General features: G+C 40.3%; 3 protein-coding genes across 5 annotated transcripts; all 3 read right to left on the bottom strand.

The window, feature by feature from the left end:
* Positions 1 to 26,356: 26,356 nt before the first annotated feature.
* KLK10 (kallikrein related peptidase 10) lies at positions 26,357 to 30,896 on the bottom strand. The gene is made up of 6 exons (XM_012547101.2): positions 30,709 to 30,896; positions 30,069 to 30,138; positions 29,048 to 29,249; positions 28,292 to 28,569; positions 27,993 to 28,126; positions 26,357 to 27,261 (listed from the first exon to the last, which is right to left on the bottom strand). The coding sequence occupies exons 1-6, from the start codon at positions 30,718 to 30,720 to the stop codon at positions 27,109 to 27,111; spliced, it is 849 nt and encodes a 282-aa protein (XP_012402555.2). The 5' UTR covers positions 30,721 to 30,896; the 3' UTR covers positions 26,357 to 27,108.
* A 4,522-nt stretch (positions 30,897 to 35,418) lies between these two features.
* KLK11 (kallikrein related peptidase 11) lies at positions 35,419 to 47,527 on the bottom strand. Of its 3 annotated transcripts, none has more exons than XM_031963302.1 (6): positions 47,476 to 47,527; positions 39,792 to 39,873; positions 39,361 to 39,517; positions 37,261 to 37,526; positions 36,509 to 36,645; positions 35,419 to 35,660 (listed from the first exon to the last, which is right to left on the bottom strand). In XM_031963302.1, the coding sequence occupies exons 2-6, from the start codon at positions 39,829 to 39,831 to the stop codon at positions 35,508 to 35,510; spliced, it is 753 nt and encodes a 250-aa protein (XP_031819162.1). In that variant the 5' UTR covers positions 39,832 to 39,873; positions 47,476 to 47,527; the 3' UTR covers positions 35,419 to 35,507. The 3 variants fall into 3 exon arrangements, with proteins under 3 accessions (XP_031819162.1, XP_031819164.1, XP_012402564.1); XM_031963304.1 differs by lacking the exon at positions 47,476 to 47,527 and adding an exon at positions 46,924 to 47,071; XM_012547110.2 differs by lacking the exon at positions 47,476 to 47,527 and having other exon boundaries at positions 39,357 to 39,517.
* Positions 47,528 to 50,043: 2,516 nt separating this feature from the next.
* On the bottom strand, positions 50,044 to 54,995 carry KLK12 (kallikrein related peptidase 12). Its single transcript, XM_023501247.2, has 6 exons — positions 54,945 to 54,995; positions 54,460 to 54,515; positions 53,837 to 54,008; positions 53,069 to 53,328; positions 50,801 to 50,928; positions 50,044 to 50,279 (listed from the first exon to the last, which is right to left on the bottom strand). The coding sequence occupies exons 2-6, from the start codon at positions 54,494 to 54,496 to the stop codon at positions 50,124 to 50,126; spliced, it is 753 nt and encodes a 250-aa protein (XP_023357015.1). The 5' UTR covers positions 54,497 to 54,515; positions 54,945 to 54,995; the 3' UTR covers positions 50,044 to 50,123.
* Positions 54,996 to 64,689: the final 9,694 nt, after the last annotated feature.

The following is a 64,689-nucleotide window of genomic DNA, read 5'->3' as shown; positions in this document are numbered from 1 at the left end:
GGTTGAATCAGTTCACAACTTATCCCCTCCAACATTCCTCATTATCTTTTCCTGTCATTTTAGCCACTCTGAGAGGTGTAAAGTGGTATCTCACAGTTGTCTTAATTTGCATTTCTCTGATCAATAGTTATTTATCTACCTTTTCATATGACTAGAAATGGTTTTAATTACTTTATCTGAAAATTGTCCATATTCCTTGACCATTTATCAATTGGAGAATTGCTTGAATTCTTATAAATTTGAGTCTATTCTCTATATATTTAGATATGAGGCCTTTATCAGAGCTCTTGAATATAATTTTTTCTAGTTTATTTCTAGACAGCATTCATTTGCATTTTTTTCATTAATTCCCTTGAAATTCTTGACCTTTTATTCTTCCAGATGAACTTTGTTATTATTTTTTCTAGCTCTGTAAATACCTTTTTATGCTTTTCTTGAATTCTATATTTGAAGATCAAGTTCTCTATTCTATTCAGTTCTGGTCTTTTCATCGAAATAAATGAAATTCACCTGTTTCATTGAATGTCCATCTTTTCCTTTGAAAGATGATGCTGAATTTTTCTGGATACTTGATTCTTGGCTGCAACCCAAGTTTCTTTAAAGTGGAAGCTGCTAGGTCCTGGGCAATCTTGATTGTGACTCCTTGATATTTGAATTATTTCCTTCTGGCTGCTTGCAATATTTTCTCCTTGATCTGATAATTATGAAATTTAGTACACTGTTCCTTGGAGATTTCATTTTGGGTTCTCTTTCAGGAGGTGATAGGTAAATTTGTTCAATGGCTATTTTACCCTCTGGTTCTATGATATCAGGGCAGTTTTCCTTGATAACTTACTGAAAGATGGTGTCTAGACTCTTTTTTTTCATCATGGTTTTCAAGAAATCCAATAATTCTTAGACTGGCTCTCTTAAATCAGTTTTCCAGATCAGTTATTTTTCCAGTGAGCTATTTTCTATTTCCTTTTTTTTTTTTTTTTTTTTTTTTTTTTTTTTTTTTTTTTTTTTTTTTTTTGGTTTTGTTTGCCTAATTCTTGAAACTTCATTGAGTCATTCATTTCTAATTTTTAGTGAACTATTTTCTTCAGTTAGCTTTTTTATCTCCTGCATTTGGCCAATTGAACTTTTAACTGATGTGTTGTGTTAATTGGATATTTTTTCCATTTCACAAATTCTGTTTTTCAACGAATTGGTTTCTTTTTCAAATCTATTTTGTAAGGAGTTATTTGTTTTTCCATTTCATCAAATCTATTTTGTAAGAAGTTATATGATTTTTCCATTTCTCTAAATCTATTTTTAAGTTTTCTTCACATAATTTCTGTGTTTCCTTTTCCAAACTCTCTTGCAAAGTTCTCATTTCCTTTCCTTATTTTTCTTCTAACTTTCTTTTAAGATCTTTTTTGAATTCTTCCAAGAGAGTTTGTGAGATAGGGACCAACTTATATTACCTTTTGGCCTTCATCTGGAGACAATATGCTTTTAAGTTCCTTAGGGTTTGAGGTTTGTTCTTTATCTCCATAAAAGCTATCTATGGTCAGAGGTTTTTTTTACTAAAAGCTTCCTCTACAGCCAATAGCAGCTTTATGCTGTCCTGGGCCAGTGTGCTGATTTCCTTCCATTGCTGTGTAGGTGTGATCAAGTCCCACATTATTTTGAGGTTCAGAGGCTCATTATTTGCCTTTTGTATTTCTGTTGGATGTCTCACAGCTAATCTGCTGATCCACTGACTTGTTACCATGATAGAGTAGCCAATGCTACCAAATCTTGGTTAAGAGTCTTCCAGCAGATTCCCTAGCCCACAGACACCACACCATCCTGGGTCTCTGTGCTGTGTCTGTGCTCAGGCACCTCACCTGCCCTGAACCCCATCGAATTAAAACAGACCTTTTCTGAAGTTCTTTCAAAATATCTTCTGCTGGAAATTTATTACACTCCAAATATTTGTGGGTAATATGACTCAAAAACCAGTTCAGAGGCTTGATCTGGTGTCAATTGGAGGGAAGCCAGGAAGAGCTCAGATAAAGACCTGTCTACTCTCTGCCATCTTGGCTCCTGACCACTGTCTTTTAATACTCTTCTGGCATCAGAAAGTCCCTTCTGAGATAACAGAGGTTCCTCTTTTGACTTTTGCTTTCTAGGATTGCATTCAGAGTGCCCAATCCCCCACTAGGAATGTAACTTTCCAAAAGAAAAGTCCCTGTTCGAAAACCAGGTTTATATCTAAGGAAAGTACATGTCAGCTGCTGTTCCAAGGGAGTGAGATCTGAAAACTGCTACAAGTGGATATCTGTCCCTGGGAAGGTCAAAAGAATGATCTTGGAAATGCAATGGTAGGATCCTCTTGACTCAATTTCCTCATTTTACGATTTTCTTCTGAATGGGAAAATTTTTTCTCCTGCTTAATTCTGAGCCCATGATACCCCATGAATAATGTGGAACTCTGATATAAGATTGGCTATTATAAAATAAAGGTTTACTATGACCCTTACCTGGAAATCAAAGTTAAGGATGTTTATGTCTGGTCAATCTGTTCCCTCAAAGGGACGGTCCTGATATTATTATAACCGTGCCTCTCCTTCTTCTCTTCATAGCAAATTTCTGCAACAAGAATAGTGACACTGGAAAAGTTTACATGTATAATAAATTCTGTTGCAATACTAAACAACTCTAAGTTATAATAAGATACAAATATGAAAGATCTTACTGTTTGTAGTTTTACTATTCTGAATTTATGGTCACTAAGAATTATATATTCATATATAACTTTGGGGTCTTAAAGTATTTTATTCTTTCTGTATGATTTGAGGTTAATATATATTATATATAATATATTAATTAATATAATAAATATGATATTTATACATTATATATTAATATAATATTAAACAACATATTTGACTATATTAATTATTAATTAATATGAAATAATATAGTGATTAAATATTAAATGATATATATTATAATAAAAATGTAATGTGAAAGAGATCTAAAAGCTGTGTTTTTTAATAAAATATTAAACCACTCTGTTAAAAATAAAAAGGTTCTTTAAGACATATTTGTTTATGTGTGTATGATTGTAATTTTCACATGTTTCTTTTAAGAACTATGACAAAAGGACAACATTTGAAGTGGTTTTCACCAAATGAATTAGTTTTTGGAAAACCACATTTAAGAGGAACACCTTCTACAAATGTCTTGGGAATGAGGTCTATTTCCAAGGAAAATTGTTTTTAAATAACACATGGCTACATGAGAGAGCTAAGGCCTGAGATGAAATAAGTTGATTAAAGGTACTTTAATGTCACCTGATTTAGTTTAGCTACAAAGATGATTTAACAAAATTTGTTTTCTCAGGAGATATATGAGATTATGACTCTATTTACCTGAGGTTGTTCAACTTTTATGACCTTGAAAGAACCTTGGTATTATGAATGTGTCCTTTTAAAAATTTCTTGTGATATTTGTTGTAATAGTTGGGCTAGCTTTCTGGAGGACCTTGGGACAAGCTTTGATCTTAGTGGAGGAGTGCAGGAGGCAGGAGAGCCACCAGGAAGATGGTCAAAAATGGAATGTCCCATTTCCAGTCCTTCTCAGCCCTTAAATATCTTGGTATGATTACATTATTACAGCACACTATGTATGTGTGAAATAGAGAACCATTACATCACCATACTAAATACCAAGTATATGTATACTAAAGAACCATCATCTCATCAATTCCACTGAGTTAACACCTTTTTGTAAGTATCCTTGTTTTAAGTATACTTTTCCAAAGTCCCAGCCCTCTACAATTTGTGGCTATGTGTTCTGTCACATATGATAAAGCATATGTAGTCTGGAATAGTTCCCCGTGTTGTGTAGTGTGCCTGTTTCCCAGTAGAAGTCTAAGTCCCCTGACTTGCAGCCCCTGAGTTTAATCAATTTACTTAATTGTATTAAGGGAGGGAGTATTTATTTACTCCCTCTGATTGTGAGTTGCCACCAGTCTGGTTCCTATCACTCCTTAAAGAAATTCTATCAAATTCTTTATAAAATCAGTGAGGAGGAGAGGTCCCCAGCTGACCCGGGTTATTTTAACTATTTAAACTACCTATCATTTCCATAATTGTCCTTTTGTTAGCATATTAATGTTGTACTTTAAGCCCCAAAGTAGGAAATTGTGGAAAACTTTATGTCACTGTTTGAAGCCAGTCCTGTGTGGCTGAGGAACCAGAACTAATGCTTAGAGGCCTGATTTGTTTAATGCTAAGCTTGGATCTTATGTGGCAGTGACCATAAATCCAGTCAGATTTAAAAGTTGATTCAAGAAACATGAGGAATTTTTTTTTCCTGATAACACATCTTAAGGAGCAACGAGATGGCACAGTAGATAAGTTCAAATCTGGCCTCAGACCTTTACTAGCTATCTAATCCTGGATAAATCACTAATACTAGTTTCCTCAGTTTTTTTGTATGAAAAAATAAAAAGGAAATGGCAAAGCACTCCAGTATCTTTGCCAAGAAAACTCCAAGGTATCATGAAGAATAGGACAAGACTGAACAACAAATACATCTCAAACAACCCACATTGGATTTTATCTGTAAATCTTAATCTGAAATCACCTCCATGCTGGTTTATCAGCTGTTGTTTTCTTGTTTCTTTGTTTGAATCCTATGTAATGTGTAATTTACAGATACCAGGGAAGTGGGCACATGATTTGTTACCTCCCTCCTCTGCTGAATGATTTAATAAACTTATTCCTAAATTATTTCAATTTTTGGCTTTGTTTTCAGCTACACCGAATAAGTCATTTCCCAATAGATAGCTAGTCAGAGAAAATAATCATGAGAGAAGAAACCCAAGTTATTAATAATCATATTTTTTAAAAACTCTAAATCACTAATAATAAGAGGAATGCAATTAAAATAGATGAGGTTCTACTTGATACCTATCAGATTGACAAAGAGGACAAAAAAAGAACAATTGTTCAGAAATTGTTGGAGAGTCTTATTCGTAAGAGGATAAATATCCCAATGTGACATTGATGCAACTGTGATTCAATCCAGTAATTCAGAAAAACAATTTGAATCTATGCCTGAAAAAGTCACTAAGCTATATGGAAGCTTTTTCCCAGTGGGTCACAACGAAGCCTATACTCTCAAAAAGATCAAAGAAAAAAGGAAAATGGCCCACCATGCAAAAATATATAAATTATAATGGCACTTTTTGTTGTATAAATAAATATTGGGCTACCCATCATTTGGGGAATGGCTGAATAAATGAAGATATAGGAATGTAGTGGAATATTTTCGTGCAAGAAAAAAAATAACAAAAGCAGTGGATTCAGAGAAATTTGGGAGGATTTGTAAACTTATACAGAATGAAATAATCAGAACCAGGAAAATGATAATATTGTATAACATTGTTACTAGTGTATAATATAACATTGTAAAAAATTTAACTTTGAAAGACAATGATTCATGCAATGGCCACCAATGATTTAAGGAGGAAATGATGGTACACATGTTATTTACCTTCTAACAGAGAGGGAAAGGATTCAAAATGTGGAAAGAGACCTATGAGTTTATAGCAACTCTCTTTGTGGTAGCAAAGAATTGGAAATTGAGGGGATGCTCATCAAATGGGGAATGGCTGAACAAATTGTGGTATGTGAATGTTATAGAACACTATTGTTCTATAAGAAATGATGAACACGCAGATTTCAGAAAAACCTGGAAAGATTTATATGAACTGATGCTGAGTTAAGTGAGCAGAAGCAGAACACTGTACCAGTAAGAGCAACATTGTATGATGATCAGTTTTAATAGACTTAACTATCTAAACAATATAATGATCTAAGATGATTCCAAAAGATTCATGATGGCAAATGCTATCCATATCCAGAGAAAGATCTATGGAGTCAGAATGCAGATCAAAGCATACTATTTTCACCTTTTTTGACTGTTTTTTTTTTCTTTCTCATGGTTCCTCCCCTTTACTCTAATTCTTCTTTCATAACATGTCTAATGTGGAAATATGTTTAATGTGATTGTATATGTACTGATTACATTAGATTGCTTGCCATCATAGGGAGGAGAGAAAGAAGGGAGGAATAGAAGAAGAAAAATTTAGAAATCAAAATCTTACAAAAGTTAATATTGAAAATTTAAAAAAAAGAAAAAAAAAGAGACACATATCTGTCTTTGCTATGTCTTTGGTCTTTGGTGTGAGCAACATGTGGATTGATTTGGCTTAAGAACACTGATCATGACAATGACCAACTTTGGTTCCAGAGAATTGTAAATGAAAACTGTCATCTATCTCCTGACAGACAACTGATGTATTCAAGAATAAGACATATTTTTGGACTTGGACAACATGTTTGATTTGCTGGAGTATGTATCTTTTTTGTACAAAGGTTTTGCTTTTGTCTCCATTTTAAATTGGAGAGAATAGAAGAAAGAAAAAATAAATTCTTGCTGATCGAAAAATAAAAAAGAAAGAAAAATTAAAGAGAGCCAAAAAACCTGTTTTCTTTATTACTGGATTAGGTAAAATAAGGATCAAAGAAGGGATATAACCACAGCTTGAGACAGTGATAATGGACAATAAAGAAAAGCAGAAGAAGATGCTCAAATCCCATTTTCTTCTGTTTTCTCTTCCAATAAAGAGAACTCCATTTTAATTCCAATGAAACTGAAAAAGTACTGGTAAAAAATTGCTCCCCAACATAACTATCCTTGATGAGTTCAATGTCCATATGAATTACATATGAGGACATCGATAGAATTGGCAGAAATGGTTAGCAAGCCACTGTCAGTAATTTTTCTAAAGGTCATGGAAAATTGGAGAGGGAACTTCTGAATTGAGAAAGACAAATATTGTCCCTATTTTCAAGAAATTAAATAGAAAAGATTCAACAGAAGATTGAACATAAAATTTGACTTATATCCCAGATGCAAATTTAGAGTATATTATTAAAGAGTCACTTGGTGAGCAACTAGAAAAGAAAATAGTAATCACAAAAAGCCAGAATGGTTTTATATTAAACAAAACAAAACAAAACAAACAAACAAAAAAAAACAGGTCATACAAGACTGAGCTAATTTCCTTTTTAGACAGTTTTACTAGACTGGTAGATATAGTTTCTCTAGATTTTAGCAAAATGCTTGACAAAGTATCTGCTGATATTCCTGAGGATAAGATTTGTGGACTCTATGATAAAATAATGAAGTAGATTCAGAATCGATTGGATGGTCTCGCCTAAAGACAAGTTATTGGTCTGATGCTAACTTTTCTTGTATTTCTTTTAAATTATTTGTATGTAGTTTTTTTTTTATAGCAACTTTATTTCCCAATATTTTTCTGTCATGTCCTCAAGAGTGAATTATAAATAAGAGGGAAAAAAGCAGTACAGCAAATATAACATCATTACATTACAGCATTACAGCATATACAATTTTTAAGACCCATTGCCCCTCACCTCGGAACAAAAAAAAGGGGGGGTGGCAAAACTTTTAAAATTCTTCTTTAGCTCCAAACATGAGCAATATAATTACACAGCATTTGAGCCTAGTTGTTTTTCCATATATATTGTGGTAGTCACTGTGTACCTCACTTTCTTAGCTGACTACTCACTCTGCATCAGGTCATATAAGCCTTCTTACACTTCTCAGAATTCTCATATCAATTCTTTCTTATGGTGCAACAATGTCCCATGATATGCCACAATTTGTTTAACTATTTCCTAATGAGTGGGCATTTATGTTGTTTCCAGTTCTTTGGTAACACATTGAATGCTACTATAAAGATTTGGGGAACTCCTTTCTTTTAATCAATGACCACCTTGAGGATTGCACCCCTAAAAGTAAAATCACTAGCTCAAAGGGTGTGTTTTTAGCACAGTTCTGAACTGTGTTCCAGAATAATATTCACCAACCACAGGGTATCATCCTGCCACATTTACTCTTCCCAACTTCTATTATCCTGGCCAATTTGCTGAATAAGACAAGAAATCACAAAATATTTTTATTTGCATTTCTATTATTATTAATGATTTAGAACAACCTTTGACATCAATTTGCAAAGAGGAATGTGCCAGTCATGCTTGTGAAGCTCTGTGCTCTGTCATGTTTTTAGGAATGATTTCAATAAAGGCACAGATGGTGTGCCTTCAGTACATAGGCAAAGGATTCAAATATGGAGGATATAGTTAATATATCGATGGGAGATTTTTATATCTGTTCAAAAAAAGCAATTTGCATGTAAAAGGTGCTGAAGGAATCATTAGACAGCAACATATTGCTTTGGATAGTTCAATAAATGGGAAGTCCAATAGTTATTGTAAAGTATAATATTTTAGCCTAAAGCTACATACAACAGATCTGGTCAAATCTCATCTAAAATAGAGAGTTAAAATCTGGGATTTACACTTAGAAAAAACCTGTGAAGCTGAAGAGTGTCCAGAAAAAGTGACCAGCATGGTCCTGAGATCTTGCCACTTGAGAGTTGATCAAAGGGAAAAGAGGTGTTTAGCCTGAAGAAAAGAAGACATAGGGAGAGAATGAGTAGACATTCCAAAAAGTAAAAGATACGATGTACGACCAATTTGCTCAGTAAATCTATCTTCCCCTATCTGAAGGGCTTTCATTTGGGCAGACAGATGACAATTTTGAATTTTTTTTTCTCTGTTTGACCCTACGTGTCAGAACTAGAGAAAAGAAGAGTCAAATTTGAGGAAAGTAGATTGAAACTTGACTTGAGAAAAGCTTTTGGATAGAAACTATCCAAAAATAGAAAGATTGCCTGTTGGTAGTTGTGATAAGTGGTGGCGGTAATAGTGGCACTGGTGTTGATAATAATAATAGTGATGGGGATAATAGTGGTAGATATAGTTGTAGTAGAAGTTGAGTTAACAAGATCTGACATTTATATAATGCTTCAAGGTTTGCAAAACACCTTAGGTACATTATGTGCTTTTGCGACAACGCCTAAAGTACTCATAACTTAGCATGATGTATGAGCTCAACAAAAGAGAGTACATACAGCAGGAGCACCACTCACTTCTCTATATCTCTCTTAATGCAGCAAAAAAAAGTGAGTTTGATTTTCTGGTTGTCATGGAATGATTTTAATATATACTGAGTTTGTAGCCCACTGGAACTTTCAGTTCTTTTTCAAATGAACTACTACCTTGACATAACTAATTTGTAAGTGAATTATTATTATTATTATTATTATTATTTTTTTTCCTGAGGCAATTGAGGTTAAGTGACTTGCCCAGAGGCACACAGCTAGGAAGTATTAAGTGTCTGAGACCAGCTTTGAACTCAGGTCCTTCTGACTTCAGGGCTGGTGCTCTGTCCACGGCTCCAAATGAATTAAATTTTAAAGCCAAAAAAATGGACATTATTTTTCTTAATAAATTTTATCCTGTCAAATGTAGCCCAATGTTCTAGGCTCTGTCCTGATTTTTCCCCATCTCCTCTGGTCTAGCCATCACTCCTCATCTTTCTTTGCTCCCATTCTCTCTCCCTTCCCTCCATCTCCATTCTTCTCCCCCCTTCTACCCTTTTTTACATACATTCCCTGATCCGCCCCTGAGTCTTCCTACTTCATTCTTTCACTAGTATCCTTCTGAACCTTGAGGCTCACTCTCTTGATTTCATTATTTCATGAAGATCCTAGGACAAGCTCATTTCATTTCTGGTTTCATTCTTAATTTCCATACTTATCCATCTCTGATCCAGAAGCATCCTCATTCTTTCTTTCCTTCACTGATATTTTATCATGTTTCCTCCATACTTTTAGACTGTAAGGTCTAACTCCAAAGGGGTGGCTATGTTATTCAAATGCCAAATGTATGTTTACACAAACAACTATTTTAGAGAGAATTACCTTAAGGCAGTGCTCACATGGTGGTCAGGAGAAGTGATACAAGGACACTTTCATGATCCCTCTGAAGAACTTTGGAATTGATTGTACAGCATGGGATACACTGGCACAGGACCACCTAGCATGGCCTGCCCTCATCAAAAAAGGTGCTATACTCTATGAGCAAAACAGAATTGAAGCTTCAAATTTCATGTTTCAAAAGGAACATGAGATGTGCAAATTTAGAGAATCTATCCTAAGAGTTCACAGGGATTATTTGTGCCTAACTTGTGGTAGAGCATTCTAAGCTCATATTGATCTGATTAGATACAGCCAGACACACCATAACTTAACTCTAGCACAGTGATATCATTTTGGTTCTTTTTAAGAATAAAGGAGAGCAGTCAATAAACTTTGAGATAATATATAAAGCTTTTTGCAAAATTTAGAGTACTATATAAGTTAGCTGATATGTAGTACTAGCATTAATACTAATATTAACTGGCCTGTTTGCTTGTATATATTCCCCTAGAACTTAGAAATAAATACTTAACACATCTCCTTTTGTTTGTGTATATATATATATATATATATATATATATATATATAATATATATGTCAGAATATAGTTAGATATAGATATAGATAAATCCATAGATTGATAGACACACACACATATGTAATCTATCTTTCTATTATCTATTATCTGCCTATTCATATGACATCTATCAAACTATCATCTATCTAGCTGTATATCATCTATCTTTCCCCACTTCTACCAACTTTTAATATCTCCCTCCCCATCTATCTCCTTAGCTCTCCCATCTCCTCTTCTCTCCTAACTCCCCATCTTTTCCTTATCACCATCTTTTATCCATCTATATTCATTTATTCTCTTCCATTCCTTCCTCTATTTTATCTATCTCTCTCAATCAGCCCATTTCTGATCATCTCTTCTCATGTCATCATTTCCCAGTATAGAAAGAGGTCTTGATTTGGAGCCAGAAGACTTATATTCAAATGCTGACTCTAGCACTTAATACTACTGTTTTTCAGGCTTCTGTTTCTTCAACTAAATGAGGGAGTTCATGCCTTGTACATTCCCTTCAAAGGTATGATCTTATGATCACTATCTTTTTTCACTTCTTTCCTTCTTCCATCTCTGCTCACAAAGTTTCTCTTCTCCATCTTCCCAGTTTCTCCAAATCCCTTATCTTCACCTACCTTCCTTTATTTATCCTCATTTCTTTCCTCATTTTTACCTATAACTATAATCTCTTCTTACCTCTCCTGTATCTCGCTCTATCCCATCATCTCATTTAACACTTCCATTTCTTCTGTCTTTCATCTTTTCCCAGCTTTTCCAACATTACGATCTCTTCCTATAGTCCCCTATACACCCTATATTGTTTTCCTTTCCCAAAAACAGAGGACATATTCTATAAGTCAGTTATATATTTAGAAATATCTATGTGGTTTTAAAAAAAAAAACTTAAAAACCAATGTTTTAGAATTTTCCTTATATCCTCATCTCTTCCCTTCCTCCATCTCCTTCATCTCCTATTTCTTCCTATTTCTCCCTCTTTCTCCTACAACTCTCTATTTTCCTCCATCTATTCTCAATCCCATCTTCCCCATATTACTCTGTCTTCTCTATATCAATCTTCCATCTCTCTCAATTCACTTCCAACTCTGGGAGGGAAATATCAATTTTCACTTAGAGCAAAAAAAAAAAAAAAAAAATCTATCCATGTAACTTCCACCCTTGTTCCTAATTCTGTGCTCTAGACATAAGAATGATAAGCCAAGTATCTTTTTATATGGTCCTATCAGATCAGATCCTTGCTGACTGCTCCCAATTCACCCCTGAGCCTTCTCTACTTCAAGGTAAACATTCTCAATTCCTTCAAAGGATCTATATCTATATGATTCTTCAGCATTCTAGTCACTCTTCTCTGCTAATTCTATAGCATTTTGATCAGTGTCCTAAATTGCAGAATCTATATCTGAACTTAATACTCTGAATATGGTCTGACCAGAGAATTATAAGAATATACTGAAAATCCCTAAATGCCTTGAAGACTTCAAGTCATTAGATCCAAGATAGTCAAAGACACGGCAGATGAAATTATTGAGCCAATGTGAGTTATTTTTGAAAGATTCTGAAGAATGGAGAAAATCCTTTAGATCAGGAAAAAATGTCAAGTAAGATACTAAATAATATAATACAATGTTAAATAGAAGTATTTAGAGAATTATTTCTCATACATGTACACACACACACACACACATATATATGTATATATCTAATGGTATCCACTTGGAGGTTGAAGGAGGAAGAAAAAAGGGGAAAAAAATTGAAATGATAATTTCATTATATATTTAAAAGGAATAGCAAGTTGTCCATAATAGATTTGCAGTTTCACAGGTAATTTTTTAAAAATTATACTATGTTGTGGAAATGTTTGTCTTTTCCCATAAATTAAAAAGAAAATAATTTTTTGAAAAAGGAAAAAATGTCCCAAATTTCAAAACGGAAGAAAATTAATCTTCAAACTTTAATCTAATGGGATTGACTTAAATCCTGTGATATTTAGGCATCTTCCCAAAATGATGCTGTGTTGACAAGCAGCTAGAACAGGTGAGAGAGAGTGTGCTATAGTTCAGCAGTTCCCATTTAGTGGGAACCTCTTGGAATACAAGACAATAATCCGATGGGTTCACACCAAAAATTCTTTACTAAGTAAATAATTGCTCTTTTATTATTATTTTTTTCTTTGGCATATATATTTTCCCTCTTTAGAAACAAGCATGTTTGTGTATGAAGCATTGTAGGTTTGTTTCTACAGTGATTCAAAACCATCATGTTCGTGCAGAAATGACATCAGACCCTGACCATTTCTGACTAAATGCAACCTGTTCTTGCAGTTTCTCAACCTGTCGTCAAATTGTTTCCAAATTGCTATAAGGGTTTATTTAATATTTGAGTGTAAACCAATCCCAAAAGATGGTCTGATGGATATTCTCATTTCTATTCTGTACACAGCACTGGAACAGATCCTTTGCTCCCTGTTATCCTATAATTCATATCTTGTCAGTAATATAATTATAGGATCAAGATATTATATCCATATTCTTGCAGTGTAAATGTCAAGCTCTTAGGAATAGGAAAAAAAAAGTGATAGCTGATTATGTACATTATAAGCCACTTTAAATTCTGAATACTTGAATACTCTGCAGGAATGTATGTTATCTCTTCTTAGAGTATTAAGGCTATTTTCCAATTTAAATTAGCATCTGCTCAAGTTACTATTCTTCTATCTGGCAGAATTTCAAATGAATTATTTGGCAACACTGGTTAGTCATTCAGTAGAGTTTTTTATGAGAATGTAGTTAGTGTGCCAGTGGCAGAAAAGAAGTAAATCATGTCTGAAGAGATTCTTTCCTTTCAAATATTAGTTTATATATAAACATTGTTTAAAATGAAGCAATATATAGAATTTAAATACATGTATTCTTTAATGCAGGATAGCTTGGTGGCTCAGTGGATAAAATGCCAGGCTTAGAATCAGGAAGACATCTTCCTGAGTCATATCTGACCTCAAAGTGATGTGACCCTTGGCAAACCACTTCATCCTGTTTGCCTCAGTTTCCTCATTGGTAAAATGAGGTGAAGAAGGAAATGGCAAACCAGTATCTCTACCAAGAAAACCTCAAATGAGTTCATGAAGAGTCAGACATGACTCAACAACAACAAAAATACCCTAATACAATGCTTGTAACCAGTAGGGAGGTCAATGTTTTTTATATCTTAACTAGCTATTGATTTGTATTAATCATAGGTAGCTAAAATTTTTTTAAATGAATCTCCATCTCTGAGCAAGAGAACTGGTAAAGTTCTCATAGAGGGCCGCAGATAGTGGGGGAACTCTGGGTAAGGTATAAGACCCTTCTGCCCAGAGGAAACCCATTGACAATATCTGGTTTGGTTCCCCATTTCCCTTTGGTGTCCACCTCCCTTCCTGAGAAGTCAGGGAGGATGTGATCACCTCCCTTTTGTGTTCTCATTTTTTCCTGAGAAGTCAGGGAGGGCATGATCACCTGTGTTCTACTTGAAGCAAGGGATACTTACAGCAGCGAGCTTATAGTTAGCACTTGCTCAATGCGATTGATGAGATAATGGTTCTCTAGTTCACACATGCTCTGTATGCTGTAATGATGTAATCATATTGAGGTATTTAAGGGCTGAGAGGATTGGCAATGAGACTCCATCTTTGACCATCCTGGTGGCTCTCCTGCCTCCTGCCTCCTCCATAAAGATCAAGGCTGCTCCCAAGATCCTCCAGAGAGCTAGCCCGGACACTACATTTTGGTGCCCAAACAAGGACCTCCAGAAGGACACTACAAGATTTGTTATTTTCTACCACATATTTGTGTGTGAGCATTTTCACTTTATTTTTGTTTTATAACAAAATACAGAAATAAACTCAATGCAAAACCCAGACTTTAGATATCAGATAAATAGTGTTTGTCTGATATTGAGTCAAATACTGTAAGTCTTTTGCTCAAATAAAAAAGTACAATATCAAAATTAAATTTGTTTGTGATTATTATATTAAACATTGTGAAGGTTGTAGTTTTTTTAAGTGTTATTTTTATACTCAACAAGATTTATAAAATAAAAAAATTAACCAAAATGTCATGCAGATAAATAGTAATAAGCATATGTGGTCTTGCAGGTTTACTTCTTTTGATTCTTACAGAAAGTCCCACAGAAAATATTTATAATAATTTTACAATTAGAGTTTTCTAATATTATATTTAGAGTTTTCATAATTATGTGCAAGCCAGACTTCTCTGGGTTTATTTTGAGCATGCCCCCCTAGCATGGAACTTATTGCATCTCTTGCCATATGGTTGGGGAGAGCCTCCATTGATTGCCAGCATCTTTAAAACACAGAGGAGCTGAGCCAGTCAATCTCTTTTCTACCATCTTTTCAGCTGTATTATTTTCCCAGAATTCTTATCCTTGGCACCCAACATGGACGTCATGAACAGAAAAAGTGAGAAGATAGGGATTGTCCTTCTCTCATATCCTCTTTTTTACTTTTTCTCTGAGGAATTGATTTAGGAGTATAGATTTCTGTTCTGTGTTTGGCTTTTGGTGCCAGAAATAATTCTTATATTCATGGGAATATGAACCATAGTAATCTTGGGATCAAAATAGCAGGTGAGATGGTGTTCACAGTCCATCACAGAAGTCCCAAAAAGGGAGGGTGCCTGGGACTAAAGCAAATTTTGAATTTAGAATTGAAACTATCCTCTATGGAAACTTACCTAAATTATGAATTTAATCCTCTTCCTCTCCCCAGAGATTTAGGTAATCCAAGAGGGGAGAAGGATTATTCTTCCTGTTTGTTGGAGAGAATAAGATTGTATATTTTTTATTATCTTTTGCAGTATATATTCATTTGTAAAAGTTCCTGTGTTGTTGCATATAGGTAGGATAAGTTTTTTCTACTTTATAAGAAGTATATAATATCAATTTTACATATAAAATAAATAATATAAAAATTTTATGTATAATATAATATAAATTTGAAGGTTTATGGGCAAAAGCTATAAATGTAGTTATTGTAAGCATCTCATGAATGTATGTCTTTTAAATATGGTGAATAGTATCTTAAATTACCCTGGTGGTTCACAGAACATTTTCGGTGTTATTGAAAGGGGTTCAAGAAACAAAAAATATTGGGAGTCATAAGTGTAGTTAATGGAACACAAGACATAATTTTTTGTAAAACTGCATCCCAATTACCATAAGACACTTAATAACTGTGTGGCTCTCAGCAAGTCATTAAGGCACTGTACCCAGTTTCCTCAAATTAACTCAAGGATCGGATCCCTTGAGGAAGAGAGTCCTCACCCAGAGAGAGGACTGTGGGAACTGAATGTGGTTCACAACATGGCAATTTCACTCTTTTTGTTGTTGCTTCCTTGCATTTTATTTTGCTTCTTTTTTTTTTACTGGTTTGAGCTGAATTTTCTTATGCAGCACAATAACTGTATATAAAGATGTATGCATATATTGGATTTAACATATGTTTCTACCATGTTTAACAGATATTGGACTATTAGCCATCTAGGGGATGGCACAGAGGAAGGAAGAGAAAACTGGAACACAAGGTTTTGCAAGGGCTAATGCTGAAGAATTGTCCATGCATAATTTTGAAATTTTTTTGAATTTTGAAATTTTGAATTTGAAAAATAAAACATTTTAATAAAAATATTCTTAAAAGAATTTTTTTTTAAATTAAAAAAATAAAAATAAAAGGATTGGGTCCCTTTCGAGCTTAGGCTAGAATTGCAGATTTGAGGCTATAAACTATAAAAGAGATCATCCAGTCTTATACCCTGATTGGGATGAGAAATGTGAGGGCCCTTCAATGTCAGGTGATTTACTGAAGGCTTTATAGCTAACACTTGGCCAAACCTGGATCTGATTCCAGGTATTATGACTAAATTCAGTATTCATTCTAACTATGCTGCATTGTCTCCCTCATGAGGTCATGCCAGACCAAACCCATTTCCCTTCTGGCAAAGTGAGTCAACAAACAGAGCCAGGAATACTTCCTCAAACTTAACACTTCTAATCTTCTGAACAAGTTGAAGAGATGTGGGCAGCATAGTGGCGAGTTAGGTGCAATCGGACTTGATGGAATTACCAGAACCACAGAGGGGTGGCTGACAGTTTGACATCAGTGCAGAAGGAACTATCTAATCAGCTATCTCGAGAATCTCTGCTTGGCTCCAGAGAGCTCGGTGATTTTTATTATTTTTATCAACTCAACAAGCCTTCATTCACCATCCACCATGAACAACGATATGGGTAAGGCTCGAGGGCTACAGCGATGACAAGCATTCCATGCCCTAAAGAGCTTACTCACGTCATCCTGGCACATACTGTACCATAAAAAAGATTGGCAGATATAAGATAAAGGATATCTTTGATATGGTACTTAAAGGTTTACAAAGTACTTTGCAAATATTATCTCATTTGGCCTTCACAACCACCCAGATAATGCTACTATTATCCTCAGATAATACTGTTATTATACTCACTTTACAGATGAAAAAATTGAGATAGATCCAAGTAAAAATGACTTGTCGAGGATCACACGGCTAGTCAGTGTCTGAGGAAGCACTTAGGTGGTGAAATGGAGAGAACTCTGTAGCTCTGGAAGACTTGACTTCAAAATCAAGCTCAGATACTTTAGTAGCCCTATGACACTGGGCTGTATGTCTGTATATGCATATGTGTGTATGTATATACATATATGTGTGTATATATTGTATATATTATATCTCTATATGTGTGTGTATACAGTAATCGAATTTAAATTCGATATTTGACACATTTCAACAAGAAAAACGCTTCAGCACTTGACGCTTGCCTGGCACTTGTCCCACTTGGTGGTTGCCTTGGTGGAGCAGTAGGGAGGTGAGTTTGGCCAGACTGCTTAGTGTACCCCACCACCACCACCAGTGCTATTGCTCTCAACTGTGGGCAGTTCCTCCCCAGGGAAGATAGCCTACCCAGGACCCATTCCGTTGTGGTTATGAGTTGGACAGTTCCTGCAGGACCATGTGGCTGCAACAGATAGTCTCCAGCTCCTCCTGAAAGAGGCATTGAATGGACATCATGCTCAGCAGGAGGAGAAGCAGCAGGAACAGGAGCAGTGACCAGGTGGAAGCAATGGAGAACCTAGGATTCCTGACAGCCCTGAGCCCTAGGTGGTGGCCAGAGCAGGAGGATACAGGACCACAGCTTCTACCTCCACATCCAGCCTCCCCCCCCAAATATGTACATGTGGGATAGGAGAGAGTATAAAGGTTGGGTTTCCTTTCAGAAAGTGACCTGGATCAAGAAGGGAACAGTTGGGCTGGACTGGGCTACCTTGTTTCTCAGAAGTTGAAAGCCCCACTTGCCCCTTGGGGGAATTGGATGGGGAGGGATGGTTAATCTGTAGATTGGAAATATAATGCTTAGGAGAAAAATTCATTTGGTAATCATTTTGTGCTATCTGGAACCAATCAACTCTGAGTATTGAGGTAATACTGCATATTTACATATACCCATACATATTACATATATGTATGGATATATGTATGGATGGGTGTATTTCCCCAATTGACTATTATAAAAATTTTTTTTAACATTTAAGCTTTTTTCAATTTTGAGATCCAAATTTTAAACATCCATCCCTCCTCTCCCCCTTTCCTAAGACAGTAAGCAATCAGATAGAGGTTATGTATGTGAAATTGCGTAAAACATTTCCATATTAGTCATTTTGCACAAGAAAACTTGATTTAAAAAAAAAGAATTAAAGAAAGTGAAAAGAGATGCTTCAGTCTGTATTCAACAATATCGGTTCTTTCTCTGATCCCAGATATTATGGTTCATCGTTAGTCCTCTGAGATCATCTTAAATGATTATGTTGCTGAGAAAAACTGTCATTCACAATTCTTCATCATACAATGTTGTTGTTACTGTGTATAATGTTCTCCTGTTTTTGTTCACTTCACTTTGCGTCAGTCAGTTACACGTTCGTGTAAGTCTTTCCAGGTTTTTCTGAGATTATCCTATTTGTCATTTCTTATGACACAATAGTATTCCATTACAGTCATATACCACAACTTGTTCATTCGTTTCCCAATTGGCAGGTATCTCCTCAATTTCCAATTCTTAGCCACTGCTATAAATATTTTTTTCCAAATAGGTCTTTCACACACACACACACACACACACACACACACACACACACACACATACACACACACACACACTTTTTTTTTTTATGTCTTTGGGGTAGAGACCTAGTAGTGATTCTGTTTATAGAGTTTCTGTTGTTTTCAAGAGGTTCCACAGTGTAGTCAGTGAATTGTGCTGGAAAGCTGGAACACCAGGATTCAAGTCTAACCTCAGACACATACTGGTTGTGTGACTATGGGCAAGTGCTGGAACCTCTCAATGCCCCAGGCAACAATCTAAGAATAAAAATTGCAAAGCAGGTTCAGACCTGCATAAGTAGAGGGAGTTCCTTCTGCCAATGAAATGAGATCTATCCAGAAAGGTGGGGGTAACACTTTTAGAATTATCCGGGATATCATTTGTTCTTTTTGGATAATCTATAGAGTTGTATTATTGGGAACTCTCTCCACTGTTCTTGATCATTTATGCTATGGTTTTGTGTCCTAAGCTTTTTTGTGTTTTTATTATTTGGGGATGTTCATAATTTTATATTGTGTTGATTTTTTAAAACATTATTCATGATTTGAGAATAATTATAATAATTACAATTGTAGCAACAGCTCTCATATATGTAACGCCTTAAGGCTTGTAAGGCATTTTTCACATGTTTCATTTGAGCTTCACAACAATCCTAGGAAGTATTGTTATTGTTAAGTCATGTCTGATTCTTTGTGACCTTATTTGGGGTTTCCTTGGCAAAGATACTGGTTTTCCATTTCCTTCTCCAGCTCATGTTACAAATGAGGAAACTGAGTAAAGAGCATTTAGTGACTTGCCCAGGGCACCAAGCTAATAGGTAGCTGAGAGCAGATTTGAACCCACAAAAGATGAATCTCCTAATTATAAGCCCACTGCACATCTAACTGCTATCTAGAGAGACAGATGTTGCTACTATCCCCATTTTACAGGACAGGAAAGACAGACTTGGAGGGTTTTACAGACTTGGAGTGTTTAAGTGACCTGTCCAAGGTCACACAGCTGGTGTCTGAGACCAGATTTGAACTCATAAAAGATGAGCCTTCTGATTAAACTCACTGCACCATCTAACTGCTACCTGGAGAGGTTGATGTTTCTACTATCCCCATTTTACAGGACAGGAAATTGAGGCTGGGAGTGTTTAAGTGACCTGTCCAGGATCACATAGCTAGTAAGTGTCTAAGATCAGATTTGAACTCACAAAAGATGAGTTTCCTGATTATAAGCCTACTGCATCATCTAACTGCTATTTAGAGAAGCTGATATTGCCACTATCCCCATTTTACAGGGCAGCAAACTAAGGCTGAGGATGTTTAAGTGACTTGCCATCATCACACAGTTAATATCTGAGGCTAGATTTCAATGGGAGTCTTCCTACCTAAAGTCAGCCTTCTATGCTCTAGGCCACCTACCTAATTTAAATATTAGCTGTAAATGGTCATTTCAAGAAGAGGGGGTCACTGACCAATAGATCAGAAAATTCTAGGACATGTTATTTTCTTTTTTTTAATTTTTTAATTAAAGCTTTTCATTTTCAAAATATATGTCTGGATAATTTTCAACATTCACCCCTACAGAACCCTGTGTTCTAATTTTTTCCCCTCCTTTGCCTCCACCCCCTCCCTCAGTCAGCAAGTGATCCAATATATGTTAAACATGTACAATTCTATATATATTGCCACAAATATCATGCTGCACAAGAAAAATCAGATCAAAAAGGAAAAATGAGAGAGAAAACAAAAAGCAAGTAAACAACAACAAAGTGAAAATACTATGTTGTGGTCCATATTCATTTCCCATTGTTCTCTCTCAGAGTGCAGAGTGCATAGGGAAGACTTCTGAAGGAGAAAATAACTTGAATAAGAGCAAAGATACTACTTCTTTTATAAATATAGTTCTAAGGAAAATAAATAAATAAATAATAAACATAATATAAATCAGTATTTATTAAGTGTCTATTTTGTGCCAGGCACTTTGTGTCAATAGGGGATATAAAAAAAGGTGAGACAGTCCTGTTCTCGGGAAGTTTATAATCTAACAGGAAACAAAACCTGCAAACAAATGCATGCAAAACAAGTTAAAATACAAGAGAAATAGAAAATTATTAATAGAAGGAACACTGAAATTAAGAGGGATTGGGGAAGGCTTTCTATACCAGGTGGGATTTTAATTGGTAGTTTAGGAAAGCCTGAGAGTTCTTAATTTGAGCAGAGGGTTGCAGGTATGCAGAACAGCTATAGGAAATGCTGGGAGCTGAGTGATGGAGCATTATCCAGGAGGCGAATGTTATGGTATTGAAGAGTTTGGGGAGAGTGAGGTGTAAGAAGGCTGGGAAGTTAGCAATGGACTAAACTACAAAGGGTTTCAATTTTTTTTTTTTAATTATAGCTTTTTCTTGACAGAACATAGGCATGGGTAATTTTTCAACATTGTCCTTTGCACTCACTTCTATTCCAACTTTTCCTTCCCTCCCTCCACTCCCTCCCCTAGATGGCAGGCAGTCTCATTCATGTAAAACAGGTTAAAGTATATTTTAGATACAATATATGTGTGCAGATCCATACAGTTCTCTTGCTGTACAAGAACAATTGGATTCAGAAGATAAAAATAACCTGGGAAAAAAACCAAAAATGCAAGTAGTCTACATTCATTTCCCAGTGTTCCTTCTCTGGTTGTAGCTGATTCTGTGCATCACTGATCAATTGGAACTGAATTGGATCTTCTCTTTGTTGAAGATATCCACTTCCATCAGAATACATCCTCATACAGTATTGTTGTTGAAGTAAATAATGATCTCCTGGTCCTGCTCATTTCACTCAGCATCAGTTCATGTAAGTCTCTCCAAGCCTCTCTGAAATCATCTTGCTGGTCATTTCTTACAGAACAAATAATATTCCATAACATTCATATACCACAATTCACCCAACCATTCTCCAACTGATGGGCATCCCTGAAGGGAAACTGAAATTTCCAGTTTCTAGCCACTACAAAAAGAGCTGCCACAAACATTTTGGCACATACAGGTCCCCAAAGGGCTTCAAATTTTAAGCTGAACATTTTGTGTTGGCTCCCAGAAGCAATAGAACTATCAAATTTGCAGGTAGGACAGAAGCAAGAGAATAGCCACCATATGACAGAATAAAGGGGAGTGTTCTAAAGAGACCAAAGTTGACTCACATAGAATTAAGATTTTGCAAAGAAAGGAAAGGCAAGGAACAAAGGGTGTGGTATGATAAGGTAAGAGGGAATAAAATTCAGAATGAACTGAGGCTGAAGAACAAAACTCAGAAGAAAAAGGAGGAGGAAGAAGAAAAAGAAGAGATAGCTTCAGACAACAAAAAAGTGTTCCTTAAAATATAAAGGAAAAGAGGAAGATCAAAAAAGATACAATTTTTACTTAGGATAGATGGAACAGGGATGACTAATCATGAAGAAAGACCAAAACTGTTCATCTCTTATTTTGTTTCAATTTTCTCTGACAAAAAAAAAATGGAATATTTTTTAAACTGAAAATAACAAAATTGCCTACTAAGGTAAAGAAATCCTCTAGCTACCTTTGGCCCATATAAACTAATGATGATTTATGTTTATATAGCACTTTTAGTTTTGTCAGGTCCTTAACATATATTGTTTCATTTGTTCGTGAGTAACAACCCTATAAATTAGGCACTATCATTATCCCCAATGTATAAATTAGGAAATTGAGCCTCCTAGGGGTTGTGATTTGCCCAGCTAGTAAGGTTTTGAGGGAGTTTTGAAATGGAAATCTTTCAAATTCAAGTCCAGAACTCCATCCAATGGTACCAAGCTGTTTCAAAGGTTAAAGGACAAATCAGCAGATATGATTTCTGGAGTCATTATGAGTGATATTGAAAGATGTAGAGATTTGGGAAATGATAGCAGAATTGGAAAAGAGGAAGAGTTCCACTTTTCAAAAAAGGGAAGAAACTAAGATCTGCAAATTATGAGCCATTGACTTTGATTCCTGAAAAATTCTAGGACATATTTTCTTTTTTAATTTTTTTAATTAAAGCTTTTTATTTTTAAAATATATATATGGATAATTTTAAATATTCACCCCTACAAAACTCTGTGTTCTAATTTTTCCCTCCCTTTCCTCCACCCTCTCCCTCACTCAGCAAACATGTACAATTCCTCTATACATATTTCCACAAATATCATGCTGCACAAGAAAAATCAGATCAAAAAGGAAAAAATGAGAAAGAAAACAAAAAGCAAGCAAACAACAACAAAAAGTGAAAATACTATGTTATGGTCCACATTCAGTTCCCACTGTTCTCTCTCTCTGAATGCAGATGGCTCTCTTCATCACAAGATCATTGGAACTAATCAGAATCATCGTATTGTTGACCATCAGAATTGATCTTGCTGTTACTGTGTTTAATGATCTCCTGGTTCTTCTCATTTCATTTAACATCAATGTTCATGGAAGTTTCTCCAGGTCTCTTTGATCGTTTCTTATAGAACAATATTCTATAGCATTCACATAGCATAACTTTTTTAGCCACTCTCCAACTGATGGGCATCCACTCAGTTTTCAGTTTCTTGCCATTACAAAAAGGGCTGCCATGAACATTTTTGCGCAGAACATTATTTTCAAGTGTCATTGATGCATTTTTTGGTTTTTACATCACATCCCTTTCTCAATATTTACCTGCCCTCTAGTCTTCTCTTACCAAAAAGAAAAGCAATAAAAAAAAAAAAAAAGTCAGCTAGTACTGGGAGCACATCTGACATATTATGCAACATTTTATGGCCTTAATTCTTCCACATCCCATCTCCACCAAGATGAGAAAAAAAAAGGATGTTTAACTAACTGCACTCTGGGATAAGATTTGTTGTTGTATTTATTGGGAATTCCAGTAGCATTGAGTACTATGTAACTTCCTCTGACCACTGGGAATACTGTTTTCTTGTTCTACTGCTTTCAATCTACATCAGTTCATACAAACCTACCCCTGTTCCCCTGAGTCCCTTATAACAATCTGTTTCCGACAGCCCATTAGACTCAAAAAGTGGTTAGTAAATATTTAAAAACAGCAACTGTTATGGGAAAAACTTGCTAGTGGCTTCTGGGTGTTATGGGCTGCTGGGGATCTAATTCTGACCAGCAGAATAGATCCCTTCATGTAAGAGGATAACAATACAAGGAGAATGAGAGGCAGTTCATAGGGGTCTGTTCTCCTTTTCCTTCCTCATGGGTTACCAAAGGAACTCTCCTGGGAGGATCTTACTCACAAATAGCTCTCAAGCACTGCTGCTTCTTTATTTCTTGTGGTTCTTGTGCCCCACGTTGGGCGCCATTTGTTATGGGGGCCAGTAGCTGCTGGGGATCTAATTCTGACCAGCAGAATAGATCCCTTCATATGAGAAGATGATAACGATACAAGGTGACTAAGAGACAGTTGAATTCTCTGATCTCTCTCTTCTTCCCTCTTGCCTCCAATTTATTTCATTCCTATTTCACAAGTAACATCTTCAGGAAAGGCTGATTTGCAATTCCTTCAAGTGTGTTATGATTCACAGCTTTGGGGGCTTTTAGAGAATTCAACCTGCCCATTCACACTTAGGCATTGTTCTTAATAAGCAACAGTGATCAAAATTGATCAGTTTCAAACCAAATTGGCATTATTTCCTTTTCTGAGGATATTTTAATGGTATTCAACCCCTCATGACCCCGTTTGGGTTTTTCTTGGCAAAAATACTATGATGATTTGGCAATGTCTTCTCCAGATGAGGAAATGGAGGTGCACAACATTAACTGACTTGCCCAGAGTCACACAGCTAGTAAATCTCTGCTAAATCTCTGCACCCAGATTTGAGCAGGTCTTTCTGCCTCCAATCCAGGCACACTATTTACTGTTCTATCTAACTTCCTTGAAATTATAAAACTAATAAATCAGGGAAATACCATAGGTGAGAATTTGCCTAGATTTTAAGAAAGCACTTGACAAAACCTCACACTACTCTTGGGGTAATTATGAGATATGGGCTAGCTGAAGCTTTTCAAGAAAATACTGGATAATATCTATGTTAGAATCAGAGATTTCAAAGAGAGATTTGGTCCCACCCACCAACTAATCACACAGTTTACTGAATATACACACCAAGTGAACACTCATTGCTCCAAGAGTCCACACACACATACATTTACATCAAGTAACACTCCTCTGCTTCTCTCCTAAATCCCCTCTGAATGATCTGAGGATACTGAATCCTTGATCACTGCTATAACCCATTACTTCTGAATAGCCTGCAGAGGTTAGGGGTCATTGGGTTTTGGAGTAAATTAGACAACAAGAGCTAGAAACTCTAATCAAGGGCAAATCAAATCCATCTGCCTTTTAATACTTCATTCATTAGGCCAGATTAGAAATGTAACTAGCTCAGGGTGTTCCAGGGTTTTCCAAGGGTACAAACATGGGTGTGGGCACTTCCTCTCTCTGGTGACTGCTGTTGCTGAACCTCAACTTTATATGTCTCTTACATTCATTGCACAGTCCTCTTTTATAGTGACTATATTTCCCCTTTGCCCCTAGGGATTAAGAGTTGGATTCACTGGGACTGTAATCTTTTCTTCTCATGATCTTATGGGAGGCTGAACTATCCTCTGAGCTACCCTACATTTTGTTTGGGGCTTGGGCAGAAGAAATTTAGGGCTAAGTGATTTGCCTAAGGTCATATAGCTAGTCTCTGAGGCCAAATTTGAACTCAGGTCTTCCTGATTCCAGGGTCAGCATCTTATGCACTTTAGTACCACCTAGCTCCACCTACCAGTTCGATTCCCTACATTTTTTTTTAAATCACCAAACTGAATTTGTCCTGCGTGAGAGTTGTTTGGGTTTTTTGGGGATTTTTTGTGTGTTTGTTTGTTTTTAATAGCTCTGGGTCATAGACCACATAAATGGTACCTTTTCTTTAGAATCAGAATTTATTCTTAGGGATATTCATCTCCCATCTTAGCTTTTTCCTAGAAATTTATCTTTGTGCTTCTGGGTTTTGCTAAATTCTTTTTGGAACTCAGCCTACATTGTAATTATAATAAACTTTGCCCTTTGATTTGGGGGGAAAATAAATAAATACAGTTTGTCTCTTCCCCTCCTAAAGTTATTTCTTATCTTACTTCATATGTAGCTTGTATATAACAATATTTGTGCTGCTCTCTCCCCCATTCAGATGCAAGCTCTTCCAGGGGTTTTGTCCATTTTTCCCATCCTCAGTGCTCAGCACAATAATTGGCAAAGATTTTTGTGATTTAGTCATTTCATGCCTGACTCCTTATTAGGTTTTATTGACAAAAATAGCAGAGTGCTTTATCATTTCCTTCTCCATTTTACAGATGTGGAAACTGAGGCAAACCAGATTAAGAGACTTGTCCAGGATCACATGGCTAGTTAGTGTCCAAGGCTAGATGTCAACTCAGCCCTTCCTGTCTCCAGAAGTGACACTTTATCCAAAGTGCCTCTTAGCTGCCCTTACTCCTGTACCCCAGTTTACATCCTATCGCTTACTTAAAGCATAAAAATCTGTCTCTTTGTCCTTGGGGGTCCAGTGGTCCCAATTTGTTATGCAATTGGTGCGCATGAATAAATTACTATGCTCCAGAGCTCAAACCCTTGTTTCATCAATTCTTCCAGATTTTCTCCATCACCCAAAGATTAGTGAGGAAAACAAACAACTCGTTTTAGAGCATTAAATATTCTCAGAATATCTCAAGACTGTATTAGAAGACTGAAGCTCCCAAATATGAGAAATTTGTAGGAATACTGATTTTTCTGGGTCTCCTCCCCTAATTTCTAAGAATCCCCCAAATGTCTTTGAAGATGTTTGTTTCAAAAATGTCTCCAGGGGCCAAAGGCTGTGTTCCAACAGACCCTAAGAGAAAGGGAGGTAAGGGGTTTTCAGGGATGAAGAAGAGGATAGGCAAATTAAGACTTCCAAGTGATTCAGAGCTCTGCCCTAAAAGGTAGAATGGTTAATTGAGCAGGACCAGGAAGTAGGAAATGGGAGGAGAAAGGAAATGGTTGGAGGTAAGGGGCCTGCCCCAAAACTCCAAAAAGGGGTGGGGCTTCCCCTGAAGTCTCAGGTAGATGGATGCTCAGGATCATTCTCTTCAACAGATTAATATCTTTGGCCATCTCGTTGAATCGAAGTGAGAGAGCTTGGATGACCAGTCTTACAAGAGCATGAGATCCAGGCAACCACTCCCTTGAGTCCTAGAGAAAAGGGTCATGGGTGCCCAGAGAGGAGGCCTAAATGCCTAATTCTTTGGGAGGATCAAATCTGTGAGCCTGAAAAGCTGAGGAATGCCTGCATCCTCAAGCAGGCTGGGGCTAAGTTCTACAGTGGGTAGAAAATTATAGGACCAAACCCTCGGGGTTTGGGTGGGAAGAATATGAGATGTGAGGGTCACAAGCGCATTAGGAAGATTGTAGGATGTTCAATGCTGTCAGTGGGTCCGAATGGTCTTCTCAATCCAGGGGATGTATTTACAGATCCAAGTATAGACAGCTGGCCGATGGGATGAACCACAAGGGTAATCTCCCCAGGATAGGATGCCCTGGAGGGTCCCATTGCAGACCAGGGGGCCTCCAGAGTCACTCTAGAGGAAGACAGAAAAAGAAGCTGGTTTGAATATCTTGAAGTTCTTGACAATCTTCTCTATTCTAGAGATGATGACTTTAAAATTAAAAGCACCCATAGTCTACTGTCCCTAAACTTTTCTAAGTCTTCTGATTCTGTCTTAACTCCTGTTTAATCTTGGACACCCTCCGAGTTCTAAAAAGAAGAGATCAGCTTGCACGAGACTACTCTAGGCTCATTCCCAACCCCTACATTGTATATTTCATATTCCAGATCCTCTGCTTTTATGTTCGTCTCCTTCCAAGATGGACACTCATGGTTCTAGAACCTCTGGAATCCCGCCCCCGGCCCGCTAGCTGCCACCTCCGTCATTCATCTCTGAGTCTCTGAAGAAGGAATATGGTCCACCCTCTCTGAAATACTCCCCACGCTCAGAGTATTCCTAAATCAACTCTTTGCTATAAAACACATATTCCTTCAGGGCGATGACTATCTCATTTTTGTCTTTGTACAAACACTTTCTGACACATACCTCAATGACAGCTTCTGGATGGATTTCCCAACCCCCCAGGTGTTAGAAGGCTCTCTCTCCCCTAGAATCACTTCGTGGGCTCCCCCAGCCCCCACGCCCAGGATGAGTTCCTTGATCACAAGGACTGTTTTTGTTTGGTTTCCATATCTCCGACACCTGGCCCCGTGCCTGGCTGACAGCAGGCCCTTCATTAGCATTAGTTACATCGACATCCTCACCTGACAGGCATCCTGGCCATTGTCCAGGCCAGCACACAGCATGTTGCTTGTAAGCACCGCGGGGTAGAAAACCGAACACTCTTTGGGAGACAGGACCGTGACCCCAGCACAGGACAAGCTCTTGGTGTATTTCACTGGGGAAAGAAAGGCAAAGCTGGGGGCCCGGGGGGGGGGGGGCTTGGCTGCCAGCCCTAATGCCCTCGGTGATCACCCCACAGGCCTTTGAGCTGGCAGCCACAATCCCATCCGGGTCCCCGGTGGCTGACCAAGCCGCTGTGGGCCTTCGAAACGCCCTTTACCTTGGGGTTGGCTGGTAGTACCCCAGCCTGCAGCCTGGCAGCGGGTTCCTGGCGCGGCACAGGTCCTGGCCAGGGGCAAAACCTGGACCCGGGGACCCAGCACAACTGGGCGCCGAAGTTTCATCAGAAGGAGATCGTGTTCATCCGAGCGGCTAGGCAGGGAAGGGCCAGAGCCGGCCTTGTACTTAGGGTGGGGGATCATAAGGGAGCTGACCTTGAGCTGTTCACCTCTATCAAGTAGCAGCAGATTGTAATCCCCGACTTTGGCCCAAAGCCAGCTGTGAGAGCCAGAAGACAGAGGGGAAAACCTATGATGTCACCTCCAGGAAGCCCTCATGCCTTGACCTGATTCCCCTCCATTCCCTTCCCATTCCCAGACCTGGACTAGCTCAGTCAGCCTTTCCTCATCCCTCCTCCCTTCCCAGAGTCCTGAGCCTGTAGTAGGGGGAGAGGCCCTGGCTTGTGAGTCAGGGCCTGAGGGACACTACCAGCAAAACGAGATCGGAATTAAGGGGATGTTCCAAGGTCCTTCCCAGCTCTAAATCCGAAGCCTACTCTTGCTGCTGTCGCTCACTACTGGGACACTAGGCCAGTCATTCACCTCTCTGGGCCTCAGTTTCCCTGTCTGCAGTGGGACTTCATCCCCTCATCTCCAACTAAATCCCTGCGCTTCTTTTGGTCTTCCCGACACCTAAATTTATCCTGAAAATGCTTCTGGATAGTCAGAACTAGCCGGCTCCTTTTGGGGGACTCTACCTTTCTGCGCAATGGGCTGCCGTTAATACCCAGCTGCGGTCCACCAGGACGCCAGCGCAGCGGAAGGAGAGGTCTTTGAAGAGGGACACGTGCCAAGGCTGGGAGCCTCGGGGGCACTGGGTAATCCTGACCTCCGGGGACTCCAAGACCTTGGGGGCTTCCAAGGCCTCCGAGATTGGGGAAACTGAGGTTCCGGGGGCCGCTGCAAAAAATGAGAAAGAGGTGAGAATCACTGAGAACAAAGGGGTGGGGCAGGGTGGGAAGGGGATGGAGAGGGGGAAGGGGACCCACCGAGGAGGAGCAGGGACAGAACCAGGAGGGGACCCACAGAGGACGGGTGTGGAGGGGAGATACTTGGGAGAAGGACAGGTAGAGATGAAAGGAAAAGGGCGGAATCACACGTTAGAATCACAGCTAAACAAATACAGCCCTCAGCTGGATAGCGTTTTACATCCATCCATTAGTTCGGGATTCGACCAAGAATGGGAAGTTTTAGCGCAGATTTTTATAACGCTCTGGCCCATTCGTCTCTCCCAACAGCCCTCTGGGGGTAAGTAGTCGGGTATTGCCCCTCCGTTTTAATAACAGGTAAACTGAGGCCGAGGGGTTGGAGAGCTTGAACAACCACGTCAGCCAGCATCATCCTTGGGCTGACCTGACTAGGAAACGTGGTCTGATGCAAAGTTGGAAAGGTGGAGTTGGAGGGAAGGGAAAGGCTTGGCCCTGGGAGGGGCTGCTGCAAGTGCAGTTTGGGAGGAGAAAGGGAGTAAAGAATAGGGATGGGGATCATGGCAGGGCTGGGTTTGGGGGGAGGGAAGACGGGAAAAAGTCTGGGCTGGGTGTAGGGATGGAGAGGGGATAAGGGTGGGGATGCGGTGAGGTGGTATACCCAGGGAGGGGTGGATTGGAACAGGAGATTCGGGTGGAGGTGAGGCTGGGGATGGACTCAGTATAGTGGCAGTGATGGGAAATCAAGGCTGGGGACCCTCTTTTTTCTCCTGTCTTTTCCTAGTTCCCTTACCCCTGCAGGAAGCCAGCACCAAGAACCACAGGATGGTGAGAATGGAGTTTCGAGTCCTCATGCTTGGGAGCTAGGGAGAGGAAGAGAGAAAGAGGTCCTCTTGGATCTGGGGAAACCAGTGACTCCCCCAGCTCTGCCCAGCCCAGCTCACCTCCAGAAACTGGAGAGTCTCCCAGTCCGGGCCCCACCCCACCCCCAGCCCGCTGATTAAACGGCCTCCCCATCAGATAACTCGCTAAGTGGGGCCCCCAGGCAGAACTGGAGAATACACTAATTGTGGCAATAATAGCAATAATTAGAATAATAACAGCCCCTTTTAGCGTCTCCTCTGACATCCCAAGGCCGAGCTTGCCAGATCTCTCCCCAAGTTCCACCATTCCGAAGTCCAAAAGTGGAATCCACTTCTGGAAAGTCTGTAACAACCACTTCCCCCAACGTTGGAGGCTTCGGCTGGGCTGGACAGCTCTTCCCACAGGTCAGCTCAAGTGCTTTCCAACCCCAAGATCAGAGAGAGTGACTTTCCCAAAGGAGACCAAGAAATCTAGTTATCCCCATCTCCAAACCCACTTCTGCTCCTTAATCTTGAAGGACCTGAGCCTCCTCCGACCCAATCCTGAGGAAGAAGAGCCCCCAGTCTTACCTGGGGTGTCATGGACAATGCCTCAGGGAAGGAGAGCTGGCAGCTGGATCTTTGCCTAGTGTGGTGCCGGATGCCAGCTCCTCTGCTCCAGGTCCCTAGTCCAAACCTCCCCTTTTAACCCCCAGTCTCCGGAAGCTGCCCTACCCAGCCCCTAAGGGATCAAGCCCCCACTACCCCACCCTTCCTAATTAGACTTTCTGGGTGGAGCTGGCACCAAGCCTTCCAGCAGATTCCTGCCCAGGGAGAGGCCCTGATTTAAAAAAAAATAATAATAATAATTTTAAAAGGTTTCTTGTACTCCAAGTTTACTTTGTATTCTTTATCTTCTGACAAAGCACCTTCCCCTCCCACATCTGGGAGAGTTCTCCTCCAAGAAGTCTTCCAGGATTGAGAGCAAGACAGGTGCAAGAGATAAGACAGTCCCTTCATCCCAAAACCAACCAAAGAGCCATGCCCGGAGAAAATAGATGATAAATCCTGTGCCTTCCATACACAGGCTATTTGTCTGTTTGTGCAACTGAATATTTGTGTATCTGTTTGGTTAAGAATTATGTTAGATTAGACCATGAAGAGAACTACCAGGTGTTTCTCTCAGAGGGAGGAGTGGATATGGGTAGAAAAACAAAACAAAATAAAATGGAGTAACCGATAAATTCGTAAATAGAGCCCACGACTCCAAAGGAATCTTAATCACCCCAAAGTTATACTTTGTTGTTTTGGAATTGTGTCCCACTCTCTGTGATCCCATTTAGGATTTTCTTGGCAGAGATACTGGAGTGATTTGCCATTTCCTGCTCCAATTCATTTGACACATGAGGAAACTGAGGCAAACAGGATTAGATGACTTGTCCAACATCACAAAGTTGGTAAGTGTCTGAGGTCATATCTGAACTTGGGTTTTCCTTACTACAGATTCAGCATTCTAGCCACGGCACCACACCTTATATGATCTAGTCAGGATTTGTGTATTCAAAAATCCCAATGGCTCCTTAACCTAAATTGGTGCATTTTCAAAAGTTGATTCCACTTCAGTCCAATCCATAACAACTGAGAACCATTTAGAAACCATCTCTAATCTGGCTGGAGCCAATTCTCTGGGACTAGTTATTGAAACAGTTTAATTTCCAGAGGTAAACCTAGATTAGTGCAACCAGGTAATGCAGTGGTTAGAGCTCTGGGGTAGTCAGGAAGATCTGAATTCAAATTGACCTCAAATACCAACTGATGTTGTCCTGGACAAGCCACCTAATCCTGTTTGCCTCGGTTTCCTAGCCTATAAAAATGCACTGGAAGAGGAAATGACAACATCATTCCTTTACCCAGAGAGCCCCAAATGGGTCTCAAAGCATGAAAAACAATTGACAGATAACAACAGACCAAGATTGGGACTCAGGATGGAGGAAAGACAGATACCATCACACTGCTAATTAATAATCTCTGTAGTGAGTTGAGTGTAACTGTGACTACAGATCTTGTATCTGATGTGTGAGGTAGAGAACCAGCACATACAATACCAGAAATGGAAGGATTTTTTAAAAAACATACAACATTGAAAGTTAAAACTGGAAAGAACCTTAGAACACCATACACAGATCATCAGAGTTAGATGGGGCCTTATAATGGAAAATATAGAAAATCCGAGGTAATCCCATGGAACACTTTTGTTTTTCAGGTAAGGTAAATGAGGCAGAGAGACATTAAATGGTTCACTGAGATTTATACAATGACAAAATCAGGCCTGGAAGTCTTTGAAAGTTCAGAAACAAGGTCCAATGGTCTATCCCAAAGCAGCTTCCCTGTATTCCAGATTCCTGGAACATATCCTTCTGTGACCATCTTTGTTCAAAGATCCCTTCTTGGCCTGAAGTTCTAAGCTCCTTTCCAGCTCAACTATTCTCTATTCTAAGGGCCATCTCAGCTCTAACATTCTCTTCCCCTTTTCAGCTTCCTTTTGAGTAACATGCCATTATAAGTTCCTCGAGAGCAGGAACTGAAATTCTTCTTCATACTTTCTCTCTAGTCCTTAGCACAATGCCTGAGAGATAAAAGAAGCCCGATAAATGTTTATTGATCAATTATTCTTTATTTGGAAACACCTTCCAATTCTGACGTTCCCTGTTCTAAGGGCCCTGCCAGTTCTGACATCCTCTTATCTAAGTTCCCTCCCATTTCTGACATTCCCTGTTTTTACATTCTGTACTTTTAGAATAGTAATAGGACAGTGAGAGGGTTGCCATAACAGCTCTCCTATAAACAATGGAACTCAGGAGCTTCTTGGCCCAGTGATTTGAAAGCTTCTATCATCAGTATATCCCAGGCTTCAAAAATCTGGTTTAACTTGACAGGACTCCCTTCCCAGGGTTCCTGGCTTTTGCATGTTCTGTGCCTATTAGGTCTCCGTTCTTGCATCTGACTGTGGTTTTGTCCACAGTTATTAAAAAAGTGTGGGATCTGACCTGGGATCTGACCCAACTGCCCATTTTCCTGGCTCTGGGCCAGAGCCGTGGGCCCCTAGGCTGATAGCTTTGGCTTCTCTTCAATCTGAATAATGTGTCCAGGTGGCTGCCATAATGCCTCTAGGTAGACTTGCTTCCTCCAGGCTTTGTCGGAGTGGCTGCCTGCTGGCCTCTGGATCCCAGATCTAGAACTTTGAGAAATCCCAAAGCTCCGAGTCCGGTGGCCTCATTTTTTATCTGGAAGGCCTGAGATTGAGAAAAAGAAAGGTACTTGCCCAAGATTGTCCAGGGAGTCCATGGCAGAGATGGGATTTAGTCTCCCATTGTCTGGCCACCAATCCAGCATTCTTTCCATTTCCCACGCTTCCTACCCACCTGCCAACTCACTCATCCAGTCTGATCCCTGGGGAGTGGGAGGGGGGGAGAAGAGGGAGACAAGTGAACAAAGGCAAAAATTGTCTGAGTTGGGAAGGAATTAAGGAGCCTGCCTTGAACAACCGTTCCCTCTGCACATACCATATGAGCAGTCCTAATAACAATCAACTTGTATATGTATACACGCCAACTCAGTTGATATCACTCCCTTTTATGGAAAAAGAAACTGAGGTAGGCACAGCTAAGGAAGTGATTTGAGACAGGATTTTAACTTAGATCTTCCTGATTCTGGGTTATCATTCTATCCCCTGTGCTCCTAGTTGCTTATTTCATCGTGAAGATCACTAGTTAGAATCTGCCACCATCAAGGCAGTCCATTCCATGTCCAAATGGCTCTCAGCATTAGGAAATGTTTCCACTATCAACCTAATTGTGTCTTTTTACAACTTGCACCCACAGCTCTAGAGTCCATCTTCTTGGGCCAAACAGAACTCCAAATCCTTTTTCCAGAAGAGACTGGAATCTTAAAATAATTGAAGATAGCCGTCATGTCTTCCTAAAGGTTAAACATCCCAACTTCCTTCAACTGATACTCGACCCTAGAAGCACTCCAGCCCAACTTGTCGATGTTAGTCTTTCCTGATATGTTAGACTATAAGCTCCTTGAGGGTAAGAACTATCTTTTGCTTATTTTTACATCTCCAGCATTTAGCACAGTACCTGGCACATAATCACATCATCATCATCATTATAATATATATGTATATATACACATAATAGGTGTATATATATATATATATATATATATATATATATATACGAGAATGAGAGAGAGAGAGAGAGAAAGAGAAAGAGAGAGAGAGAGAGAGAGAGAGAGAGAGAATACTTAATGACTGACCGATTGACAGGATACCAAGAATTGGAACATTGAAGCAGATGTGATTTGGTCAAGGCCAAGTAAAGTGTGAATAGAACCTACCTCTTTTGCTTCACTTTTCCTCCATTAAGATAGCCCCCTGCTCTAACATTCCCTATTTTAAGGCTCCTCCCAGGTCCAACCTTCTCTGTTTTAAAGCTCCTCCCACCTCTGATAGTCCCTCTTCTAAGGCCCCTCCCAGATCTGACTTTCTCTATTCTAAAGTCCCACCCATCTCTGACTTTCTCTGTTCTAAGACCCCTCCCAGCCCTGACATTCCCTGTTCTAAGACTGCTCCCAGCTCTGACATTTCCATTTCTAAAGCTCTGATCTTCTGGGTTCTAAGAGCATGCTTTTGTTTGCCCTTTTCTTGTTCTAAAGGCCCTTTGTTTTAAGGAGAAAGTAGCTAAGGTCCAGAGAAGAGGGCGTTGCTCTGAGTTATACTGATGCTAACAGAGATTATTGGATGTTGCCGGTTCCCCTCAGCTTTTTTCCCCAATTTCCCTTGGGCCACAAGGCTGCCCCACTTGTTGGGGTGGGGGGGAGCAGGAGGGTGTGATTGCCCTTCAGGAGGGACTTCAGAGATGGGAAACAAGGTCTGGACCATTTCCTCTTTAAGGCTGAGACCTGACCCAAATTTCTCTAGCAGAGAAATAAAATTTAAAATCTTAAAGTTCCAGAGTTAGAACTGAAAGTTCTTTAGAGGACATTAGGTCTGACCACCTCTCTCTCCCCCACCCCATTTTTATAAAGGTAAAATAATAGGCTTTGATGTGTCAGATGCTCAGGAATTGGAAAGTGATAAAGGTGCAGAACATTATTTGAGGCCAGACCTTCCTGCCTCCAAATAGAGCTTTTCCATTAAGCCAGGCTGCCTCTCAGGTCACTGAGCCACAGTTAGCTTCCTGTACAAGGCAGGGGAGTCATGAATTTGCTTTAAAAAAAAAAAAAAAAAAAGACCAGTGACTTTCCAGGATTATTTATTGTGAATAAAGTAGACAAGAAGGGGAAGCATGCAGGAAGGAGGTGGATGGAAATATTCTTCGGTCAGGTTAATTGTCCTTGACGGTTTGCTGGATCCAATCCACATATTTGCAGACCTTAGTATAGACACCTGGCTTCCGGCTGACAGCACAGGGGTCTTGGCCCCAAGAAATGATGCCCTGAAGTGTTCCATTGCACACCAAAGGTCCTCCTGAATCACCCTGTGAGAAGAGGCAAAGAAAGTTGGCTTTAGTGAAATTAACCTAAGGATGGCCATGGAGATGGAGACAGGGATGGAAATGTAGGGGGTGGGATGGCATGGGAATGGAGACAGGATTGGGAATGAAGGGAGTGGGATGACCATGGGATGGTTATAGGGATGGGAATTAAAAAGGTGGAATGGTGATGAGATGGATATAGGGCTGAAAATAAAGGGAGTGGGAGGGCCATGAGGATGGAAATAGAGATGGGAATGAAGGGGTGGAATGGTAATGGGATGGAGATAAGGATGGGAATTAAGAGAGTGGGATGGCCATAGGATGGAGATAGAGTGGGAATGAAGAGAGAGGAATGGTCATGGGATGAAGATAGAATGGGAATAAAGGGAGTGAGAAAGTCATAGGAAGGAGATAAGGATGAGAATGAAGGGGGTGAGATGGTGATGGAATGATTACAGGGATTTGGAGATAGGGATGGTAATGAAAGGGTAGAATGGCCATGGGGATACAGATAGGGATGAGATTGAAGGGGGTGAGATGGTCATGGGATGGAAATAGGGATAAATATGAAGGGGAGTGACATGGTCATGGGATAGAGAGAGAGATAGGGATGAAAGGGTTAGGATGGATGGCCATAGGGATAGAGATAGGGAGGGGAATGAAGTGGGTGAGATGGCCATGGATTGGAGATAGGGATAAATATGAAGGGGGTGACATGGTCATGGGCTGGAGAGGGGGGTGGGAAAGAAGGGGGGGAGATGGGTGTGGGAATGGGAATGGGAATAGGAATGGGGAGGGGAATGGGGTGGGGAAAGAATGTAGTTAGGGACTGGGCTTGTGTTTTCAGCGACCTGGCAGGAGTCCTTGCCCGCCTCCTTGACGCCGGCACACACCATGGTGTCGGTGATGTTCCCAGGATAGGCCGCTTCACACTCCCTGTGATCGATGATGGTTATGTTGGCACATCGAAGTGTATGGGGGAGAGTCACTGTGGAGGCAGAGAAGCTGAGCATGAGTCAAGCATCCCTATCTTGGTAGAGCCCTTCCCACACTACGCTGAACCCTCAGCAGGGCATCCACATTTCCCAAAGGAATTGTATCCGTCTGGAGGAAGGCTGAGTTTCAGAGGATGTCCCTTCCCTCTCCCTTTTCACAATGGGTATGTCCAGTTTGTGATATTTATCAATTTTCCATCCTCCTTTTTTTTTTACCACCTCCTTTCTCTTTCAACCCCCCTCCCCCAGTACTATTTTCACTGAATCCCCCAGGTTCTCCAAGGTTCTTTCCAAATCTCAGCCCTTGCCTCCTTGTATCTTCCCTATGCTTCACGTCTCCCTATGTTTCTTTCTATGCTCTCTCACTCCCTTATCTGTCTCCCTGTCTTACTCTGCTCCCCATGTACCCAGTTTGTTACCCCTAATTACTACTTGTCTCCACATACATCTCCTTGTCTCTGCATGTATCTCCCCAATATCTCTTGCTGTTTCCCCATGTTTCCCTGTGTCTCTGCATGTTCCCTTGCATCCCCCGGTATCTTCCCAGGTAGTTTCTGTCCACCCGCTTCCCCTTTCAGGGTGTCCCCATCCCTCAGAGGGACCCCTACACTGGGGGCTAGTGGTGGTGCCCCAGCCAGAGATGAGGCATCGGGAGCCAGGGGTGACACAGTGCTCAGGCAGGGTTAAGGGCTGCACGGCCTTAGTCAGCATCACAGGAGTGTTCAGCTTCACCAGCATGATGTCATTTCGATGATCCTTGTTGGGGAGACTGCCGTTAAAGCCTGGGTGGGGGATAGAGATGGTTGCCATCCTCCTCTGCTCACAGTTATCTGGTCGCTGAAGGTTATGTGCACCCAGGTACACCCAGTACTTGCTACAGGTGGAGAAGGGAAGGAAAAATGGAGAAGAGGAAGTTAGAGTCGGAGGAACAAAATTGAGGGACAAAGTAGGACAAAATGAGAGTGGGAGAAGTGGGACAAAATGAGAGGAAGTAGTTAGAGGTGGGAGAGAGAAATAGAGAAAAAAAGGAATTCAAGAGACAATTCATAGAACTGAGAATGAGAGAAGAGAAAGAATAGTGGAGATGAAGAGAGAGAGAGAAATAGAGGGAGGATCGATTAAAATAGGGAAAAGATATAGTAAGACTAGAGAAAAGATATTGTTGCAAGAAAGTGGGAAGAATTTAAAAGCCAAAGGTCTGTGATTCCTGGAAAATACCAAAAATAAGTCATTAAAGGGATGGTTAGTAAACATGTAGAAAAAAAGAAATCATGATCTCAGAAAGTCAACTTGATTGTATCCCAAATTGATCCTGTCATCATAATCTTTCTTTGCGAGTTACTAGCCTAGGAAATCAAGGAAAGGCTATAATTGGGGTTTACCTAGAGTTTGGTAAATCACTTGAAAAAGCCTTTTATTCCTGTAGGGGAGAAAGAAAACAAATGGAGGCTAGACAATGGCACAATTGGGTAGCCTCTAACCTAGTGGAATGGATGGACCCAAAAAGTAATCTTTGTTGGCTCCATGTCACTTTATGAGGAGGATCAACTGAATGATCAATGTTTGATCCTGTGCCACTTCTCATTTTGATCAATAACATGGATCTACATCAAGACTGCCAATTTTGCGGGTGACCCAATGCTGCAGAAGGAAGGAATTCTTAATTTACAAGGGAAATTCTGTGATTCTGGTGAGGAAGAAATATGAGATGCTAAATTATAGACGATAGAGAGATAGGGAAGGGGGATAGAGATTTAAAAAGATCTAGGAGAAGTGGAGTAAATTAGAGATGAGGGAGAGAGAGGAAGGAAGCTGAAGAAGAGATAAAGAGGGACAGAAAAGGAAATGAAGGCGTTAGGGTTAGAAGTCAGGGTTAGAAGTGGAGGATGGATACTAGGAGAAAACGAGAAAGATTGGATTAGACATATTTAACATGTATAGAACTACCTGCCGTCTAGGGGATGAAGGGAAGGGAAGGGAAGGAGGGAAAATTTGGAACAGAAGGCTTTGCAAGGGTCGTTGTTGAAAAACCTACTCATGCATATGTATTGTAAATGAAAAGTTTGCATTTAAAAAATAAATAAATTTTAAAAAAAGATTGCATTAGAGAAGGAAAATGGGAAAGAAAGCCAACAAAGGCAAAGGAGGGAAAGGAAGAGATGGTGGGATGAAAGAGATAAGAGATGAAGACAGAGACCCCCAAGGATAAGACAGAGAGATGAAGAGACCCCAGACAGGGTTGGAGATGGGTGGGAGAGACTGGCAGTTATGGCAAGGAAAGATTTGGGAAGAGGAAGAGAGGGAAACACAGTGGGATGTGAGACGAATGGTGAGCAGAGTTGAAATATAGAAAGAGAAAGAGGAAAAAAAAGGAAACAAAGGAAAATGTAGGGAGATATGGGGAAAAAATATAGACTTAGATATTTAGACAAGACATAGATACAGATATAAATATACAAACAAAGATATAAATAGAGAAATATAGACTTAGATACAGCCATAGCTATGTCTCTTGAATCATGAAAAGGAAGAAAAATAGCACTTCTCCATGCTCAGTCCCAATCTCATCTCCAGCTCTGCCTCCTACCCCATTCCTATCTTATCACTGAACTCACCCTTTCTTCCAACCCATCCTTAACACCATCCCTGAATTAAATCTCATCCCATCCCTGAGCCCCAGTCTTCTCCTCCCGCCCCCCCGCACCCACGGCTTCTTGCAGTGAGCTGCTGTGAGTATCCACTGTCGGTTGATGAGGGAAGCCCCACAGTGTAGACGAGTCTTCTGAAACAGTGCGACCTGCCAAGGCTGAGAATGAGCTGGACACTCATACCCCTTTATAATTCTCGTCTCTGCTTGGACACGACCTAGGAAGAAGATTGGGGTGAGCCATCTGAAGAAAAGACAGGAAGGAAGAGAGGGACGATGGATATTGGGGAATAAAATGAAAAAGAAGGGGAGAAGAGGGGGTTAAACATAGTTTTGGGAAGGGACTGGGAATGGATACAAGGCTTTGTTAGGGGGTGGAGAATGGCCATGAAAATAAGAAGAGATACAGGAATATGGAAGGACTGGGGAAAGAATGGGGATGAAATTATGGATAGAGCCACTCGCTACCACTCTGCTAACTTCATTTCTCACCTGTCACCAGAGCAAACACCATTACGGCCAGAAGAGTCATGATCTGAGATGTCAGAGGAGAGGGTCAGACCCCAATTCCTGTCTGGAGAAATAGAGGCAGAAATGCTGTGGAAGCAGCAAGGGAAGTAAGGCTCCTCTCCCCTCCCATAGGACATTTTCCATCCAAATACCTGCCCCTCTCAACATGAATGCTGGAGATTTAGCTGCAAAATTCTAACCCACCCTCCTTCCAGAGAGATTCAGTCATTATGAACAAATTTTGAAACCTCGCAGAGGGAAAGAATTCTGTTTGCTTTGGGTGAGAGCTGGAAGAGTGGAACAGAATAAGGAAAGGGTCCCTGACTCCTCCCTGTTATTTAATAACAGGATTTCAAAGTTGGAAGGGACTTGAGACACTGATACAATGGACATGCATATTCAAGTCCATTCCATAAGCCCATTAAAACATGGCAGATCAGTTGGTATAACCAACCTTTGTTTCTAGGCTTCTAGTAAGGAAGGACATATCACTTCCTGGGGGGAAGCCCATCCTCATATTGGCTGAATCCAAGGATGAGGGGATTCTTTTTTACGATAAACCTCCATCTGTTCCTCTGCAACCTGCTCCTGATACTGTCCTTTGGACTCAAGATGAACATATCCTATCCCTCTCTCAGATGATAGCCCTTCAAATACTTGAGGACAGCTATTAAGCCATTAAATCTTGGATTTCAAAAGAATAAAAGAATCTTAAATTGTTCAATCTTGAGTTCTTAAAGAACGTTAAATTCTTAAAAAATGTTAAATCTCAAATTTCATAAAAAGTAAGAATCCTAAATCCTTAAATTTAAATTCTTAAAGAATGTTAAAGTTTTCCATCTGGAGTTCTTCAAGAATACTAAATTCTTAAAGAATCTTAAATTTTTAAATCTTAAGGTCTTAAAGAATCCTATACTCTTAAAGGATCTCAGGCCAGTTCCAATTATCTTATGATGAAGAGAGCCATCTACTACCAGAGAGAGGACTGTGAGAACTGCGTGAATCACAATATAACATTTTCTTTCTGTTGTTGTTAGCGTTCATTTTATTTTTTCTCATGTTTTTCTTTTTGATTTGATTTTTCTTGTGCAGCAAGATAATTGTATAAATATGTATGCTTATATTGGATTTAACATATTTGCCATCTAGGGGAGGGGTGAGAAAAGTGGGGAGGGGTTGGAACACAAGGTAATGCAAAGGTTAATGTTGAAAAATTGTCTATGCTTATGTTTTGAAAATAAAAAGCTTTAATTAAAAAAATCTTAAAGAATCCTTGAATTTAAATTCTAAAAGAGTCTTAAATTCTTCAATCTTAAGTTCTTAAAGAATCCTAAAGCTTACATTTTAGAAGAATTAAAGAATCCTAAATTCTTAAAAGTATCTTATATTCTTACATTTGAACTTTTAAAGAGTCTTAAATTTAAACTCTTAGAGAGAGTTTAAGTTTTTAAAGTTTTTTTCAATTTTAAAGTTTAAATTTAAATTTAAATAAATTTAAAATTATGTTAGACCTGCATTTCTTCCCCTTTTCTATCATGCTATAAGATGAAGTGATAACATCCCCCTCAAGATTTCTATCTTTTTTTTTCTTAGAGTTTATTTAAGTTTTTAAAGTTTTTTAAATTTTAAAGTTTGAAAGGGTCTTGAATTCTTCAAACTTGAGTTCTTAAAGAAGCCTAAATTTCTAAAGAATCTTAAATCCTTAAATTTAAATTCTTAAAGACTCTTAAATTCTTCAATCTTGAGTTCTTAAAGAATCTTAAATCCTAAATTTTAGAAGAATTAAAAATCCTAAATTCTTAAAGTACCTTAAATTCTTAAAATTAAACTCAAAGAATTCTAAACTCTTAAAGAATCTTAAATCCTTTCATTTAAATTCTTAATCTTAAATTCTTCAATCTTGAGATCTTAAAGAACCTTAAAAATTATAATAAAAATATTAGAATAGAATAGAATAGAAATTTTAGGAGAATTAAAGAATTCTAAATTCTTAAAGCATCTGAAATCCTTAAATTTAAACTCAAAGAGTCTTAATCTTTAATATTCTACCCCCTTAAATCTTCTCAAGGATAAACATCCCAGATTCTTGATTGTTGTAGAGCAAGAGCTCTAGTTTTTCCTGCATTCTGGTCTTCTTTCTTTTTAAATGTTCCAGCTTGTTTGTTTGGTTTTCCCCCTAACTGGTGATGCACAAAACTGGGCACAACACTCCGGTTGTCTGACCAGGACCTAAGCAGAGGGTTAATCACTTCCACAGACCTAGGCTCTAATTTTCTTATAGTAGGCTATCATGGAGAAATATCAACTTTGCAGCCCATAAAAATTAATCAACAAATACTTGTTAAGCCCTTCTAAGGGCCAGGCACTATGCCAAGCGCAGGAGCTATAAAGGGAACTAAAGGAAAAACAGCCCTTGTCTTCAAGAAGTTTATGTTCTAAAAATTCCATTTTTCCTCCCAACACAACTGCTATTTAATTATGCTTCCTCCATCTTCTATTGCTGAGGTGAATTTATTTAGTAGGAAGCACAATTTTAATTTGTCCCTGGAAAATCTCACTTGATTGAACTTCAACATTTGAATCTGCCAAGGACTTTATAGTTTCTGTTTCTGACAAAGCATAACATTGCTCTCTTTCCTATAGAAGGTCATTGGCAAAGCTCACTAAGGACCATCTCTGTCTCTGCTCATGTTAGTGATACACATGTTAAATAAAACAGGACTAAGTCCAGACCTCCGCATTCTCCACTGGAGGCCTCTTACCTTATTGACACTGAATTATAATAAGTTCAAATTCAGCCTCAGATATTCATTAGCTGTGGGACCCTGGGTAAGTCACTTACCCCTATTTGCCTCAGTTTCCTCATCTGTAAATGAGTAAAATGATAAGGAAATAGCAAAGTACTTTAGCATCTTTGCAAGAAAACCACAAATGGAATCATGAAAAGTTTGACCGGACTGAATAACAACAATAACAATAAAAACTCTATGAACCTGTCCATACAGCAAGCTCTGAATCTACTGAATTATATGATTATCCTGTCCACACCTTCATGTCCTTTGCAAGAAAAAGTATCAGATGTGTTATCAAAAACTTTACTATGGCAACCCACTCTGATGATTTTAGAAAACTTGTCAAGAAGAGAAAATGAATTGGGTTGATATACTCTTTCCTGAGGAAGCTACTTTCTCTAGATGCTCATTACCATTCTTTTAATAATGTCTACTTTTCAAGTAGCTGGGGCTAACAGTTTTCATTTCATTGTCTCTTCAATTTTTTTTTTTTTTTGAAAATCAGTACAATGCTTGCCTTTCTTCAGGATCCATTACTTTTTACGTTTCAACCCTTTCATGGTTCACTGACACAGCCCTCAAAAATGTGATTTATCTATTCCTAATAATTTTAACTCATCCGGGGCCATCCAGAAATTTTCTTCCACTTTCCTATCATATTGAATATTAACTTCCCGTATGCCAATTTTGTTTGCTCTTTCTATTCCAAAGTTCATTGTCTATGGCAGAGAAAACAAAAACCGAATAAATATAGAGCGCCCCTGCATTTTATCATCTCAAATCTGAACAGTAATTTTATCCCTTCTAAATTCCCTAGTCCAACTTCTTTTAAAAAGATATCTTTTTTCCCTTTATCATTACTTGGCAGCCTCCTCTACTTCCAAGTTTTAGGACGCCTGATTCTATTTTCACAGGACCATAACTAGCTTCTGTATTCATCCTGTTACCTGTCCTTACTTGGTCTTCCAAAAAAAATTGAGATGAGCTCCCTATGCATCTTATCCTTCCCTTCACTTTGATGGTTTCACACTTACAAGTCCTATTCCTTCTGGGATGGCTTTCCTTATAGAATTTAAATGCACTAAATCTTATGTGCCCTTTCTCTAGGCTTTTTGAAATGTTTTCCCTAAATCTAGGACTTATATTAGGTTGGACCTGTTTTTCTTCCCTTTTTCTATCATGCTGTAAGATGAAGTGATAACATCCCCCTCAAGATTTCTATCTTTTCCTTGCCAACAACTGGTTTTCCCCAGTGGGAAAAATCAGATCTACAAGAAAAATTCCCCTTGTCACTTCTTTAATCCATCTTTTGAAAGATTAAATAAAGTTCTTAGTGTTGCTTTTGTCAGAGGGAGTTCCAAGAGATAACACAGTTAATTTGTCTGACATTTCTTGTCTTGTCAAACTCGTGATCTATTTCCTGACATCCTCATTCTGTCTTTCTACCTGGAGTTGTCTCTATTATCCTCCAAGGTTAACATGGTTTATCCGGACAATGTGGATTCTCTCCATGCTTTTTCTCATCCTGCTTCTACCCTCTGATTTGTGGATTTCATTTTTTACAAAAATAGGTTGTGTGTATTCGATAGAGAGAACATTCATCGCTCAGTGCCCTCCATCTAAATAATCCCTCTTCTCAACTCTTGTCTCTCTCTACCTCCAACCAAACTGCTTGTTCTGTTCAATTTTGTTAGTTGGCCCAATATATCATCTCTGCTCTATCTCCCTCTTTCTCCCAAATCTCTATTCTCCATTCAGTCTCTCTGTAACATGTACATTTTCATCATTTCCTTTCTATCTGCTACTAATTTTCTATATAAAATAAGAAACTCATACCGTACTACTTTCTTTTCTCCCCTTCCTTCTTTTTCAAACTGTTTTCCTTCCTTTTCTTCCATCTCTTCTTCTCTCTTCCTTCTCCCATTTGCTTTGGTGCTTTCTCCTTTTTCTACAACCCATCCAATCCTTCTGTTCCTCTTTGTCTCACTCTATTTTTGTCCCTCCTCCTCCTCCTTCTCTTTCCCCTTCTCCTCTCCCTCTCTTTCCCTCCTTCTCTATCATCTTTATTCCCCCACATTTTCCATCATTATCTGATAATATTGGTCAAGAAAAAGACCTTCAAAATCTATATTTGGGGTATGTGTTCCCCCTAGAAGCATCTGGAACTCTGCTCCTACTCATTTACTTTCTAAAATTCAAAAATGGGCCCAGATACTTGACATCAGAAATACCCTCATTTCACTGACTAACAGAGTCAGTGTAGTGTAGTGACATAATTCTGACGGCTCTCACTGGGTCAAGATTTGCAAATTGGAACTGTAGTGGTCTTTGGTAACCAGTCATTCAGATAAAGAGTATATTCTGTTACTGACTCTTTTTCTTATCTAAGGAGGCTATATTCTCTCTTTTCCCCCTCCATTCTCCACTGGATTAGGAAAATTGGAAAAGCAGGGAAATTCCAAGTAGGAGTAGGGATTCTTGGCAGCAATCCATCTCTCAAGATTGTGAGTTTGCTGAGAGCTCACAAATCAAACAATGCCTTGTGAAAAGCCTCTGGGATTCACCTGATGAAGAGATCTTATTAACACCCCAATGATGCTCAGTTCTTTTTCATCCCCCACTTTGATATCCATTGTTCTTAACACCTCTCAGTCTATATTCCTCTAAATCCCTCCTCTTTCCCCTCCCTTCTCTCACCTTCTCTCCTTTACTTTCTCTGCTTATCCGCTCCCCTACCTCTCTCAATAGCACCTATTTTCAACCTTTCTCCCTCTATCTCAAATGAGATAATGCATATAAATACAGTACTTCACAGACTTTCCCATGTAATATTAACTCTCTGTTGTTGTTCATCCTTCATGATTGCATTTGGAGTTTTCTTGGCAACGTTACTGGAGCCGTTTGTCATTTCCTTATCTAGCTCATTTTACAGAGGAAGACACTGAGGCACACAAGGTTAAATAACTTGCCCAGGGTTACACGGCTAGTGTCTGAGGCCAGATTTGAACTCAAGGAAATGACTCCAGTTCTCTATCGAGTGCAGGTTCTTCTCAGAGCCTCCTACTTTTCCTTCCTTCTGCCCACCTGCCGGAATGAGTTACAAGGCCCTCTCAAATACCATCTAGTCTGCCTTGGACATCAGCACTCACTTCCTTTACAATATAATGGACAAGGGATTACCCCAGCCTCCCTCGCGAGACTTCTGGCAATGAAAGACTCCCTAGCAGTGGTTCTCCAAGTATGGTCTAGAGAATCCTGGGGCTCTCTGAAACCCTTTTAGAGGATCTACAAACTCAAAAATAGTTTTTATTTCCAATATGGTAAATGTCTATAAATATAATCCAGATAAACAAAAACGCTTTGGAGAGATTCTCAATCATTTTTAACAGGATAAAGATACTGAAAACAAAAGTTTGAGAACCACTGTCCTACAGACTGGCAGGCTAGGGGGTTGCATTCCCGGGTAGTTCCAGTTCTTAGGAAGCTGCTCCATTCATGGGGCCAACATCTGTCAACAACACCAGAGGCGCGGACCATTGCTCCTCTGAACCTCTGGTCTGGAGCCAAGCAGAGTAAATCAAGTTTTCTTTATCTTTCTTGATCCATCCCGCACCTCTTCCGGATCCATCCCCGCACCTCTTCCCGATGCTATTCCCAAATCTCTTCCACTAGTCATTCCCGAATCTCTTCTAGAAGTCATCCCCTAATCTCTTCCTGATACTATCCCCGAATCTTTTCTCCATCTCATTCCCGAATTTCTTCTCGATCTCGGCCGCGCACCTCCTCCCCATCTCCTCTCCAAATCTCTTCCTGTTCCACCCTCGTGTCTCTCCCAGATCCCATCCCCGCACCTCTTCCCGATCCCTTCCCTACGTCTCTTCTCTATCATTTCCCCGCGTCTCTTGCCGATCCCATCCCCGCGTCTCTTCTCGATCACTTCTCCGCATCTCTTCCTGACCTTTCCCGACCCCCCCCCCCGGGTTACTTTGTATCTATTTTGGCTACAATGGCGCCTCAGCTTGGGGATGTAGCGTCCCTCTGGTCTTTTTCCCTCTACAGGCTGGGCACGAGTTAATTCTGCCCAGCGCCCCAGAGCAGGCAGTTAACCGATGCCCTGGACTCCCCTTTACCCTTTTTTCTCCCCTTCTGGCTCCTTCTTTCCCTTCCCGGTGCCTTGTCCCCCTTCGCTCTCCCCCCCCCCCCCCCCCCCCCCCCAGACGCCCCCCCCCCCCCCCCCCCGCCCCCCCCGGGCCCTGTTCCCCCCCCCCCCCCCCCCCCCCCCCCCCATCTCCTCCCGCCCGGCCCCGGCCCCTTGGTCTTGCCCCACATCCTGCGGTCTAGGCACGTTCTCTCGGGCTCTCGGGGTCTCCCGGCCCCAGAGTGGGCGGGGTCTCGGTGCTGGCAGCCCCGCCTGGAGAGGGCGGGACCGTGTCCCAATTTGCACTTTCGGGGGCGGGGAGGGCCAGGCGCTCCGGGGTCAGGGGGTCAGGGAGGTTGGGGGCAGCTGGACCCTGGGCACCTGAGGAGGAAGAAACAGAGCGATAGGGAGCCCCACGCAGAGCGGCCCCGGAGGCCAGGCGAGGCCGAGGGGACTGTCATAGAGAACTAGGAACAGGGGGAGGCGGCTAGATCTATGGAAGGACTGAGAGACTCGGAACGGCCGCGAGGACCTGAGAGCGGAGAGCCCGAGGCAAGACCCCTGAGACCGGGAGACAGGAAAAGACCAGGAGAGGCTCCCGAGCCCGAGAACTCAGACCCACACGGGGCGGCAGGGTCAGGCCCGGAGGCCAGGCTGCGCGCTCCGACGCGGGGGTCTGGGAGCCGGGAGTCGAGGCGTCGAGGGGGTCCCCCCCATCCCCTTCGGCCGAGCTCACCTGGGGGGGGGAGTGGGCCTGCGGGCAGCCTGGGGAGGGGCCTGGGGCGGGGGACGGGCGGGCTCCCAAGGCGGCGGCGGCAGCGGCGGCTGGGGCGGCTGGGGCTCTGGCTCAGGCTCGGGCTGGGGCTGGGGCTGGGGCTGGGACGGGGACCGGAGCGAGTGCACTTTGCCGGCGGAGGGGAGGCCGGGCCGGGCCGGGCCGGCGGGCGGGCCCCGAGATGACTGAGCCCGCCCGGGCCGGCCTTATCTGCGGGGGGGAGCCCCAGGGGGCGGAGTGTGCAGGGGCCCGCCTCCCCCCCTGCCCCGCCGGCCCAGCCCCGCGCCTCGCTGGGCCTCCGCAGCCTCTGCCAGCCCCGGCTTACTTCCCTGGGCGAACCATCTCCCCTCCCCCAGCTCTCTGGTCCTCCCGGTAGCTCTAGCTCCTTTGTGCCTTTTTTTCCCTCAGCTGTCTCTCCGAGGGTCTGCTTCTATCTCCCTCCTCTACCTCTCTATCTCTGTCGTTCTGTCTCCCTGTCTCTGTTCCTCTGTCTCTGTCTCTATCCCTGTCTCCCTCTGTCTCTGTCTCTCTCTATCCCTCTGTCTGTCTCCCCCTCTCTGTCTCTTTCTCACCCTCTCTGTGTCTCTGACTGTCTCTCTACCTCTTAAGACGTCGCTTCATTTCTTTAATCTCTCCTCCCTCTCTTTTAGCTGTTTGTCTTTCTGTCCCTCTCGCCAAGCCTCTGCTGTGTTTTTGTCCTGCTCTCATTTCTGTCTCTCTTTACTTTAAAAAAAAAAAAATCATTTTTTTTTTTGCGGGGGGGACTTAACAATAATGAATAAATAAAAAGTTTCAATACAGGCAGAGTCCGCAAGGCCCCTGGATAAGAAACTGCTGGTAGGTGCTCTTTTAGAAGAATCCCGGATGTAAATATAGAAGACCACATGCAACATTATTGCTTCATGCTAAATTAACATATAAAAGGTCGATCTTAACGAGGTCCTAGCGAAGCTGCTCTTTATATCTACGCCATGTTTTTGTCTTCTCTTTCCTTTCACTCCGTGTCTATCTCTCTGCTCCTCTTGGCTTTCTGGCTCTTGGTTCAGGCCCCTCTGTGAGCCCACACCCATCCAGGAGGTTAGTGGGAGGTGAGGATTAGGAGTTCAAAATGACACCTCCCCAGGAGCCACGAATCTTTGACTTGACTGGGCTTGTGAAGGGGTTGTGTGTGTGTGTGTGTGTGTGTGTGTATGTGGGTGGGGCAGAAGGGACCTCTTCCTCCTGCCTTTGTGTTCCCAGAGTTGGGGAAAAGACAACCTTGATCTTTTGCAGGGCTGGAGAGTGAGTGGCCATTCTCCCAATCATCCTCCTTCTAGCCCAGGTATTGTCCTCAGGCCGCCTTCTCTCTTCTCCTCTCTCCATTCCTTCTATCCTCTCCTCTCTTTCTATCCTCCCTCCTTCCCTGATTCCTTATTTTTTTTGCTTTTTATTACTTCTTTCTTTTCTTCACTTAGTCTTTCTATTTCTTCTTTTTCCATCTTGTTCTCCCTCCACTCTCCTTTTGCATGCTCTTTTCCTCTCTCACTGTATTTTCCTTCTTTCATTTTCTCTACTTCCTCACAATGGTGGCTGGTACATAGTAGGTACTTAATAGATCCTTGGTGATGGGGAGTCTTTCTTATATTAATTTTCCTTTTCTTCCTCTCCCTTCTCCTTTCCCTTCATCTTTCTCCTCTCATTTCCTTTGCCATCCTTCCTCTCTCTGATTTCTTTTCACCATTCCATCACCTCTTTCTTACTCTCCTCTCCTCCTCCCTCCTTCTTTCTCTCCATTTTTTTCCATCTATATTCTCTCCTTCCCCTTCCATAATTTACAAGTGTCACAGAGTTTAGTGCAGGAGTCTTTCTTATCTCAATTCTCCCTTTCTTCCTCTCCCTTCTCTTTTCTTCTCATCATCTTTCTCCTCTTCTTTCCTTTCCCATCCTCCCTCTATCTGATTTCTTTTCTCCTTCCCATCACCCCTTTTTTACTCTTATCTCCTCTTCCCTCCTTCTTCTTTCTCTCCATTTTTTCCCCCATCTATACTCTCCCCTTCCCCTTCCATAATTTACAAGTGTCACAAAGTTTAGTGCAGGAGTCTTTCTTATCTCAATTCTCCCTTTCTTCCTCTCCCTTCTCTTTTCTTCTCATCATCTTTCTCCTCTTCTTTCCTTTCCCATCCTCCCTCTATCTGATTTCTTTTCTCCTTCCCATCATCCCTTTTTTACTCTTATCTCCTCTTCCCTCCTTCTCCTTTCTCTCCATTTTTTTCCCCATCTATACTCTCCCCTTCCTCTTCCATAATTTACAAATGTCACAAAGCTTGGTGCAGAAAGAGCCCTGAAGTTCCCTTTCTTATTTCGTTGCTACATTCCACTTGGGAAATTGTGCACCTACTTTCTGGATTCAATCCCCTAATACTTGGGGTGAGGATTCAGTGCTACATTCTTCCCTAGACTAGGAATCCCAGACTGTGAAGACTATTGGCAAATGGCCCCTCTCTGGCTTCCCTTCCCTGTTTCTTTCAACAAAAACAGACACCGCCTCTGTTCTTGTCACAAACTGATTTATTTAAGAGAAGGTTTATGGGTGGGAGTAGAAGATGAAATGAAGGTCAGAAAAGACCAGTTCATTTCCTCCTCATTGTCTCCTTTAACCAGTCTGTATATTTGCATATCTTAGTGTAAACTCCAGGGATGCCTGATTGGCTACAGGGACCCACAGCACCCCATGACACCAGGCCCTGCAGGACGCCGTCACATACCAGTGGACCTCCTGAATCCCCCTGTAACAAGAAAGACAGAGTCACAGCTGAGCCTCAGACCCAAGATCAAGGCTCTCCTCCCTCTCTCTGTCATTCTCTCCTTTAGCTCCTCCTTCCTTTCCATCTCTCTCTCTCTTTCTCTCTCTTTCTCTCTCTCTCTTTCTCTCTCTCTGTCTCTTTGTCTTTTTCTCTCCTTTCTTTCCCTCCTTCCCTCCCTCTCCCTCCATTTCTCTTCCCTCCCTTCTCTCTTCCTTATCTCCCTCCCTCCCTTCTTCCCCCCCTCTGTCTTTGTTTCTATATCTGTTCTTTCTCTGTGAATCACTCTCTATTTCTGTCTCTGCCTTGTCTCTCTCATTTTTATGTCTCTCTCTACATCTCTTTCCATTTTTTCTGACTCTGTCTTCATTTCTCTATCTCTGTCTCCGTTTCTTTCTCTGTCTCTGTATATCACTTCATGTCTCTGTCTTCCTGTCTCATATTTGATCTCATCACCTCATTCTCTGTCTCTGTCTCTCTTGGTCTCCATCGGTACAGTCACTCACCTGACAAGCATCCTTCCCAGCATCACCTCCTGCACACACCATGTTCTCCGTAATCCTCCCGGGGAACACGGTCTGGCACTTGTCATCTGGAGTGATTCTCAAGGATAGACACTGAAGTTTGTCTGGGTCTGAGTGAAGAACAAAGGAGTGGGGGAACATAACCAAGTGATACTAGTATACCTTTCTCTTTCATCTTCAGTCTTTAGCCCAGATTCCTGTGTTTTTAGACTATGATCCTCAGGTCCCAAGCTCCCCAGCTCTTAATTTTTACTTCTGCATTTTCAAAGGCCTCAAGGCTAAGTCACCTGAACTTTAAGCCCTGATTTTTGATACCCTTCAAACCCTGACTATCAATACTATTACAACTTCATCATTCAAATTAAACTGCCTTTTTCAAGGCTTCTAATGAGATTAAATAGAGAGAAATAGAGATTTACAGATAGATGTGAAGTGGTAATCAATTTTTGAATATCTAATGTATAGAGGGCAATTGGGTGACACGGTGGATTGAGTACTGAGCCTAAAGTCGGGAAGATCTGAATTAAAATTTGGCCTCTGTGTGATCCTGGGCAAGTCATTTCATCCTGCTGACCTCAGTTTCCTCATCTATAAAAATGAGTTAGAAAAGGAAATGGCAAAACATTCTACCAAGAAAACCCCCAATAGTGTCCCAAAGAGTTGGGCATGACTGAAGTGACTGAATAATAACAATAGTATGTATATATATCGAAGACCTGAAAGTGCGATATAGATACTAGCTATTATCATTAATAGTAATTGCCAAGTCTAATTTTTTTTTTCATCCTGATCTTTTTTTGGGAAAGTGGGAGGGGGGATTTGGAGGCAATCAACTTGTCCAAGGTCACACAGCTAGTAAGCTGAGGCTGTATTTGAATTTATGCCCTCTAGACTCCAGGATCTGTGCTCTATCCACTGTCCCACCTAACTGCCCCCTGATCTTTCTTGACCTTTGACTTTTAATTCTTGGTCACTTTCTCCCCAGATTCTCTCTCTCCTCATTTGTGATATTATCCTCTTCTGCCTCTCCTCCTACCTCTCAGATGCTCCTCAGTATCTTTTACTGGTTTTTCATCTACATCATAAGCACATATAATGAGGGTCCCCCAGGAATAGGTCCTGGGGCCTCTTTTCTTTTTGCTATACATTCTCTCACTTGGTGATCCCATCAGTGCTCCCCCCGGGGGGTTCCATTCCCAGCTCTATCTATCCCCCCCCCCCAATCTCTCTCCAGGATTCTGGTTCTGTATCAAATATAGGACCTAGAGTCCCTCCCTCTTTGGGACATCTTGAGCTGGAGGGTCCACAGACATCTCAAATTTCACCTGTCCAAAACAGAATCATATCTTTTCCCTCAAACCCTGCCCTCTTCCAAGTAGTACAATTATTATAAAGGTTTCAGCTTCCTCCTAGTCACCCAGATTTAGAAACTTGCCATCAGCTGAGGCTCCTCACCCTCTCAACTACCTGTCCAACTCTTGCCTTTTTACCTTCTCAACATCAGTCATCTTCTCTCCCCTCACACAGCCTATCAGGCTCTGGTTCTCCCCATCTATTACCCAGACTATTGCACTAGGCTTCTCTGCCTCTCCTCTGCATCTTGCGTTCAGCTGTCATCTAAAGCATAGATCTCTCCATATCAACTTCTCCCCTGACATTCCCTCTCCCCAGGGAGCACCAATAGCTTCTAGTTTCCTCCAGGTCCAATATCTGGCATTGAAAGTCCTTTACAACTTGACCCTCACCTGCCATCTTCTCCATTCTCCCCCCCCCCTTTTTTTTTTTTTTTGCTGAGGCAATTGGGGTTAAGTGACTTTCCTGGGGTCATAGAGCTAGGAAATGTTAAGTGTCTGAGACCAGATTTGAACTCAGGTTCTCCTGACTTCAGGGTTGATGCTCTATCCACTATATCACCTAGCTGCCCTTATCCCCCTCTTTTGACATTTGACATGATCACTTGACCTTTAACATCAAAATTCTTCAGCCCTTGAATTTCTGGCCTCCCATGCCCTCGATATTCCCCACAACCTTTTAACTCTAGGCATTGTGATGTTGCAACCTGAAATGGCTTCCGGTCCTTAGCACCATAAACCCAGACACCCTCTGACCCCAGGGACGTTCTCACCCCTGATTCTGCAGAACCCAGATGTCCCAAGGCCAGACTTCCTGCTCCCCCTCTGCCCCCATGCCAGGGGCTCCAAGCCCAGGCTGCCCACCTCTCCCCCCTCGCCACCCCTTCCCTTTTCTCACATTTGAGGGAACTCGTTATGGCCCAGCCAGATACTTGACACAGTGTCCCAGGTGTGATGCAAGCAGTGGGCAGATCCAGGGGTTTGACGGCGTGTGTGATGCGGGCAGGGAAGGGAAGGTACAGGAGACGCAGGTCATGGTCGAGGCTGCCTGGTTGGGCACGGAAGCCAGGGTGGGTCACAGAGCGCCCGGTCAGCCGGATCTGCTCGGTCCAGTCCACATTCCGAAGGCTGTGGTCCCCAAGACGCACCCAGTATCTCCTACAGGTGTGACAGTAACATGGACTCTCAAAGGCAGTGTAGACTCATCTCACTGATGGGGAATCTGAGAAGTTGAAAAGGGAACACTTGGCCAGAGTCACATGGTGACAAGACCAAAATCGAGGTCTTCTGACTTTCTTTATGATGCATCTTTGATCCTCTCTCCTAAGAGACCTTTTGGGACGATCCCAATATTCCTCCTTCCATCTCCTTAGCACAGTCTGAGTCCTTCAGGATTCTTGACTTTTAGCCAGGACCATTTTTAGTCTTACCCAAGAGGAAGACAGGGAGGGCAGAATGTCAGCCCTAAGGAAAAAGTGTCACCCAGTGGAAGGACCTTAGGGAAGGTCATGTGGGAGTTGGAAGGGACCTTAAATCATGGGTTGTCAGGACAAAGGAGGACCCTAGAATATAAATATAAATGTCAGTACTAATGAGGGGTGCAAATCTTGGACCTTAGTTTGTTGGGGCTGCCTCAAAGTCCGGGGAAATGGGATGCAGGACTTACTTGTGATTGCAGTGGGCTGCTGTGAGCACCCAGTGGGGGGCGATTAAGACACCACCGCACAGAAGCTCCTTCCCTTCAAACAGTCCCACTTGCCACGGCTGGGAGTTGGGGATGCAGGTGGTGTCATTGAGATTGGCAAAGGCATCGGTGATGTCAGTGAGCTGGCTCAGTCCTTTTGGAGAAAGAAAACAAAATGGAAACAGAAAGAGGAACAGACACAAAGTCAGAATCCGGGAGCCAGAGAACAATGAGACAAAACAGCTGGTCAGAGGCAGATAAATGGAGGGATGGAGAGATTGGGGACAAATAGAGACAGTGGAAGGGAAGGAGGGTTGATACCAATGGGGACAAGGAAATGAAGGTGGGTATTTAGGAGTAAGAGCACAAAGGGAGACGGGCATAGGCAGACAGTACGAAACACAGATTAAGACAGGGAGAACATGTCAGACAGCGAAAGTACCAGACAAAGAGAACCTGGAGAAGGAGGCTGCAGGCAGATATTAATGGTATCAGGGAAAACAATCTTCAAGTGGGATCCCATCCCCTGTGGGGTTTTCGGACAGAGGATAAACTCATACTGCTCAGAGTCCAGACCTCAGGTGAGTGGGGGAGGGAGAGCTTACCTAGCAGTCCCAGAAGCAGAAGACAGCTGAGCTCCATGAGTATCCAGCAGCAAGGCCTGAGGAGAGAGGAATCCCAACAGCAGAGGGATGCTTGCCTCCTTATCCTTCTGCGCCAGCATCTCCAACTTCCTTTCAGCCCAGGGCAGAGCTGCTCTCCTCCCCTCCCAAGCTCACCTGGCCAGGCGCTTCACATGCCCTGATTCCCACCCGTCCTTCGGGCTGGCTCAATGTCCCCTCTTTGTCTACTTCCTCCTTGGTGTCTCCTCCTGGAGGGCTCACCTTCTCAATCCATCCCTCTGCCTTGTGATCTCCCTGCCTGGCCCTCTCTCCTCCCGTCTCTCTCCTGAAGTCTCTGTCCACTCATTCCCCCTCTGCCTAACTCTTCCTTTGGCCGCCCAGGACTCTGCCCCTCTCTCTGGCTAACTCTAGACAAGCGTCCCTCCGCTCTCCCGTCCTCAAAGCTCCTCCACAACCAGGACACTCACCCTTTGGCCCTGAATCACTCCATGCTCTGCTCTCTCCCTGCCCACTCAGCCTTTGGCTTTTAACTCTCACTGCCCTAGGTCAGAGGCTTTCCGGATTGGGCAGGGAGTGGGAGTTGGTGAGGGCGGTGGTGTTAGGGGGTGGGGTCCCCCAATCCTACCACACTCCACCTGGATAATAACACTTAATTGTAATTCAGGGCTAAAAAGAGGAGGGTGATGGGGCCCGAGTGCAGTGGAGCATTGCAAACAAGCTTTCCCCTTTTCCATCCAACTCCTCCCTCTATCTGAACTCCCTATGTGCTGTCTCTCTGTCTGCCTCTGTCTCTGTCTCTCTGTCTCTGTCTCTCTCTCCTTATCCCTCCATTCCTCCCTTCCTCCCTCTTTCTCCTCCTCTCTCTCCCTCCCCCCTCTTCTTTCTCTCTCCCACCTCTCTCCCTCCCTTCCTTCTCTTCTCTCTCTCTCTCTCTCTCTCTCTCTCTCTCTCTCTCTCTCTGTCTCACTCTTTCGGTTTCTCCCTCTTCTCTCTACCTTTCTGTCTCTGTCTCACACACACACATACACACAAACACACACAGCTCTACCACCCCCCTTTTTTTTGTCTCCTTTGTCTTCTCCTGGGGCTATGAATGATGAAACAAGAACCAGATCTCAATTTGAATCCTTCTGGTGTCACTGGCTGTGACCAGGCTAGTAGCCCAGTGACTAAAGTTCCCATTGAGGCTTAGGAGGAAGAAAACTGATGGTCAGGAGCCTACACTTGGCAAGAGGCAGAAAGCATAGGAAAGATGGAGGGAAAAAAGGAGGAAGGAGAAAGAAGTATTGAAAAGAAGAGGAAAGAAGGAAAATACAGAGCCAGACAAAAATGCAGAAATAAGGCAGAAGCCAGAAACATGATAGAGCCCAACAGAGGCAGTGAAGCACAGTGAGACCAGGTCAGCAAGAGAACAGAGATGGAGATTAAAAGGGGACAAATAACTACTTTCCCCCCCAAAAGGGCCAATATCTCTTAATTCATCCTCCAGTCTCTGCATTTCTCTAGCTTTGATTTTTCTCCAACTCCACATTATAAACCCACAGAAGAATATCAGAGCCAGAAACTTCTAAAATGGTTTCATTCAACCTCCCCATTTAAAAGATAGAGAGACTGAAATCTAGCAAGGAAAGACTATTTGCCTGAGGACCCTAAGTCAGTGGCAGAGCTGAAACTCAGACTCAAATGGTCTAATTCTTCAACTGATTTTCCCCCCACCAGCTAGATAATATGGCAGGTAAAGTGCAAGCTCTGGAACTAAGAAGAACTGAGTTTAAAAATCTGGCCTCAGATACTTACTAGCTCCGTGACCTTCAGCAAATCACTTGAATTCTGTTTGCCTCAGTTTACTCACTTGTAAATAGGTATAAATAAAAGGGTGATTAAAGGATCAAATGAGATAATAATTATAAAGTACACATATATAAATATTAGCTAATTTTATTAAATGTTATTTATTGTTATAATGTTATTTATTATGTTAAATGTTAGATATCATTCAATATTAATTTATTAGTATTAAATATAAGCTATTATTAAATATCATTATTAATTTTATGTGTTATTCAGTGTTAGCTATCAATATGAAATATTGTTTTTTTATTTATTGTCTTAACTGGTGATGCACCTGCACTAGAGGCTTCAGGCTAGAATGTAATTCAACTTCTGCTCTGTTTTTCCAGCATTTTTTTCAACACCTGTATTTAAGAATCTGCTCTGGGATGAGAGGAATTGACAGGGAGGGAGTCTATTGACCTGAGGGAGTCACACAAATTTCTCTGTTCAAACAATCTTTTGTCTTTTTGTGGTTAGAAATGTCAAGGAAGGTTTAACACAAGACTGCTCTAAGGTAAAAAACTGTTTCCTAATTTTTTTATTTCTTCACTTTGGGTGTTACTTCTAAATTGGTTATCTTCCTTCATTGCCCTAGGAAAATAAAGCTATTAATCTTACCATTTATTTTTCACTTTTAGAAAATTTAATTCTTATTTTTCTTTAAAAACAAATCCTCTAGAGGGGTACCCCCAAATTTAAATATTTCAGAAGGGAGTGAGTTCCTTGAAAGTCTCAAAAGTTCTCCCCTATAATCTTAAAATGATTAATCTTCACAGCTCCAAAATATACTCTAGATGAGTTTGGGGTGGGGAAGTATCTCACAGGGTTTATTTCTTCTTTTTCTTTTTTCTTATAACCTAACCTCCCTTGGAAAGCCTGAAGTATGAATTAGTCCTGCTTATTAAGACAATTGCTTCAAGTATGAAAGTTCCTTAATCTTTCCCAACGTTCTCCAGTCTCTGACCACAACAGCCCTTAGAAGTTTTCCTGACTGACTACATTTTAAATCTTTCAAGGTAACAGGATTTAGCTCACAACACAAACATCATACAGACATTTGACATTTTACAAAGACACACACAGAGACAAAATGACAGATACACACACAGAACATAGCTTGTAGTTATAGTCAATAGAACCTAATAGAGTCAAGGACTTAAATCAAACGCTCTTTTAGCCTTGAGGGGGAGAGATGAGGGTAGTTTCTGAAGTCTGAACAGAGTAATAGACTCCTGGCCATCAGAGACCGCAGCCAAACAGAATAGACAGAAACAGTTGGTTAAGGGAGCAGAAAGGATAGCCTTATCAGAGAAAGCTGAGAAGGGGGCACTGGAGGACCCTGGGGTTTTACCTCACAAAAAATGGAGCTCAACCAAGGCAGGAGCTCAGAGATTGGAGAAGGAACAAGGGCAGAAGATTCACCAGAGGAAGTAAGGGCAGAGTCTCATTTAGTCCATTCCCACTGGTACCAGAAAGAACAATGGTCTGGATCTGTGTCCAATCTCAATTCTGACACCAATTTAAATGTCAATCAGATGAGAACCAGCCTCTTATCTGTGGGTGGCTTGAGTTGGACAGAGCAAGGTAGAGACGAGTTATTGAGCAAAGAAGTTTAATTTCAAAGTGAGGAAAATGACTTATAAGTTGTATGTTCTGGGGCTCCACCCATAGAGGGTTAATGGAGGGGGTCAGTGTAGGGATACCTCAATACTTATGCCCTATGGCTGTGCAGTAAACCTGACACGAGCAGTAATAGCAACAATATGACAAGTTTGCTTCCTAGCAGGGCTTCATGATCAGAAACAATGTTGGGATTTTGCTGTGGTTGAGAGGGTGAGTGCAAAGGATTGTTGTTATGTCAGTTCTGGAAAACAGAGTATTTCCTATTATCTTCACAGAAGGAATTTTAAGATACAAGACTTAACTCAGTGATAGCTCCTTCAAGAAGCCTTCCTGGGAGGGGGTTCTGGGAAGACGGAGAGACAAATTGGAATACATTTCCAAGCTCTTCAGCTTTCCTCTACACACAAGACAAAATAATGCCTCAAGGAGAACATAGAGCAGCAAAAATAAATAAGAAATGGGGCAGAGTAGTGGTCCTCCTGGGAGAACTGGAGAAGATCCAAGGAAAGATTCCCTAACAACAATCCCTGGGGGCATCAGTTTCTGCCTCAACCACAGGAGTTCTTATCCCCCAGAAAGTGTGGTGGTCAGACATCTGAGCAGGGAAAGATGAAAGGACCCTCTGTTGCCGAGGGATGGCAGGGCCAGCTATGCTGCCCAAAGGCAGTCCCAGGCTACAGCTGAATATGAGAAGGAACCAGCTCATGCTGGTGAGTACAGAAGCAGTAGGATGGGGACACTGTTGACTGTAGGCACTTACAGGAAAGCTTGAGCTCTTGATTTTGGTTTCTGGCCAGAGGGGAGAACTTGAAGGTTATAATCACTGGAGAGTCCTCAAGGAGCAAGGATATTTTCAGCATAGTGTAAAAATGGGGGTCCTGCCTATGGCTTGGAGAGGGAAGGAGGTGCTGAAATTGGCCAAAGTTAAAAAATAACAGTAAGAAGGACCTGAGGCCAGAGATACCGTCCCTTATACCCCAGGACTAGAGCTGATTATAATAACAAGCTTCTAAAAATTAAAAAAAAAAATAAAATAAATATGAGCAAGCAAAAGAGTAAAAAGCCAACATAGAAAACTACTTTGGGAACAGAAAGACTAGGTACAGGGTTCCTTTTCAAAGGAGGATACTGAAGGAAAAAAAAAAAAAAAAAAAAAGCTTCTTCTGCCCCAAAGAGTAATATCAAAAGAGGATAAGAATCTGATAAATCTATAACAGTGTGACTCATTCTGCAATAGGGAAGTTATCAAAATATGTAAAAGGGTGGTTTTCAAAAGGAGAAACCATATATCAATAACCACATGAAAAGATATTCAAAATCTCTACTCCTTGAAAAAATTCAAATTGAAAGCATCAGATTTCCTACCAATGTCAAATAGAAATTGACAGCAGAGTTAATTTGGAGAACTACAAACTGGCTTTATCTTTTATTGTATTGTACTTTTATTTAATTTGTTAAATATTTCCCAATCACATTTTAATCTGATTCTCCACATTTCTAGGCGGCTTGATGCTCTACCTCTAGAAGGTAAATTTGACTCCTCTACACCACAACATCCATGAAATTGACAAAAGATATTAAAAAGTGCCAAAATTAATACTGGCATGGCTATGGCAAAAGAGGCATTCTATTAACATGGATTATAGAGTTGTGAATTGTTTATATGACAATGTTACCCATAAATTCTTTGTAATAAAACCATTGGAATGTTTTTTTTTTTATTTTTAAAAATGTAATGTCAAATAATCACCTGCTTAAAAAGACTGACAGTATATTGGGATACAAAAAAAAATTGTAACTAAAAGCAGAAGTGTTAAGTATTTAATAAGAAACCATGGAAACACAGGGAAAAACCTAATTGGAGAATAAACATAATCTTTTTTATTATAGCATTTTATTGACAAAATATATGCATGGGTAATTTTTCAACATTGTCCCTTGCAAAAATTTCTGTTCCAACTTTTCCCCTCCTTCCTTCCATCCCCTCCCCTAGATGGCAAGTAGTCCCATACATGTTAAACATGGAGTAAACATAGTCTTTAAGAATGTATGGATTAAAGGACAAATAACAGTAATTTCATTAAAGAAAATTATAATAATGAAAACATATTGAAATCTATGGAATACAGCAAAAGCTATAAACTGAGAAAATTTTGTATTTATAAACAACAAAAACAAGAAAAAGCACACCAATGACATGAGTATGTAGTTTAAAAAATTACAAAAAATTTTGATTCTCAATTAAACACTAAACTGTAAAGGTGAAAAATTAAAGTGGAAATTAATAAAATTGACTGTAAGAAAGCCATTTAATTAATAAATAAAATAGGAGTATGAAAAAATCAACAACCATTGGTAATATGATTTTTTTAAAAGAAGAAAACCAAATTATTAGTATCAAAAATGAAAAGGGCAAATATACCATCAAAGAAGATGAAATCAAAGCAGTTATAAGGAATAATTTTGTCCAATTATATGACAGTGCTTAAGTGAAATGGAAGACTATTTACAAAAATACAAACTGCCCAGATTAACTGAAAAGGAAATAGAATATCTAAATAGGACAATTTTAGAAAAAGAAAGTGAACATACCATAAATGAGCTTCTGCAGTTGCTTCTTTTCCTTTTTTTGGTGCCAGCCTTTTATTCAATACAAATGGGTTTCTTAAGAAAAAAAAAGTACCAGAGCCAGAAGAATTTACAAATGCATTTTATCAAAACATTTAAAGACCAAAATTCCAAGATTAAACAAATTATTTGGAATAATAGACAAAGAAAAGATCCTACCAAACTCCTTTTATGAAACTGTGATGCTAATACCTACATCAGAAAAAGTAAAAACAGAGAAAGAAAATTATGGACCAATTTCATAACGAAAATGGATGCAAAAATTGTAAGTAAAATACTAGTGACAGATGATAACAATCTTTACAAAGATTATACATTTTGGCCAAGTGGGATTCATACCAGGAAGGCAGAAACGGTTTATTATATGGAAAACTAGTTACATAATTGATTATGTCAATAATAAAAGTAACAAAAATCCTATGATAATATTAATAGATGCAGAAAAAAGCATTAATAAAGTACAACACTCATTTCTATTAAAAAACACTTGAAAGTATAAGCATAAGTGGACTTTTTCCTTAAATTGTTAAGAAGCATTTACCTAGTATTATCTGAATGGGGATAAGTTAGAAGCCTTCCCAGGAAGATCAGATATGAAACAAAGGTGTGCGCTGTCACCAATATTATTCAGTCTTTTATTGGAAATCCTAGCAAAAGCAATGAGAAGAAAAAGAAATAGACGGAATCAGAACAGGGAATGAGATCATGAAACCATATCTTTTTGCAGATGATATGATGATATACTTAGAAAATCCTAAAACCTCAATTAAAAAGTTAATTGAAATAATTAATCATTTCAGCAAAGTAATAGGATGTAAAGTAAACCCACATAAATCATCACCATTCATATATATATATATATATATATATATGTATATATATTTTACAGGATCTATATAAATAAAACCATAAAAAAGTTTTTGTACAAATAAAACCAGGTTTAAATAAATGATGAAATATAAATTATTCATGTATAGGCAAGGTCAATATAGTAAAAATGACAATTTTTCCAAAATTAAATTAAATTATAATTAAATTATTCCAAAACTTTTACAGAGCTAGAAAAATTAATAACAAACTTTATTTGGAAGAATAAAAGGTCAAGAATACCAAAGGAACTAATGTGAGGAAAATATAAACTGGGAAAGTTCAGTGTACTAGATCTTAAGCTGTATTATAAGGCAATTATCAAAACTATCTGATACATAAAAGAGAGTAGAAATATGATCTACAGCAGCATCTACAGCAGCAAATGAATATGGTTATTCAGTGTTTGATTTACAATTTTGGAATAAGAATTCATCATTTGGTAAAAATTGTTGGGAGAGCTGGAGAAGATGTGGCAAAAATTCAGCATGTACTAATACCTTATACCATTTCCAAGATAAAGTCAATCAATGCATGACCTTGATATAAAAGGAGATAGTACAAGAAAATTTGAAGATCGTGGAATAAATTCCCTATCAGACTAATTGATAACTGAACAAATTTTGAACAAACGAGATAGTATTGTGAGATATAAAATGGATAATTTTGATTACATTAAATGAAAAAGCTTATTTTTAATCAAAGCTTTTTATTTTCAAAACATATGCAAGGATCATTTATCAACATTGACCCTTGCAAAACCTTGTGTTCCAATTGTTTCCCCTCTTCCCTCCATTCCCCTAGATAGCGAGAAATCCAATATATGTTAAACATAGTAAATATATATATAAATTGAATATAAGCATACATATTTACACAATTATCTTGCTGCACAAGAAAAACATAATCAAAAAGTAAGAAAAAAGAGAAAGAAAATAAAATTCAAGCAAACAACAACAAAAGAAGTGAAACTGCTATGTTGTGATCCACACTCATTTCCCACAGTCCTCTCTCTGGGTATAGATGACTCTCATCACAAGATCATTGGAACTGGCCTAAATCATCTCATTATTAAAAAGAGTCACATCCATCAGAATTGATCCTTGTACAATCTTCTTGTTGCCATATACAGTGATCTCCTGGTTCTGCTCATTTCACTCAGCATCAGTTCATGTAAGTCTCCCCAGACCTCTCTGAAATCATGCTGCTGATCGTTTCTTATAGAACAATAATATTCCATAATATTCATATACCATAACTCAGATGAAAAAGGGTTTGCACAAATAAAACAAAAGTAACCAAGATCAGTAGGAAACAGAAACTAATTTTATAGACAGTGCCCCAAATAAAGCTCTAATATCTCAAATATATAAAGAATTTTCTCAAATCCATAAGAATACAGTCATTCCCCAATTGACAAATGGTCAAAGGAAGTGAACAGGCAGTTCTCCAATGACAAATTAAAATAATTAATGCTCATATAAAATAGTCTAAATCATTATTGACTGAAATGTGAATTAAAACTATCTTGAGATATCAAGTTGTCCAAAATGATAGGAGAAAGTGACAAATGTTGGAGGGGATGTGGAAAAATTAGGATCCTATCTCACTCTTGGTATATGTGAGCTAATCCAAGAGATCAAATTCCAAATCCAAGAGATTTGGAATTACGCCTATAGAATTGCTGAACTGTCCCTATACTTTGACTCACCTATAGTACTATAAATTGGGTCTATTTCTCAAGAGATTAGGGAAAATTCTAAAATATTAATAGGAGCTCTCTTTGTGATGACAAATTGTGGAGCCGTCTAGCAATTAGCTAAACAAATTGTGGTATATGTGCATGACAGAATATTATTCTGCTATAACAAATCATCAATGATTTTAGAAAAGCATAGTGAGACCTCCACAAAATCATGAAGAATGAAATGAGCAGAACTGAGAACATGTGTGTGTATATTTATAGATATCTTTGTGTGGATAGAGATAGAGATAGATAGATAGATCTATACAACTATATTGATTTTTTTTAATATGTTGGTTACTTTTGCTAACATGTTTTTTCTTCTCTTTTTTCTTCTTCATTCTAAGGGATAGCTCTCTGGGAAGAGAAAAGGGAATTTCACACTGAGAAATGTAGGTGATGAACAAAGATGTCAATACAAAATTTTTAAAAATTAATTAATTTAATTACTTTAAGACCCATTGCTTTTTGAATCATGTTGAGAGATTTCTCGCTATCTAAGGGAGTGGAGAGAAGAGGGAAACAATTGGAACACAAGGTTTTCTGGTTTTTTTTATTCTGTTTTTTTTAATGGGGACAAAGGATATCTGTCCCATCTACCTAAGAGAGTGGCTGGGGGGCTCAAAGGAAAGAATGTACAGTGCAAAATGCTTTAGAAAACTCTAATATTACTGTTGCAGGTTCATAATAAATGTTTCTCGAATTAATTTAAATCACATCTGAGCCGAAAGTCTTTGGAGAAGAAAGAGAAAGTTGCTGAACAGACAGGCAAGGAAGGGGTAGAGTCAATATCTCCAAATTTTTCCACATCAAGGATCTTCTTAGTTCTCCAGGCAGCCATGATGTAGAGAGGCCACGAAGCCTGAGTTCAAATCCCATCCCAGATATTTACTAACTAGGCAAGACACCTAACCTCTCTGTCCCAATTTCCCCATTCATCAAAAATGGGTTTGACCCAACAGCCTCCCAGATTCCTTGTGTCTCCAAATCTCTGATCCTATTATTGTCTGATTCTTCTGTCTTCTGGAACTCATCTGACTTCACATCACCCCTCCCAGCTTCATGATGGCAAAGGCATGAGGAAATGCTGCAGGGAGTTGTCCTTGGTAAAGAAGGCAAACCTTGGAGCTTTCCCTGAATCATAGAATCCTGGATTTCATTCAGAGCAGAAAGGGGCCTGGGAGACCAGCTAGTCTAACCTGTATCTAAGTAGGAATCCTTTCTGACAAAGGTTCATCACAACTCCACCCAATGGCCTTTAGTGATGGGGAACTTACTCCTTCCCCAGACAGCCCAGCTCACTTGAGACTGGCTTCAATTCTGAGGATGTTTTCCTGGATATTGAACAGAATTTGCTCTCTCTTTCTGTCTCTCTGTCTCTGTCTCTCTGCCTCTGTCTCTGTCTCTGTCTGTCTGTCTGTCTGTCTTTCTCCCTTTCCCTCTCTCTGTCTCTCTCTCTCTTTCTCTCTCTCTCTCTCTCTCTCTCTCTCTCTCTCTCTCTCTCTCTCTCCCATTTC

This window comes from Sarcophilus harrisii, chromosome 3 (genome assembly GCF_902635505.1).
Source record: "Sarcophilus harrisii chromosome 3, mSarHar1.11, whole genome shotgun sequence".
NCBI classification, from domain to species: domain Eukaryota; kingdom Metazoa; phylum Chordata; class Mammalia; order Dasyuromorphia; family Dasyuridae; genus Sarcophilus; species Sarcophilus harrisii.
The sequence above is the reverse complement of the archived record's forward strand: the minus strand, read 5'-3'. Positions and strand labels throughout refer to the sequence as shown.

Bases quoted from the DNA above. Each gene is read 5' to 3' on its own strand.
- KLK12 (XM_023501247.2), bottom strand. From the start codon at position 54,496: ATGGAGCTCAGCTGTCTTCTGCTTCTGGGACTGCTAG. The intron at 53,329-53,836 runs GTAAGTCCTGCA...TCACACCTGTAG, and splicing joins GCAGCCCACTGCAATCACAA to GAGATACTGGGTGCGTCTTG. The intron at 50,280-50,800 runs GTGAGTGACTGT...TTCTTGTTACAG, and splicing joins CTGGGAAGGATGCTTGTCAG to GGGGATTCAGGAGGTCCACT.
- KLK10 (XM_012547101.2), bottom strand. The intron at 29,250-30,068 runs GTAAGGGAACTA...CATTTTTTGCAG, and splicing joins GGTGCTGGCTTCCTGCAGGG to CGGCCCCCGGAACCTCAGTT. The intron at 27,262-27,992 runs GTGAGGATGTCG...GTCTTCCTCTAG, and splicing joins ATGGCCAGGATGCCTGTCAG to AGTGACTCTGGAGGCCCCCT.
- KLK11 (XM_031963302.1), bottom strand. From the start codon at position 39,831: ATGACTCTTCTGGCCGTAATGGTGTTTGCTCTGGTGACAG. The intron at 36,646-37,260 runs GTAGGGGTCCCT...CTGCCTCCACAG, and splicing joins CACCACCACTAGCCCCCAGT to TGACTCTCCCCCATACACTT. The intron at 35,661-36,508 runs GTCGCTGAAAAC...CTCTTCTCACAG, and splicing joins CGGGCAAGGACTCCTGCCAG to GGTGATTCAGGAGGACCTTT.